Source organism: Strongylocentrotus purpuratus, unplaced genomic scaffold (genome assembly GCF_000002235.5).
Source record: "Strongylocentrotus purpuratus isolate Spur 01 unplaced genomic scaffold, Spur_5.0 spur5_scaffold_7, whole genome shotgun sequence".
Classification (NCBI taxonomy): domain Eukaryota; kingdom Metazoa; phylum Echinodermata; class Echinoidea; order Camarodonta; family Strongylocentrotidae; genus Strongylocentrotus; species Strongylocentrotus purpuratus.
In genome coordinates, this window is record NW_022145613.1 from 37,561,829 (window position 1) to 37,624,470 (window position 62,642).

Consider the following 62,642-nt stretch of genomic DNA (forward strand, 5'->3'; position numbering starts at 1 on the left):
AAAAAGTGAAATATCAAACTAAGCATGAATTAAGTACACAAATTATGAATAAATTTTAAGTCGAGTTTGTGTGATTATTGAAAGATAAAACCACTTTTAAGCTGATGATCTCAGGTCCAAAATGAAATGGCTGCATCAAGGATCAGTGTCTTTTGTAAGACACTGGTCTGTAAAGAACATGAACTGAAAGTTCCCTTGGTTGCATAACGTCAATCTAATATTTTTTCCTTCATAATGTAAAAATCAACAAGACATCTCTGTATCTATGATAGGTATTAATGGACATTTATGTCTGCTTAAGGGAAAGATTATATGTTTTTTAATCCAGATAAGACAAAGAAGACTTAGACAAACAATGATAATAGCAATTAACAACTAAAGGCATAGGAATAACATTTACATGTGTAGGTGTTGGGTCAAAATGGTCATTCTTTCAGAATTCAACTATTGTTCCAAAGATCATGGGTGGTATTCTCATAAGTTAAGCCGGGACTAAGTCTAGACTAAACAAGAATTTTAGTTCACACTTTTATGGAATGCTAGGTTTCACCTTCCTCCTTCAATATTCATGACAAAGATAATCTACCAAAGACTTTGTTGAAATTCAGTTCATACTCATATTATCTTTTTCTTCCCATTTCATTGCAAAATTAATTTTTTGGACACTTTTCATTGGAGGATTAAAATAATCTGTACAGGGTAAATTAGTTTGCAACAGGCACTCCATAAAAGTGTGAACTAACTACGTACGCGCTACCGGAATACCACCCAATGTTCATATGTGAGTGGTCTGGTGTTCTTAATTATCATTTTGTATTTTTGCATGATGGCAAATATATATTGTTTAAATAACATCCTCTCAGATTATCAAGTGCATTGTTTCAAATTTCCACACCCACACTTTTGTTTACATGCTCAGAATAAATGATGTGGGTTTCTTCATACTCAAATCCCTACATCATGTGCATGTTATCACGTTTGAACAACCACTACTGGCTACTGTCATGATGATATTCTGACATTTTTATCAACCTACCCAAAGTATTTCTCTGCTATACCAAGCAGCCACCTCATTAGCTGTACATTGGTCTTGCATCCAGACTTCTCCTTCATGACACACCATCTTGGAAAGTCCTTGGCTCCTAAGAAGACATGGACTCCACTCTTGGGGTCCTCAGACTTGACTCGCTTTTTGACAACCTTCTCGGCGGGCTTCTCAGAGGTCTCCTGAGGAACCTTCTTGGGCGCCTTCTCGTGAGCCTTCTTGGCAGCCTTTTCAGAAGTCTTTGCGACAGCCGTAACAGAAGCCTTCTTGACAGCCTTAATGGGAGCCTTTTCGTTAGCCTTCTCAGCAGCCTTCTTGGTCTTATTCTGAGGCATCTTGATTACTGAAGTCCCAACGATATGCCTAGGAAAAGTAAGATACATAAAGAAGAGCATTAAATGTTTGTACTTTTATGAAGAACAACAATTAGTTAAGCAATATGGTCTGGGACAGTGACAACCTCTTTATAGGACTACTGAGATAAAAGTATGTTCCATTTTCAACAATATTATGTTGTTAAGAGAGAGGCATATTTTATTATCTATAATTAATATTTTTGCTGAAGAGAAGCCACAAATCAAGAGATCTGTGTAAGGATGATTCTGATTTGAGTTTTCAGGGGTTTAAAGTTCAAACTGTTCCATTTGCATTTTTGTGGTGGTGCATCGTCATTTTGGGGAGACTTCAGCAGGGTCACAATATACCAATAAGTTTATTGTGCCCTCTTATATCTCATGCTTAGCTTGCCCTTCAATGACACTCACATTTTTATCAGACAATAGACTTCTTCTTATGCAAGAGTACAGGGGCCCGTTTCTCGAAACCGACGACAAGACAGTCATAACTTTATCTGCCAACTACTGAGATGTCTCTGATCTTCTATGCTCTGATCTTCATAAACCATTTCACAAAAGAGCTTACTTGCTAAACATCTTGTGAAATCGTTACTATGTGCTAGAAGAGGAGCCAAGACAAAGCCCTAGTCAAAATTCCACCGGGCACCGGATTTAAAAAAAAAGTAATTTTAGGAAAACTGCAATTTTTTTAATGAATTAGGAATAAAAAAGATTAAAAATAGCACCAAGGATAAGAGATGCAAAATACTTCAAAATTTGTGTAGGTTATACCATAGAATTACTTGTAAAATACATTTGTGAGTATTTTATCTTATGACCGGTAAATAAGTTTTTTTTTTTAGATGTGTACTCCCAAATATTTGCATTTCATAGTTTATTTATAAAAAAATAAAAAAAGAAATACACCCACTGTTTTAGGCTTTTAAAAAAATTGTTAAAATGACAAAACTTCGACATTCCAAAAGTTAAAACACATGTTTTTCAACTAAATTCAGTTTACCCATTTGGAGAGAAAATTTATCTCAAAATTAATATGTGTCTGAAATACTAGAGAATATACTTCTGACTATGGCTTGCCTTCCGTGGCAGATACTTATCCCTTTGAGGAATATACAATGTTGAAATAAATGTGTACAATCAGTCCAGTTAAGGGGTCATTCCATGTCAAATCACCCAAAAAATCTGAAAATCTTAACCCGACCATTTTTGATTTTGATGAAACTTAGTGTACTTGTTGAGTGTGATCTCACAGCACCAAATCCAAAATTTTAGGTCAATCGGGAGAGGGGTTTGGGAGATACGGCCCACCAAATTTTGAGATTTTTTCAAAAATGGGGGTGGCGGGCCTACCTTTGAACCCTTGTATCTCGGGACCTAATGGGTCATTCTTCACAAAATTTGTGTTGTTTTAAAGGGTATTCAATAAGGATTCCAAATCTGCCGCCATTTTGAAGATTCGTACATATTGGGGTACTTTGACCTCTTGACCTCAGATTTGACCTTGAAATTGACCTTGTGGATCACGTAACTTTGACAACATTTTTCATGAAATGTAATCTCTGACATGTTCACTAAAACATATTAAAGTTTCAGAGATATAATATTTTTTGTTTTGGAGTAATAAGGATTGAAAGTATCCATGCTCACAGATATTCACAATAAACCCTATTATACTGTATACAATACATGCAATATGCACAGTATAACATACATCTTCCACATGTTTTTTTTTGTTTTAGTCACATCCATCCTAAATGTCAGCAGTACTTGAATAGAAATAAAATGACAAGTTCATATAGGCCTAAAGGGTTAACAGGATGTATGGCTTTAGACCTCTGAGTCGGTTCTAGGATAATTACCCCCTGGAAAATTCACCCCTGAAAACTACCCTCTAAGGACAATTACCCCAGAGGTCAATTACCCCCCCCCCCCCCCTATTTGTTAAAGTGGAAGTCCAAACTGATAATAAGGTGGTTATAATCAAAGCAGATTTATTTTTTGGGGTATATTATTCTTGAGGGGTAATTTTCCCGGGGGGGGGGGGGGGGGGGGGGGGGGGGGGGGTGGGGGGGTAATTGTCCTAGGGGGAAATTGTCCGGGTGTTGATTGTCCTCGGTGGGGGGGGGGGGGGGGACAGATTGTCCTAGGAGGTAATTTTCTGAGGGGTAATAATCCTCTGGGTGTGATAGTCCTTGGGGGGTAATTGTCCTCAGGGGGGGGGGGGAATTTCCTGAGGGTTAATTTTCCAGGGGGGTAATTATCCTAGAACCGACTCAGAGGCCTAAAGCCATACATCCTGTTAACCCTTTAGGCCTATATGAACTTGTCATTTTATTTCTATTCAAGTACTACTGACATTTAGGATGGATATATGCCTAAAACAAAAAAGCATGTGGAAGATTTATGTTGTACTGTGCATATTGCATGTATTGTATACATTATAATAGGGTTTATTGTGAATATCTGTGAGCATGAATACTTTCAATCCTTATTGCTCCTAAACAAAAAATATTATATCTCTGAAACTTTTACATGTTTTAGTGTACATGTCAGAGATTACATTTCATGAAAAATGTTGTCAAAATTACGTGATCCACAAGGTCAATTTCAAGGTCAAATCTGAGGTCAAGAGGTCAAAGTACCCCAACATGTACGAATCTTCAAAATGGCGGCAGAATTGGAATCCTTATTGAATACCCTTTCCAACAATACATATTTTGTGAAGATTGACCCATTAGGTCCCGAGATACAAGGGTTCAAAGGTAGGCCCGCCACCCCCATTTTTGAAAAAATCTCAAAATTTGGTGGGCCGTATCTCCCAAACCCCTCACCCGATTGACCTAAAATTTTGGATTTGGTGCTGTGAGATCACACTCAACAAGTACACTAAGTTTCATCAAAATCAAAAATGGTCGGGTTAAAACCATTGGGTGATTTGACATGGAATGACCCTAAGTGGGAAAAGCCTTAGAATTTAACATGGCATATTTTCATAAGATTTTCAAATATTAAATTAAAAAGGATAACTCCCTATTTAAAAAAATGTGTAGAAACATCATAGCTGGAGGGTTTCTCTTTCTTTTTGCCAGCCATAGTCTACCAAATAAATGATATGTGATGGCGCTGACCAATAATTTGACAGGGTCAGAGGCATCAAAACTTAGTCAGGATGTTGTCCTTGATCTTGGCGCAGAGGGCTTCGTGAAACATGTAGCGGACAAGTATAGCTTACTAATGCTGATTTAGTCAAGAAGTTAGAATTACATGTATGACGGTTCCTTGTGTTCCTTGTGCAGGTAAAAACTTTAATCTGTTTGGCTTTGGGAAGAGTGCAATCCTCATTAAACCAAGTTAAAGCTTTTAATAAAACGGCCAAAATAATCCTTGCACTGGAGTCGAGTCAGGCACACATAAAATGCGATCATTGATTGATGGATGCAGTTTTAAGAGAAAACCCTCTCTGATATATAGCTCTGGGAACAATTGCAGAATACCCTACCACGGTTTTACAGAATTAGATCTAGAACTAGTCTATAACAGTCTGACAAATATTAGAAACATAGTCTAGAACTAGAGTCTAGGTCTAGAAGCCAAATTCCAACGACCATCGACCAACAGTCTGACAAATATATTAGAAATTGAAACCAACGACCATCGACCAAATACTATTGAATGGAAGAGTCCAACGACCATCGACCAACAGTCTGACAAATATTAGAAAAAGAGACCAACGACCATCGACCAAATAGTGAGGCATATTTGTTTAAAAGAGCCAACGACCAACGACCATCGACCAAGGACTCCCAAATATTAAAAAAGAAGCCAACGACCAACGACCATCGACCAAGGACTCCCAAATATTAAAAATGAGGCCAACGACCAACGACCATCGACCACCCACCAATACTAGTCTAGTCTAAGCACAAAGCTAATTTTTTCTTTTGTATTTTTAGCACGAGACATTCCACTATTATAAGCACAAAACTATTATTTTTCTTTTGTATTTTTAGAACGAGACATCACTTGTTGATTAAAAAAGCACAACACTATTATTTTTCTTTTGTATTTTTAGAACGAGACATTACTTGTTGATTAAAATATCTAATAGGGTCTTAGAAAGCAGACTAGCAGTGTAAGAGAGGGCACAAGGTACAAACAAATACGTGTGTGGGACTATGTACGGGCTGGACATTTTGTGTTACTGAAATGTGCTTAGAATTCAAGTAATTCATCTATTAAATGACTATAACAGACAATAAACAAGACAAAGGTAAGGACAAGAATCAGTGCTTATCAATATAACAGACATTTTGCATGAAATACCATCAGGAAAGCCATCTAAATTTGTCACAAATTAGCGACAAACACACCAAATTCAGCGCTGCAATGACGCACAAAACCGCGTAAAATTCAACTTTTCATCCACCAAATGAATTCAAACACTTGCATTATACAATCTTCAATACCTGTATCACCGTTATCACAAATAATAAAATCACACTCTATATCTACGGCTAATAATGAAGACTAACGATATGGTAGGGTATTCTGCAATTAAGCCTAGCTCTGTCCTCCTTACATGTTGGCTCTATGCAAAGCTACAACATTAAACATGCATGTTGTTTACAAATAAATAATCGCACAAGTCATATTACAGTGCAGTGCCATCACCGTGTAGAAATGCGCCGAGCATGCATGTGCATGCACGCCATAACAAAACACACGTCATTTATACTGTACACACACACAAAACAAGTGCCCAGTCCACAAGGCACAACACTCATTCATTGGCGCTGACGGCAGCTGATTTACAGATAAATAAGTCATGTGGTATATGAGCGGTTCAAATAGCTTTCATAACGAAATGAGAAGTAATATATTACAATCATGAGACAATCCAGAGTCCTTATCTACAACATTACCTTCAAAAACATGAAATTACATCTTGCATTCAGGCTTCCAGCTCTAGGCGTCATTCATTAAAGGTGACGAGTTAATACCACTAGATGGCGCTATACAAAATCTAGGGAAGATTCTCAGCTTGCGGCGCGGCGAGAGATATCTAATTAACCAAAATTTATAAAATTTAGCCTAGCTTGCACAGTTTTACGCTATATTTAAATCGGTAGTAAGGAAGGGATCATTCTATTTCTTTGAATGTTCAGCATTCTCAGGCGTTGCATAATTTTTGAGAATCATTCCGGGAAATGATCAGTCCTATTACCCGCTTTACAAACTTTTCCCATTCTAAAACTTTTTTGTTGTCAGTCTTGCATGGGCCTTCACTCAGATGATTCCATAAACATTATGATGTTCTTCTTAGCTCCAAAGTGCGCCGAGGACTGACGATTATAGATGAAATCATTACATCGTCTTTATCCGGGCTGCAGATTAATGGCGATTAATACAAAGATATGGATATTTTTTCAGAATTGACTAAAATGTAGGGTTGAAGACAGGGGCCCTCATGGCGACTGCAAAAACAAGGGTACCCTAAAATAAACACAGGACAAGGGAGAGACAGGCAGACACACACACACGCACGCACACGCACACACACACATGCACACACGCACACACACACACACACACACACACACACACACACACACGCACATAGAGAAAAGAGAGAGAGAGAGAGAGAGAGAGAGAGTAAGCAAGATACTCGTTTAGTCTTATCCCATGGTAGGCTTATCCATGCAGACTTTTTTCTTCTTCAAAGTTCTGATTTTGAGTAAGGATTATGTTAACTTATTAACAAGCTATTGATATTGAAAGGGAAGTGATAATGAAGACAATGATTCATGCATTCTTGACGTCCCTGCATCGTCGTAATTAAAATGAACCCCTACCGTTGAATGGACACTTCCTGTTTGTCGTAGAGAAAGAAACAAACTGCTCGTCACACAACAAAACTTTTTTTCCCAAACTCGCGACTTTGGACGCTTAACATAACGGATTCATGGAGAAAAAGAACACAATTTGGAGCAAAAAATAGAGTAAATTCTTGAAGAGGTCAGAAGTACAGAGACGGTTGATCCGTCCAACATTATTATCTTGTTTTCGTTGAAGGAGGAGAAGGAGAAAATGTGGAATTTACTGGTTTTAGCGGCGGTACTTCTGCAGCTCATTGGGTTCGCAACGCCCCAGCAAGCGCCTTACCTACCTTCAAACTCGCCAAGTAAGTCATCAGAAGCAGCCGATTGGTCTTCTTCAAATTAAAGATTTCATAAGTTATCTTAGAAACAGTGATATCAATTGATAAAAATTGTTACATTTAGTCGCACGAATTTGTGTTACTTCCTTCCTTGTTAAATCCCTCAAGTATGACGCACAAAGCAAGTATTCCCAATATGCTTGAAGGCGTTTTTTCATCATTATTTCTTCTGAGAACCAAATTATTTAGCCTTTTTTAATAAAATACCATAATTTGTCCACAAAACTATTAATTCTAAACGTTTAGCCTCTGATAATTGTTTGATATTTCGTAAGTCAAAGAAACTATCGCATACAGACTTTCTCTAAGCGACAATAATTGTAAACCTATATATTAATATATGCAAGATTGTTAAAAATTATGAGTCATCATTTCAGTAATTTAGGCCTACACCATAAAAAAAACCCATCGAAACCCAACATATCATTAGACATATAGCTCCTACTTAAAATGATAAAGATATAATCACGACCTTTAATAATATTTGATATCAGGCAATATTTTGATAAAGGTTAATTTACTCAGCTACTAGGGGTCTCATATATTATTACATTGTAATATAATTAGCTCTCAAATACGTCATATTCAGGTTCAGACATTTTGGAGTGCCAACTTTCACTGTAATTTATAATTAAGTTATAAGAGGCGATTCCATTTTCTGGAAATATCGAGCGTAATTCGTTTTACAAATCAGGGTTTTTTATGGTGAAATACCCTTTATTGTATGTAAAGTATCAAACATGTCTTTACCAATACTTAATATAATGAAGGCTGGTTGTCGGAGTCACCTTTCTAAAAACGTCTAAGTTTGTTTAGAGAGGTGTTTTATATGATGTTTTCCTTTCTTGCAAATACAAAACACTTCTTCTTAAAATATATTCAAAATTGTCATTTATATATAGGTTTTGATTATAGTTGTAAGCATTTTCTTTAACATTGATTTATTCTTCTGATTAAAAATATTTCTCAAATTATGACATTTGAATAGGGTGACTAAACAAAGGAAATAATGCTCTTAAAATGGGATATTAATGAAATAAAGTCAATATCACACTCGTGTAACTAAGGACATGTGAGTAACATTAAGAATATGGCGCAAATCTTGTGAATCTGACATGGCGGAACAGTATATCTTCGCAATTCCGCAGTAGCAGCCAATACAATTATAGATGGGCAATATATTTATATACCTCAACCAATTGGCAACGATTCTTACCGTTGCATTGACAGTATCATCAGTGGCGTTATTATAATCCTCAAGGCTTAGAAAGTCTTTTCCTGCATGATATCTTTCAAGTAACATAAGCCGACGTGTCAGCGCCATTTTGTCCAACAATGAGCGTTATTATTACTCACTTCCTATGCGATGAAGCTCTACGGGGTTAAACGAATAACCTACCCTCTACATCCCACCAATTAGCACGTAGTCAATTTATTCACTTTAATTTCGGTTTGTTTATGATTCTTTTTCTATTTCTATACCATGTATCGTTGTGCTACAATAATGACAGTAATAATAATGATGATGATGATGATGATGATAATACTAATTATCACACTGATTACTATAATGATGAAGATGATGATGATACTATACTACTACTACTACTACTACTACTACTACTACTACTACTACTACTACTACTACTACTACAGCAATAGCAATCAGCATTATTATTATCACAATAACGACGATTTATATCGCGCATATTACCACTTTCTCTTTGAGCAGTACATACAATTCATAATTCTTTGACGGAAAACTGTTTGATTTCTATGTACAATGTGGGGGAAATGAATTTACGTGACGCGAAGAAAGGAAAAGCATGAACAATAAGACATTAAAACCCAAATGACGCTTATTATACATGAATAATAACAAAACAAACCATTGTGTTCATTTTTAAATTCCCTTTTAATTGAAAAAAGGGAATTATCCTGGCAACATCTTGGGGATTATTGCATTGTATCTCAAGCTGGGTTGTAAAGACAATAATTAATCTAGTAACGGAAATTTCTAATTGGCATTCACCGGTTCCCCTTTATTCATAGACAGACATAATTCAACGGAACTCTGTATCGCCTACTTGGTTCAGTCAGCTAACTTTGAAAACATGAATATTTTGTTCAAATTCAGTCAGGCTATTGGCATAACGGATTCGTATTCAATTAGCATATTGAGTAGATTAACAATAATGAATTAATTAATTAAGTCGTGATGAATCGAAAGTAAACTATCCTATAAGACTTGATTTTAATTTGTGAAATCTTCATGAATGATGGATTAAAAAAAAAAAATCTTGTAAATGCTGTAGTGGATGCCTGATGCCTTAATGGGGTAAAACAAAATCTAATTTTGGAAGTACACATTTGGTTTTCCATCTGCAACAAGTAGTACAGGTTGTGTTTAAGACGATTTGGAAGAAAAAAGAACCTGGCACTAGTAAACGTCTTTGTGAGAAAATAAAGAACATCTTTTACTGTTTGCATTCATTGCCATGTCAGAACGCTGGATGAATATTCTGTCTCATTTTAAAAACAGAGAGAGAGAAAAAATAACCTCCACGAGTAATTAAAGTACACTATGCGTTCGTTTATCATGTTTCTCACTCAAACATTAATTGTTGGCACTTATCTCTCTCAATTGGCCCTTTTCAGCACCTGAGTGATAAAACAGAAGATTGAGCCAAGTAGATAATAACGATTCTTTTTAAAATCACGTATGCGATCAGAACTTCTGGATTCATACCAACTTCAAATGACATGTAGGCCTATTAGAGTTCGTTCGTCTGGACATTATGAATCAGTATTGTCCAATTCTAATTTTTATTTCTTAAAATAATCTATATCCGCGGCGTGGCTGTCGAACTGGTAAAATGAATCAGAACTGTTGTGTGGTCGTCGTCTGATGCTAAAAATAAAGATAATTCAAACTCCCTTGTCGCTACTTATCAGCTTGACAGGAAAACCGGTACGTGGGACCGTGAGCTCAAGCTCGAATTTATGGGGTTGGAAAGGGGGAAACAACACAAGACAAAATTGCAGTTCATTTTTTTTTCTTTTTGGGAGTGACCCGATTTTTATGACTGACCTGCACGGACACGTACTTGGTCATATACAGAGAATATCAGATATTCATGACAACCGTATGTAGAGTAACATGGCTGTGTCAAGACAAGTTTTTTTTTTTTTTTTTTGGGGGGGGGGGGGCACCGGACTAGGGGAGGGGGGGGTCGGCACAGTGGATGAAATGCGAATTAACAAGACTATTGATTAGCAGAATGGTGTGGGAGGAGTCGTAGCTTTCGTTCTCTTCCTCCTCCACATTTACTTACCCCTTTTTGCCATGGGTAAACGGCGCCCCCGAACACCTTTGCCATTATACATGACGTTATAGAAACTCTCATAGCGTGCTCTTAATTTTTGCAGACTACACATTCGATATAATTACGTTAAAAATAGCTGCGACAAATGAGGAAGGATGAAATTCTGATATAGTATTAAATAGGGAACGGAATGAACAGGCCAAGCAACAAGCATGTGGTCCCTATACTCTGTTATGCTGTTAATATAAAATTTCTAAAAATCGATAGTTCCCTATTACATGGAAAAACAATTGACTAATAATCCACTCATCCCCATTAGGCCTTAAAAAAAAGATTTTGTATTGCAAAAACATTGGTCGGTCGGTCGGAATTTTTTTTTTAAATAACTTTTTGTTCTCCCTCTTTTCAGTTTTGAATGCTTTAATATTTTTTCATCTCTAAAAAAAGTTTTTTTTTTTTTTTTTTTTTTTTTTTTAAGCCGACCGTAGATTTCACGATTTTTGGGTTGGTCGCAAAGGGCAATACAACATATTTTTTAAGGCCTTAATTCGTACACCATGCTTAACATAAAGTATGGAGATGTGAACAGGGTTCTGGAATGACATCATCGTATAAGAATGTTGTCATTTTAGTTCTATCTTTTCCCGCCATATTGGGCAATGCATGAATCCTATAACCATCCAAGCAGATCCAGGGAGTGCTTATCTATAATTGCCCAGCTTTAGACCGTGTATGATTGAGCTACATGTAGGAAATTACCAACCTCCATACTTCACTCATATTGCAATAGGCCCTATTTCCAATGTTTTAGTAGGGGAGTATAGAGAGACAGAGAGAGAGAGAGAGAGAGAGAGAGAGAGACACACACACACACACACACAGAGAGAGAGAGAGAGAGAGAGAGAGAGAGAGAGAGAGATGGACAAACAGACAGACGCAGAAAAAGGGAGAGGTTCACTTTTCATTCAGAATTTGGATAAGTAAGTCCGAATTTATGATAAACTTGTAAATTTCGTTATTTCTTTTTACTACTTGAGGCAGATTTTCGAATAATGTGTCCGTACTTTTTCGCGGACCTTTGGGGAAAATGTGACGACCCCAACCTCTTATTGTTTGAGGGTGATTGTCTCTGAAATATTTTTACATTAAAATAAAACTTACAATTGGGTTACAATTAACCTCGTTGACAATTTTCTTATTTTCACACCTCCACTCATTTAAAATGAAAAGATATAGGCATATTATTCATAAACTACGGCGCATGATCATAACCCGATTCTCCTCCAACTCTATGGGAGAGTGACCACTTGTAGATTAGTAAGTCATTTACTCATTTACTACGACTGAACAGCCCATATAAACAAGCAAACAAACAAAACAACAATCAAACAAACTAAGCACGATGGCATCCTGCAGATATAGTCTTCCACACTTTATTATGCTGTACCCTGCATTCTGCAGAATTATGCAGTTTTACAGGAAATGTGATATTACATTTTTCGACCATAGATTTGTACAAATTAAACTACGAATATTTAGTGATGTCTGCCGCTCATAAATCGTTAATATTGACGATAAAGGTCATGGAAAGTTGACGAGCGCTCACATGATTTATGTTATCTCCTCTTATACTTTACTTTAAAGGCATCGTTTAACAATGTTTCCAGTTTTACAAATCTGAAAATGCATGGCCCTAAGTGTTATCAGTGTCTTTGATATGATGTAATAGCCCTAGAAAATGCGCTTCAAAATGATCATGAAGTGCCTGAAAAAGTAAACATCTTTGAGTGAGCGGTTTTACCATACTCCTTTCCTCCAATAGACTGTAATGTTATAAAAAAAAACCGTTGGGAAAAACGGTTTTTGATATTTCGATTTATAATCATAAATATCTTGATAATCAGACAGGCGATCGGCTTGTAAAAGTCATAGGATTCCTGACTGACATAAAGGTTTATAATTATGATTGCAGCATGAGCTAAATCCAGGATTTTGTTCAGAATCTGAGGTAAAGATAACCTATCCCTTTAAACTTAGCATGATCGTTATGCCCCGCTAATTACGTGGGCTTTTGAGATGCACTAATTTGTATTAATATTTTTTTGGCAGTCATTTTTCAAGTCATGACTTGCAATGTGTCGAATTAAACATATTGTAGAACATCTTATTATTTTTTTCTACTTGCACTGGTTGTTAAGGCAATGTGTTTCAATGTGGTAAAAATTGTATTAAAACTAATTATTTTAGATTCGCTATACCGCTTCTTATACACAGAGCAGAACTAATATTTAATACATTCTCCACCTACATGTAGGTAATACTCAAAGTGTACATAAGGCATGTCTCAAGACTTGGAAGACAAGATGATGATCTATTATTTCAATTAAATAGAAATCATAATGTGCGTACATGCAAACATACTAAAAGCAGTACTTAGTTCAATTATGATTAAATAACTTTGTACACATTTTCTATAGGACATAGAGCAAAGACTTTTGAGTGGTTAGCAAAGTAATAATGATAATAACAGAACTAATTACAATTTCACAGATTATTGAAAGTTTTAAGCATTCTAAAGAACCATTGATATGCGATATTTGAAATTACAATTTGTTTAAATCACAATAATATAATCAAGAGTTGACACATTTGTGCATAATTACATATGGCGTATAGCCAAAAAAAGGAGGGTGGGGTGGTAAGGAACTGAGCTGTCGCATGTACTTTCATTGTATTTATATTGATTTTTGTTATCGGCATTCAAAGGAGAGAGGGGGGGGGGTGGGGTGGGTAGCCATATATGTTGCTTTAGCCTCTGAGTGTAGATAACTTTCAAAGTAAATCAGTTAATTTTTTTCTCTGCTTGTATATAGAGGCATTTTTCATGAAATTCTTTCTAATTTCTTTACACGGATTTGAACATTACGGATAGAGCCAGGATTACAGTAGGGGAAGAGTTGTCTCGTTCTATGGAGATTGGTTACGGTGATAAGGATTGAATAGGGTATCATTATCAAATAGAATATTCAGTTGCAGTCAAGTTTTAGCATGGATTTAGGAAGTTCAAGTTTACGACTGCATTTTGATTTGACCTCGACCATGTCGAATGGCAGGCTTTTATCAGATCATTTCACCGATGTCTGTGAATATTATTGAAAGATACACCCGCACAAAGTTTATCGTACAATACGGAAACGGTCTTAATACATAACTCCAACTGTATTTTTTTTCTTTACGCAGGGGTATACATAGTTATTTACATGAGCTCTTGTTGTATGTTATATATCTTCGTCACTACATCTTCATATTGTTTTTTTTTACCTCCATATAATATTTCTTTCATTATCTTTCAACAATTCACTTCCGATTTTACAGCTGTTTTGTATTCACTGTTTTCTTGACTTTTTCTTTGCCAAATAATAATAATAACGAATAAACTCTTAATCAGCGATAGTTGAGATGAAATTGAATGCCATTGCACGTTTCCAAAACGTTCATAATTATGAAGTTATATCATAATCGCATAAAGGTTCATTTTTCAAAGGATTATGTTCAAATGCATTTGAAACCCAAGCGTTTGAAACTATACATGTAAAGCTAATAATATTGAATCCTTGACTAATTTATGGCCGAAATCAATAAAGTCATCTGTAACCCTCCCACACGTTTCCCCAAACACGTACGCTTCCCGGTTATCTTCGTTCATTTGAAAATTTAGAAAAAGTTCACCATTCGGCATCCTTTTACCGGACATTCATAATTACGTTCCATGGCAACTGATGATATCGGGAGAGGAAATAGATGGGGATATAAATAATTCTTCAGAATATTCCCAGAATGCCGTTTATGTATGCAATAATGCAAAAGAGAATAAATTACTCGGTAAATAATTTGAGACATGCATTTTGTTGCATCATGTAAATGCTGAATGTTCGATTTAGGAAAAATGTTCGTAGGAAAGTGAAGAATAACTTCAGACGTTTAAAGTAGACGCAGGGGCGGCGGAGCGAATTCCAAAGTGGAGGGGGGGGGGCACCAACAAAAAAGGGCACTTTATGAAAAAAGAGCACCTACAAAAGGAAATCTCAAAGCGAAAATATACAATTTGTTAGACATTGGTATATACCCCTACATTGTGTTTACATTATCAGGGATGATTTCAATATTTATTTCTCTTTATACATCATATAAGATATTGCTTAAGCATCATACTTTACAGTGGGTTGTGATGGTCTGAACATTTAGTATTTGTTAGGTCGCAGTGCGAAAAATTATAAGCACATTCTCATAACGGAAGACTGAAAAGACCTTTGATAAGTAACATAATCATTTCATCTATAAATGCGAGCAAACTTGGGGGAAAATTGCTCTTAGTCGCTTGAAATTAGGGGCGCGTTTAATGATGAGAGGAAAAGTGGATACTAATCGAAGCGGATAACACACTTGTTAGAAAATAAAATAAGCATGTGTCAAAGTACAAAGGGTAATTATCAGAGGTGAAAATGGGGCACTTCTTACACCTACATAAAGAGGCACTCACCAGAGATGAAAAAGCCCCTCATGATAATGGAAAATGGGCCTTTACAGAAAGGGGATAGGTCCCTTATCAGACAGGAAAAGGGGCACGTATCATTGTTAAAAGGGAAATTATCAGAGGTGAAAAGGGGCACTTATAATAAAGGAAAATGTGTTTTAGTTGAAAGAAAATGGGCACCGATCAGATTTTAATAGGCACTTATCGGTGGTGAAAGGGGGCATTTATGAAAAGGGGGAAGTGGCTCTTATTAAAAAGAAATAGAGGCACATGATAATATAAAGTGGGCACTTTTTAGAGATGAAAAGGGGGTAATTATCAGAAGGGGGAGGGGCACTTATAAGAAGAGAAAGAGCATTTATTAGAAAGGAAAAGGGGCACTTATAAAAGTAAAAGGGGCATTAATAAAAATAAAAGGGGCAGTTATTGGAAGTGAAAGGGACACTCATCAGAGATGGAAAGAGCACTTATCAGGAGGGGACGGGACACTTGTCAAAGTAAAACGAATATCTCTCAGATTTGAATGGGGTAGGCCTAATTGTCGGAGGACTCGAAGAGGGCACTATAAATCTGAACTGAAAAGTAGTAACTTCTTCTACCTGAAAAGGGTCATTTACCAGAGATGAAAAGGGACATTTATGAGAAGGGAAAGGAGCTTTTTCCCCCTCTAATGGGGTCACTAATAAGTACGAAAAAGGGCACATGTGAAAATATGAGATGCGCTTATTCGAGTTAAAAAGGGGGTAGGTATTACAAGGGGAAGGGCTCTTCTTAAAAAGGAAAAAGGGCACATGTCAAAGTAAAAGAGGCACATCTCAGATTTAAATAGGGCAATTATCAGAGGTGAAGGGGGCACTCCTCGTACCTGAAAAGGGGCACTTACTAGAAATTAAAAAGGGCACTTATGAGAAAGGAAAATGGACACTTATTGCAAAGGAAAATGGGAACTTGTTGAAGGAATAGGGGCACGTGTTAAATTAAAAGGGGCAATTATCAGAAGTGAAAATGGGAAGGGCAGTTTTACAATTTAACAGGGGCACTTGTCAAAGTAAAAAGGGCACTCTTCCTAGGTAAAAAGTGGTACATTTTACTAAGTTAAAGGGGCATTTTTTTAATGTAAAAAGGAGTACTTTTGGGGTTCTGGAAAAAAGTGGTGGGCACTGTGCCCCCTGCCCTCCCTGCCCCCGGAGGTTCGCCTCTGAGTAGACAAAATAATTACAATTATCATCAAACGCAATTTTTACATTTTCTCTAATCAAGGGATGCAGACGGGTAAATAAAAGCTTATTCTCCTTCATATCTAGAAATCACAGAAGCTGAAAATGAGATTGAGAACGGTCTAGAATTAAACATAATAATAATCATAACTGTCATACATAATGTACATAGTATCTACATTATGACAGAAACAAAACAACTTTTTAGACAATCTTTAGACAAACTTTGTGAATACTTTCCCAAGGTGATTTCCTGGGGGTACTGCAGCGATTGTTGAATATTAGAATGCCGATAAATTTAGTTGTAAATTGATGAGACCTCTTGTGCCTCTTTAATGTCTTAGTTTGCCACAATGTGTCACTATCCGTGCATCCTTCAGACAGACCTACAGAGGCCTTGTCACAACGTGCAGGAAGGAATAGAGGCTTATGTTAGAAAGGGGCATGTTGATCAGACGGTGTACTGAACAGAATTTGGAATTAGTTATACTAACATGAATGATTTGCAATGTGTCATCATATTCAGGGATTGTTTGAATCGTGAATAATTATGTCTGGCATCTAGCGTAAATCGAGATTAGATGAAAGTTATGATGTTTACTGGGGCGCACTTACATCAATGGATCACGACATGACTAACATACATTCTGTAACACGTAACATTGTGGACATTTAAAAGGATTCATCATATAAAATTTCCTATATGAGATGTCGATTTTGGGTATAAAATCGACTTAAACACATGGAATAATAATGAGGGGGATATAAAAACACCTAACGACACTCGCTTTGTTGTAGTCTCATGTCACATTAAATGGCGTAAAACATGCATTCTTAGAAGGTCCATGGTACAAGTAGGGTAAATAGGGACTTTTAGATTCTGCACGATGAGAACGTGGACTGCCCTTTTATTTCAAGGCAATGTCACGTCCTTTTAAGGCACTGGCAGTGACGTCACATTGCCTTAAAAGGGCAGTCCACGTTCTCGTCGTGCAGAATCTAAAAGTCTCTACTATCAGACAAAGTCAGCAATGATACGTATTGCTTTATTGCTTTATGTCTTATTTAGATGACTTGGTAATGTGGCACCGGCAATCACCAAAGGGCGTTGTTGCACCAACCCATAGCATATATTCAGGTTTAAGATTACTAGACAACACTGTCAAAATCAATCACTTCGGAAATTCTAATGCAATATAGTTTTTCCTTTTGTTTAGTGCCACCTTTTCTTTATTATAAATGATTCAAATGGTATTGACAAAGTATAATTAAAACACTTTGCACAGAGAGAGATATGATATGGGTGTATAACACCATTCCAGGATAGGGCCTACTACCGACTTGCATTTTCATGTCATACATTCTTCCATATCGTCATCGATATCGGTTTTGACTAAATTCACCTAATTTCTTAAAAAGTGAAAGCAATGTTATATATGATGATTTGATATTAATACTTCAATCTTTCTTAAATCCCACAGCGTTCACTGTTGGATCACCGGACACACGTGGGACGAAGTTCATGTTTGCGATGCCGAGTAACTTCAATGTTGCCAGTAAGGTAACTCTGATGATCGGGTCTTCAAACCCTGGCATTGCCCGTGTCATGGTCAACATTCCTGGCTTCAAGTTCCGAAGAGAGATCACCTTGACCCAACGTCAGATGAAGACCATTAGTATTCCAGGGAATGTGGCAGCTAACGGAGGGGGTCCTCAAAACGGGACAATCGTAGTCACGTCAAATCTGGAGATTACTGTCCATGCTGCGAACATCATGCCGAAGACCAACGACGCCTTCGTGGCGATTCCGACCGATGCTCTTGGGAAGGAGTACGTGATTGCTTCGTATGACATCGTCACAGGTCAGTGGTCAGTGTTTACAATCACAGGCACTCAGCAAGGTACAAGAATCCAGGTGGTTCCTTCGCAGAGGACGCTTCATGCTCGGCAATGGTACAATCCTGGCCAGATTATCAATATTCAGCTGAACGAAGCACAGTCGATACAGATCAGAGCCCCAATGGATTTGACTGGAACGTACATCACAGCGGACAAACCCGTCGCTGTTGTTTCTGGTGCCACCTGCACGCGTGTTCCAAAGGACATGCAGAGGTGCGACCATCTGGTAGAGATGTTGCCTCCCATTTCGGCCCTCGGTACTCGCTTCTCAATTGTACCTCTCCTCAACAGAACTGGATATGTCTTTCGTATGATCGCAGCACGTCCCAACACCAGAGTCCACATGGCCGGTGTGATCTATACCCTTGGACAAAGGGGTTCCTTCAGAGAGTTCAACCAAGACGCCCAGCTTCCAGTCACAATCACATCAAACCGACCTCTTTTAGTGATGCAGTATGGCAAAGGAATGGACATCGATTTCTGGGGTGATCCATTCATGTCTATTGTACCACCTGTCGAGCAGTACATGGAAGGAATGACCACCTTTGGACCTTTAGCACAGTCTGGGCAGGACAGGTTCTTTAGTTTCTTGTCAGTGTCGGTGACTTCTGCAGATCTGTATACCATAAGTCTGGACAACGTTCTCATCATGAACACTGAATTAAACCTTCCTCTTGGCTCAGAGACAATCAGGTTAGTGATGGAAGCCGTTTTCTAAATTATTTCCCAAACCATCAAAGGAAACCTCTGTGTTATTCAATCAGCAAATCTATAAATTGTTTTATTTTTAAAAAATTGTTTTGTCTAACCAAATAACTCTATATAAATATGTTAATATACTAAAATGAAAAGAAGAAAAAACAATTTGGAGTTATAAAAGATTTTTTCTTTCTTTTTCTTCCAGGTATACAGCAGATCGGAATATGAGGATTCAAAATATTCCACACACGCTACACAACCCATCTCTTATGTCACGTTTCACCGCTATCTGCCACGGGGTATCTCAAGGATCAGGCTATGGGTACCCAATCGGATACAACCTAAGAACTTTACTGTGTTCAAGAACGGACCCAATGACAGGTATGTCATTTAGTTCGTAGAATGATTTGATTAGATTTCAATCGAATGTTATCGGTTTTATTTGCTAATTTTTTATTTGGATGTATTGTGTCTCGTGGCACATTGTTATCTTTATAAACTATCATCATTAACAATCAGAATGAACTACTATCATCAATATTATCATCACGATGACCACCACGATGAGTAGCATCCCTCTCATCATCATCACCATCAGCTACATCTTCATTATCATCCTCTTCTTTATTTTCTTCATCGTCATCATCATCAATATTTATTCGTTGACATTTGGTTTTAATCGTCATGCAATGATAATGTTGGTTTTGTGTGATTTGAATGTAATTGCTTTTCTCCTAATTCTGTTCCGTGGCAGTTCTAATACGTTTTGTCTTTAGTCTGCATTTTTTTTTCTGGGGGGGGGGGGGTATAAATTATGTTCCCGAATCGTAAGGAAAAAGTTTTTATTTTTTCGTCTTTAATGTTTCTATCCAGGTTTAATCGAGGAATTCCAGTGCCCACCACCGATCCCGCCCATCGTACCCGGTCTGGTACCAAGCAACGTACCAGGCATGGGAGGAAACCAACCAATCCGACCAGGGCTAGGTATGGGTGGTATGGGTGGCTACGGAGGTGGCTACGGGGGCATGTACCCCGGATTCACCACAGGAGGACAACCCGGTGGCTACCTACCAGGGAACTTCTTCACCGGAGGGAAAGCTCTGAACCCCAATATACCAATCCTACCTGGTCTCCCTATTGATCCTAACGCTGGAGCTGCGCAGACTCAACCGGGGTTCAACAATAATCCTCTGAATCCAGTCAGTCCGAACAACCCATTCGCCAACCCCGGTCAACCGTTTGTTCCGATGTTGCCTTTCAACCCGATGGGACCAGGAATGATTCCACCACCTGAAAGTAAGAATTGTAACACCACCATCACCCCTTCCCAAAAGAGAACAACCAAAATATCCATAGTGAACCTAAAAAAAGTCACAGCCCGGAAACACCTGTTGTCTGTTGTTGCTGTTGTTTATGTTTTTTAGCTTACTGATTTTCAACATTATCCTCAAAGACCCTCTCACACATCTGTCAAATTTAGAGTCCTAAGAATATTGTAAGGCACATAAGATATTCCCTAGAATATTGAATAAAACATTTCAAAGTTTATATAAAAAACGTAAATTGTGTAATCTAATATATATTGATATAGAATATAATATTCTCATTAACGTAGTAATTTAAAACAGAATCCCATTCTCTTTACGACAGGCTCTATAAAAACTAGGCCTAATAAAAACCATGAAAGACACGGTGTGTAAGGTAATTTTATTTGATAAGCGAAAGTTTTCTCTTTCATTTTCTTGAGCCTAAACTTCAATTTATCAAGTGGCCAAACCCCGCTTTCTTCCATGTAGTATTTAGTCACGTATTGACCAAAACTTGGTAAATTCTTTTTGCCCTGTTTAGATTGTTACACCTTAGGCCTTCTGATCCTGGCAGCTGTTGCCCCGGTAACAGTAGTCTTCATCGTGATGCTGGTTATCCTCCTAGCTATTGTATACAGGTAAGAAATCATATTTCTTCAGTCACTATTCCATTAGTAAGTTTTATCAATTTACTTTCCATGTATCATTATCTGCTACAAAATTCTTTAAAATACACATAGCGATTGTTGATATAGGCCTTTTCCATGACATTCCCTACAAACGCAAATTGTTGATGCACGATTCAGATTGTTTTAAAAGTCTTAATTTAGGGACTATTAATATTAATGTTCGTACAAGCGGCCACTGACATTGCTAAGCTACATGCACGAGAAAATAGGATATACTTTTCTTTTACATGCGTTATACATGCCAACATAAAATGTATTATCTGTTTTATCATTCGCATTCATTTCTCAAAAGTAATCTAAAACCACTACATCTTTAGAGAAAAGACAAGCAATTTGCAAATATTACATTTGGAAGGAAGGAAAAAAAAACAATTCTCTATCATTTCTTTTCTCTTTGCTTGGATTAGCCATCGTATAATGCTTGAGATGAATGCCGCTTATAAATATATCTTTTTCCTCCATTTTATATTGGCAGGTTTAAGAGGAAAAACTAATCTACACAAGGGCTGACGACAGACGAAACACTAATCTTTATGGAAAATTTTGAGATGCCATCAAAAAGAGTATCAGACTAAAAGTTTCATTTATGTAGATTTTCGGATAATTATCTCCTCTCATCTAAATTAAATTGACTACATCAATCGGGAAAAATATATGGGCTATAGTCGGCTCATTTCCTAACATATTTGTACTGTAAGTGATGTAATGTCTTATAAATGGTACGTTTTGATTTGGTAGATTTATAATGATAATACTATTAAGGTTAGATTATAAAATACATTTACTAATTCTGACCGAATGTGGAGCTGAGGTAATGAGCACCTAAACATGAAGAAAAAAGTGTTGAAATATGCGTTTTCAATACAGAAAATACCTAAATCCCTAACGAAAAATATGAATGAATATTTTTTATTGCAAAAAAAGAAGATGCGCGCGCGAATGAGGGGTTTTGATGTATTTCCTTTATTTTTGTGTTAATTTTGTAAATTATTTTAGCTATTGTTTATTAAGTGATGATTCTTATTTGCACATTGTCATCAAATGAAATATATGACGTCAATTTTTCATAAAATAAATAAATTTATATCGTTTTTTCAGACCAACTTTGGTTGAGCCTAAATGAATTGAATCTGTTTATAATTTGTTTGAAAGTTCACATTAGAATGAACGGTAATTCTTTATTTTTGAGGAAAACTTTGCAACTTTATTGACTTTTATTTGAATAATGATAAAAAGATGCGTATTTGTCTGTGTATTTAGTAAGCATAAGTTATCCTAGATCAATTCTTGACATTAAACTGAATATTTCACTCGCTTGTTTGTTCTTTCTTTGATAGAAAATGGAACATTCTTGCAAAAAAGTTTTGTAAAAATACCAATGTGTAAATGTATGTTGACGTATTATGTGCAATATATTAAATGAAAAATGAATGTTCTAAAAAGGGACTTGAAAGGTCAATGTGTTTCCTTTCGTCTTGTGACACTTGCTAAAGTTATATCATTGTGACGTCAGAGTATAGACTGAAAAGTGATTCAGATTGGATGATAGGATTCCTGACATTTAGATTGTTCTTTTCCACTCTCAATGAACCTCCTGTGCATCATCCCTGATTCAACCAATCACAACATTCGTAGCATAGACCATTCGCTAGTAATCCTGTCCCCATAAATCACTGTAAAGCGGATTCTGATTGGCCGATGTTGGGCAAATTTGTAAAAGATTTCAAAGAAGTTTTCATTTCAGTCTCTTTCATTTAAACGTCATGTTACTTTGAGTAACTTTGAATGAACCAAAGTAATCATGAATTATGTTTCAAACTTTTCCCCTGTTTTATGAATATATCAGTGTTTTGAAACGCAGGGACACTAAGTAATATTAGGACTTAAATAGTTTACTTCTCTCTCTACTTTGAAAGATACATGAACATTTCAGTACATATCCTGGAAATTTCCATTACACCTCGATTACGCCTGTCTTCAGGTTTAAAAAAACACAACTAAACTTGCCTTTATAAATTAATCTCAATCATTATAAAATATGTCCCAAAACTACACCATCATGCCCTTTTGGCGTACGTCATTGATCTATAATTATTTAAGTGAAGGTTTACGGTTGCCATGTCTCATCGTCCCGTGTGAGACACTGTGCTTGCTTTCAATGTATAATCCCTATGCATAAGCACAGTGTTACAAGGACACATGGATAAATCAAATGAGGAAGATAGTCAAAAGGCCTCCAAAGATTTTAATCATGGAATAAAGATTAAAGGAATCGTTCCTTCAAGTTGATGTGTTGATGAATGTAATAGTTAAGAACAAAACCGTACCACATCTTTACTCAATATGTCTTGATCACGATATAGAGCGCATACTGAATAGCATTGCCTTAAACACCATCAATGGAAATATTAAATCTATAAGAATGTTCAGAAAGAATATCAAGATAATCGTGTTACTATATATTAGAGTGTTGTCTATAAACCAAATTTAACCCTTGCCCATGAAAGGGATTAAAAAAAGGTTTTTGAATTATGTTTGTTCACAGCACACGTAGCCTGACGATGACAGAATCCTGAGTAACATGAACGATATTAATGTCATACGCCGACCTTACTATCATCTTCTAAAATTGATTGAACATAAGAACTTGAGATGAGATGATTCGGAATCGGGGTGAATTTTTTCCTGAAACTATGTTATGTATACCCATTTCATGTTTTCCGTGTGTTTTATAAATTTGTTTTTGCAATTGGTATACATCAAATAATACATAAGAACATTTTCAGTGGGAAGAAAATTAATCATGTTAATTAATCCTCTCCATTGCACACTCACATTAACAAGGTTACTTCATGAAACGTTACATAGAAAGTAGGGCGACTATACACAGCAACATCTGAATGCATTCGTTTTAAAACCACACCGCTGATCGTTACCCCTCTCTCCTTCCCCTTCCCTTTCCCTTTACCCCCTGCTCAACGAGACTTGTACACTTTGCTGTCATGGCGACATGCTCTGAGTAATAAAACTATTTCCCGCGCTCAGTACGTTCCTTGTATTACTCACTTCCTTTGAGGGTACTTTCACGAGTTGTCTGTTCCTTTACACGTTGACATTGTTCTCCATATAGTCTGCCTGAACCAGAGTCAAGATGGCGGCTTAATCAAAGCCAATTTATTCGTGTACCCCTCTCCATATCAAATTTCATATTCTTTAATAGAAGACATTGAGGTTTGAGAAATATTCTTATCGAAAAAAGTTATTATTATGACCAGTTGAAAGTACTGTATTAAATACTTACCCGATGAGTGGATTATACAAGACTATATAGATATCGATAATAATTACAAAAATATCAAACAAAATACAATGATAAACAATTACATATTAAACAAAACAAATCAGAAAATGCAAATAAACCTTCAAATTTCAATACATATGAAATATACATCAATGTGAACAGAGTAAGTTAATCATCAAAAGGAATTATATATATATATATATATATATATATATATATATATATATATATATATATATATATATAAACCAAAATTTTGAGAATGTTTTCTTAATAAGCGAAATGATAGCAAATAGTTAACAGCAACTCCGTGGTTTAAGGGAGATTCTGCTTATTCACGTTTCCATGGACAGATATAATGCACTTATGCCCAAAACTTGGAAGACAAAGGGTAAAAAAGCAACAGCTTGAAACAATTGCCCAACACAATGCGAATTTTCACTCAGCAAAGCTTAAATAAACCAATAATCAAAAAATAAATTATAATAATTTTCCAGTTCCATTTGGTATGCAAATATTAAAATGAAACCTCTATCGGATTTTTTTTTACTGTAAAGGATGATGATACTACAAGACGAACGGAAAGAAAAAGAAGTGTTCTGTCATTCATTTTGTGTCCATTTCATGAGCTTCATCCTCTATTCCAGCATGTGCGTCATCAATACGTTTGTGATGATAACATTATTTCTATTCTTAGAAAATTGAAACAAACTGAACCTGTATTTGATTTAATATCCAATTTAATCCACCAAAATAAACTTCAAATGAACGTTTATAAAGTCAATGTTCTGTGCCGGCGCTCTGACACATCATTTTTAGGTGTGTCCATTGATATCGAAAAAGTTGTTTCATGAAAGGGACATTTTCCATATCTTGAAGCAGTTGGATTATGTAGTTGGGACAATATTTGGGATAGGAACAATCACGGTTATCGATTGTATTAACGAATAAGGCGATTGTGATGAGTGAGTGTATGTGCTAAGATAGTTATTTGCAATACTTAATGATTCTCCCTATTTACTCCTTGTCTTTAGATAACTACCCCCGAAACAAGAAAGACGTTAAATATATCTACATAAATTATATCATGTTTGAATGTGTACAAAGGCATTACGATTCAGGCTCTGTTCAATCCCCCATTCCACGCAAACTCTCTTTCCCTATTCCCTATTTTCTACCCCGTCACGTCCTGCTCTAAAGTTATAATGACGTCACAAGGGGCTGACTCTCACCAGAGGTCGCTTTATATATAGGCCTAACCTAAGAGATCCTCCTATATCAGCTCTATGGTATAACTCGTGACATTTTCCTGAACTATGAAAGAAAATGAGGGGAACGAGGGAGACAGAGAGAGTGTGAGAGAGAGAGAGGTAGAGAGAGAAAGAGAGAGAGAGGGGGGAGGGAGATATACAGACAGAGAGAGACAGAGATCCAGAGAGAGACAAAGAGAGTGTGTGATCTTGGTGTGTGTCCGAGAGAGAGAGAGAGAGAGAGAGAGAGGGGCAGACAGAGCGATAGGTAGATATAGACAGAGAGGGAAAGACAGAGAGAAAGAGACACAGAGGGAGAGAGAGAGAGAGAGAGAGAGAGAGAGAGAGAGAATATTCTCCATAGTTTCCATCGATCTCTATTTCATGACACACACTGAACTGAACTAAACAAGGCTTCCTATGGTCTCCCGATGAGGACTCCATATCACAATAATGTCTCCTCTGACAAGGCGCTAACAGCAACGATCTGGCAGGTTGCCTACAATACACAAAGCTTAGATACAAAAGAAATACAAACTTGGTGAAGAGTCTTATATTTCAGAGGTTCCATCAAATATCTAGGTCTATAAGAACGTAATTCCGTAAAAGACAGCAGTAGCCTTTTTTGCCTGATTTAACTCAGAACAAACACAAAATTAACGGCCAATTTTTAAGGTATAAAGTGACACTCTTTAAAAATGGAAATGGAAGTGTTATCAGGATTTAGTAGTGGGTTGCCTACCTGATCTCCATCATATATTTCAATTACCATACAATAATTGATCATTCTCTCTACCATGTTTTGAGTCATTTGTCGGCTTGGAAATTACTCTTCAGTTACGGAAAAGTTTGATTAAACCTGAACTAAGAGGGCGACAAAGTCTAGTCTACTGGCTTCAAGATTGAGTAAATACACAACCACCTCCTCCCCTCCCCTCCCCCACCCTCCCCCTCTCTCTCTCTCTCTCTCTCTCTCTCTCTCCCTTTCTCTCTCTCTCTATCCCTCTCTCCCTCTCTCCCTCTCTCTCTATAGATCGCTTTTTCCCTCTATATTTCTTACACCCCTCTCTCTCTCTTTCTCCCCTTCTCTTTTATCATCTGTTTTATTTGTTTTTCCCCTATGCGTCTCATTGTCTTTCTTTCTTTTTCAATATCTTTATGTGTGTAGTTCTTTATTTTTCCACAGTGTTTGCCATTTCCCCTTTAATTCATTTAAATACTCCCCTCTCTGTTTGTCTTCTCAATACTAAAGAGCATATTAGAAATATGTTCAAAATATTGTGCATGAACAAAATACTCAACAGTGCATAAAATTATGAAATACACTCTTACACAAACTCTCAATAAGTGACACCCATAGTCCCTGACACCCTCTCTCCATGGACCTACCCATGCTCTCTCTCTCTCTCTCTCTCTCTCTCTCTCTCTCTCTCTCTCTCCCCCCCTCTCTCCCTCTCTCTCTCCCTCTCCCTCTCTCTCTCTCTCTCTCTCTCTCATCCCCTCTCTCCCTCTCTCCCTCTCATTCCCCCTCTCTCACTCCTCCTCCCTTTATATTCCTCTCACATCTTTTTATTTCTTCTACTTGTATTGTCATTGTATTATTTTCTTCTCTCCTTAGGCCTACTTTTCCCATTGTCATATAGATAATTAAGGAGCATATCATAATAAAAGCTGTAAATACAATGTCCCACGGAGTACAACCCGACCTACACTGTTGCCCAGACATTTTTGGAGTGAAAATATGGATTATTTTTTATTTATATTTTGTAAAATATATAGTTCATATTTTCTCAGAACTTCATACATTTTTTTTGACAATATGGATTATTCTTGATATATAAAGTTTATAACTTCTCAGAGCTTTAGGAAGATATAAACTATAACTATCAAGAATAATCCATATTGTCACAAAAGTTTAATTAAAAGAGGAAAGAAAACTAATAATTTATTCCAACTAAATGGAGAGTATACTTTCAGCGGGAGATAGAGGCAAAATATAAACCTGTTTGGTTTCTTTTCATTTTAATGTATTCAAGTTTTGCTTTGACTTGTATTTTGAAATCAAATACTTGTGCCCCTTCCTTTTACCGGGCAAAATATTCCTACTTACTGCGTAGAGAAATGATTATTCTCCACTCGTCTCCCCAATGCTTAGCATGCTTACACATGACAGACAGCACGTACGCCGCCAGGGGTTGGCTGAGTGTAGGGTGTAGCCATGATAATCTTCACTTCCCGTTTCTGAAACGTGCGTTGTGTGTGGTGTGCGGTGTATGTATGTGAGTGTGCGTTGTATGTATGTGAGTGTGGGTTTCTTATATTCTGCTACTGGGAGTTAGCTTCTAATTGTGCTTAAAATGTAAAGGCCGTATGCTTTACGAGAGGGGCCTCTCTTTTGTGAAAGTTACGAGATAACTTTAACACATGAAATGGTGAAATGAATACAATATTATATGCATGTAATTTCCCTACAAAGAATAACTAAGTACCTTGCCGGGCTTGCTGATGTCATAAGACCTAAACTTTTATATTTAAACGCTTTTCAGGCAGCAGTTACATAGGGGCGTACTCATGTTATTGTTAATAATAATTTGATAAGGTTCATTGCCATTCAAGAAAATGTAATAAATGTGTGATCATTCTATTCTTCCCTCAAATATCACTCTAACTCTACACTAAACTATCATTCAGTGCTAACACAAACATTTCATAGTTGATACGTGATTAATTATATAAATAAAAATTAGAATCAATCTTTTTCATCATAATGGTTTACATTAAAGGAATCTCTTGCATAATACGAAAACAATATATGTAAAGACAATACTTCAAATAGGAAAAGTACCACATTATTTTGGAAAGTATTTGCAAGTAATACTATGTTAGAGCCGTGAACTGTATTTTATAAGAATGGGAGGATGTATAAATCATCCCCAACCAAATGTGAGATAATGTTTATTTCCTTTATTTATTTTGTTGCATAAAGACTGGATGAAGGGTGTAAGGGGCCACGCGTGTGAGAATGTATAATAGGCGAGTGTGTGTGGGTATATGTGTGTGCGGGTGTAGTGTGTGTGTATGCATTGTGAGTGTTTTATGTCGGATCTTTTTTTCCAAAATTACTTTGGGGAAATGTCTAGCTTTTATACCATTATTGGCACATGTGTTGAGGTTTACATGTAGATGTATCTGGCAATTGTTTTTGGACTGTTTCTAAATTACATAAGGGCAATTAAAAAACCCTAGAAAGGTTCTAGCAATGCTGTTAGAAAATTTGGTCCCTCGATTAGAAACAGCCTCATGACTTTTGATACTTTAAAAGATTAAGGCGGATAAACATTTAATAAAGTTATATTTGTGGGAACTGAAAGCATCTAGGATATTTTTTATCCAAATACACTGTTGCCCATTGAAATAATGTTTCCTTTCCTCTTTGCATGAAATGATTATGACAATGTGATTTATTCTTGCGAAATGAAGCTTATGTCTTCTCAAAACTTCATGAATGTTTAGAATGATCAATAAAGCTCTGAGGAGATATATAAACTTTATCTATAAAGAAAAAATTGCATTGCCACAATTGCCACAAAAATATTAAAACTTTACGGAAAACGGTGTAAATGTGAACCAATATTCTTGGCGTCTTAAAGGCCCTATACAAATAGTTTTTGTTTGAAGATGAGCCATTCACATGACGACTATATAATATTATCCCATCCCTTCCTGCAAGAAAGTCTGGCGGGGGAGGGTGTTAATCACAAACCGGTGAGCAAGGGTTGTTTCAATTAACGCTTTTAATCACACTTCCTCCCATAATCTTAGGCTGATACAAGGCTGTGAGTTCACCCAGGCTGAGTCAGCCCTGTACTAGCGATCTATACATTTACTTAGTCCAACATCAGCATTTGAACTGAAGAGATTTAGTTTTCACCTTCCATTTTTTATTTATTAGTTCACTAATTTCAGTTGTGTATTCAAAGTTTGAAGTTTGTTATTAACATATTGCAGTATTGATATGGAATTACTAGTGGAGTTTATATTATTATGTATTTCCACCTTTTAAATATAAATTTAATATGATTTTCGCTTTTTTTAGCGTCACTAGTACTAAACACCATTAATACACGTAGTAACGTTGTTTAAGAAAACAATCTTCTTTATAGAGGTGATCCCCTAATTATCTGTACATGTATCACCTTTTCTTTGTCCCCTTTCCTGATTCTACGTTTAAAGGCCACGTGATCTAACAGTCATACTACTCATAACCCACGTGACACATCCAGTCTCTCACATTCGTATCATCATTATCATTGTTCGTCCTGATCCAGGGTACTGATATCCTGGCAATATTAAATGCTCGTTTACTGACCAAAGTTGGTGTCATGTTGTGTTTTGGGTGAACTAAATTCAAACCTAATAAGATTCCATCCTCTCTGCATAATTATATTGCCGATACAAAGACAATCAGCCCCTTTATAAATTTCAAAATGTATGATTCCCTGCAACTGCTATAAAGTCGATTCTAACCCTTCGAAATATAGTTTAAATCAATACAGTGTACATGTACAGTTTTTGCACAACCTCACAGTTCACAGGGCCTAGGTGGTATAGACAGAATTCCGTAGGTCTATATATACGTGTATAAAATGATAACCCTGTAATCAGGTTATTTGTGAAAAGGGACGCCTTTTGGATATGTATGTTCATGGTCAGCATATACTGTTTGGATTTCCTTAATCTAATCCAAGAATAATGATCTGTTGTTGTCGTTAATAATGATCGTTTTGAACCCAAAGAATGTCATCTACTCCCAAATAAATTTTACCTCTCGATCTTGTTGATTGATTCATTTATTTAGTAAGTTTCATCTCATTTATAAACAAAATTGCATACGAAGTTGATATCCAAATAAACACAACATGCACTTCATCATGTAAGAAATAAAACATTTATTGGGTTTTTCATTTCATCATGTTATTTTGTATAAAATCGATACAAACATACACACTTTGAAATCGTGGAATGCACACATCCTGTTCTCTAAGACATTGCATAATCAACTGTGCATTTAGTGAACTAAGACCATTTCAATAATTGACGTTTCTATAATTGGTAATGATATACCCTAAACAATTAGAATGTGTAGCTTCGGAAGAATGGTGTACCTCTTATAATAACTTTAGGTGCAATGTATTTTACACGTAGCCTATGTAAAAATAATGAATTCCGAAACATGAGAACTTAACTTTTCATAATCCCTTTTATATGAACCCATCTATAGATGTACTATACTAAATAAAAATCCTTACAGTAATCTATACAAAAGTTTATTTCTACAGACTCAATACACACGTAGAGAAAAACAAGTATATTTACAAAATTAAACGAAAACAACAACAAAATAACTTGCACAAGTTTGATCGAAAATAGTCATCAATTCCTTTCGTGAATCAAAGGAAAAAAGAAACAGAAAACAAACAAGAAAATAAAGAAAACATTGAATCTAATATTTCTATATATAGATATTCTTTCATTGTATGTACACCGCTAAAATCAAATACTATTATTCCAACTTTCTAATAACACATTTTTCTTAAAATAACGCTTTATCTTCAATGACGAGAAATAGATTACCAAATAGAAATTGGTACGACATTACCATGTTTTAGACAAAAAGATATTTTGTATTAAAAAACCAAGGCAGCTCATTGTATTTTTTTTGTTCGTGGTTGACCATCTATCTTACAATTTTGTTACAATTTGTACAAATATTTAGCACCACATATCCAAACCAAGAAAAACAACAAATAAAACGATTGTTGGAATATAAAGCCTATGTACAGTTTGCTTTTGGAAAGACACTGATTTTTCGAGCGATCATGAGCGGAGAACAACTCTCCATTTGGTTCTACTCTGTATCAAGCTGTAGGTTATTTAAGATAATTATTTCCACATGGTCCAACATTTTGTTGTGTTTAATTTGATGAGACTACTATAGTAGAGATATCCGTTGTATTGCACTTCAGGAACGTTGAAAGACGGGTTAAAACTTTCTCCTCATTCTGTTGAAAAATCAATCAATGAAAATAGAATTAGACAAAATCATTCTCAAATGTGCATATCAATTTGTAAAAGCGTTGGTGAATGACGGAAACGTTATTCAATTCAAATACGGACATTTTATAGATTTAATATTATTCTTTCATAAATGATGTTCCTCCGAATTCTAAGAATTTAATGTTTCCATTCAGTCAACTTGCATGAAGGTTGATTTTCCATTTAAGAGACACTGTTTTCAAGTGGGATGTAAATTGTTTGAAATCAGTGGATGACAGTACAAATCAATTCATGGTATAGATACAACCAAACAAAGAATTCGTGCAATTCAAGATGCAAAATAACATTAAAAATGCAAGTCATGTCAAGCCAGACAGGCAGTCTATTGTATTGGTTACATAATCTACCCTAGTCACCTCAGTCTTAGTGACCAAATACTGGGCTGAATTCCACGAACCATGTCCAGATAAATTACGGTACCTACCAAGCGCAATGTAAATACAAAGGGAGAGTGATCCCGAGTGATAGCTTCTTTCTGTATCCACTTCTGCTATTTGTAATCATTTATCAAGACAGCGCTTATTGGCGCTTTTTCGCATTAACGATGACAAAAAAAATGTGCGGCTTTACTACCAATGAAATGAAGAGCTTTAAAGGAATATCTGCTTCTCTTAATAGTAGAATAATTTCTCAAGCGCCAGAAGCCTAAATGCTTATTTCCTAGGCCATAACAGTAAAGACAGGTGAATCCGTGTTGTCCAAAAAAAATGCTTTATGCCGTTTGTCCTGAATTTAATAATAATAATAATAATAATAATAATAATAATAATAATAATAGTGGGTTCTTGTATAGCGCTCTTGTCTGTCAGATCAGCAGACTTGACACTTCCTGGCGCTCCGCAATTATTACCCCGGCTTTAGCATGGCTGCAATTACGGCGCTCTAGCATTTCAAGGAATTCATTCGTGCCAGGTACCCATTTACATCACCGGGTCGAGTGTGGCAAAATGTAGATTCAAGTCCTGCCAAAAGACATTTGCGCCGCGGCGGGACATGAGCAACTCAATAGTATCCCGCTCTGCTGAAAGTCAGAAGGAAGTTAACTTATATCATTAAGACAGAATTAACGCCTCTTTGGTTTTCAGCAGATGATTTTTATGGAGTTGATTTTAATCGTATAGTTTCTTGACATTGATTTAAGGATAAAATATCGGTGCCAGAGGGAAAAAATGACAACCATGTGACGAATTGAATGACTGGTATAACTGGGTGAATCCCCTTTCTGTTAGTAAAAACTGTTAGGGTTAGAAAACTAAAGTAAACACGTGCAATTTGTTAGCAATATCGATAAAAGGTATGTAGTAAAAGAGAAACGCATGGGCTTATATCGAGTCAGGTGGTTAAGTTATCACTTAATTAAAGTACTTTTAGTAGTCAGCATTGTGACACTATGAATTACAATTTGGGAATATCCGCGACTTGTAGGAAGCTCCCGTTTTTAAGAGTTGAAAACATTCAAAGGCAATCAACAATTTGTCAATCCTCGAAAGGTTTTGTGCTTTGAGACAAGCATTTCTTATAAGCGTGTGTACAAAGACTGGATATAGGCCCATAACATGAAAACCTAGGTGAGTTTTTGAACAAGAAGTAGTGATGTGCATGTGGTAAGAAGGAAATGTGAACTTTTCATGCCGTGATCAGAGTCAGTCAGCCAACGTAGAAGAAATGATAGAAGTTCCAACAAACAATGAAACCAAACGACTGATCCAGCATGTATAGAAGACAAAGTCATGCTTTAGGAGGAGTAAGGCATACCTTCTATCAAGTATTAGATCATAGACTTCCGTTTCTGACGAACGAACACCTAGATATAGTCCGCTCTCGGGGGTTTACCCTAAAAAACATTTTGAACTTTTGGAGTTCCGGCGACGATGGATTCCTTATGTAGGGAACACAAACAAAGGGATACAGCACAAAAGATACTGGTGTAATCATCACGTAAAAGTCTATACATCGGACTGGAGGTAGGTAATACACTCTACCAGTCTTGTCATAAATATTTTGATTCTGCACTCTTATAACCATTTTCGGCTTGGCCACAAATTGCATTCAAAATTGCACATGGTGTGTAAGTTGTTTGCTGTTTTTGTTTCCTTAATTAGTCGTATTAGTAATCATTACGTTTTCTTTTTATTAGCTTGCTTATGCCGACCTAGATGAGACTTTGGAACTAGAATTCGTTCGGGCCAACGGATGTCTACTAGTTAACGATGCAAGAAAGCGTAAGCGATGTATTAAATATAATTATTATGTGAGAAAATTAAATGATAAAAGGGGGGTGACAACAAAATGCTTCTCAAATGAAATCAAATGTGCTACCACTATAGTCACTAAAATGTGCATCTACGAGTTCTAAATGCAATTTCTAGCCGACCTACGGTTTGAGTGTTTTGTGTATTGCACTGCGTGTCTTCGACGTTGGCTGATTAAAAGTTCTTGTAGAGTCCACCTCTGTACAATGTTAGAAGGAAAACAAAAATCCCACATGCATTGCCGATTTAACGATTAAGATGATTAACAATCAAAATCAAAAATGGATTGTCACCAACGTTGATTCTTATTTAGGTGATTCATGTTGATGGTAACGTACAATTTGTTTGATATATTTAGATACTCATTAATCAAAGATTTGCTGTTATCTGACCAGTAGGTCTGAATCTTTTATAAGCATGGCAATACAAAAAGTAGGTACCAATATGGAAATAGCATCTCTAAATAAGCAACACATAACATGCAGCGACAAAAACTACTACATACTAAGCAATATACTAAGCAACGACTTGTACATGCACTATGCTAATGTGAACGCCTTTAATACTGGAAGCGATATAAGCTGTCACAACAATGACCGGTGCTAATAACTAGACAAGGGAATGGAAATATAAAGACAACGTGTGGAGTGGAATTAAACACAGCAGAAAAAAGGCCAACGATTCATATTTGTGTTGCGATATGGAAAATATTTGGTGCATGAAATCTATTTTTTGGTGTCGTTAAAACGAGATATTTCCTTCACATTAATGTTCGGAAGGAAGGCAAAGCTCCCCGGTGCATTTTGTCTGTAGTTTATCATCAATGGGAAACGTGTATACAATTCTGTTATTAGGGAGAGGTAAACTAAGGGTACATATTGGTCATGTTGGGTCATTCGTCTGTATCTACAACATCTCTTTGGGGTTCATCTTACCTGTAGAGAACGAAGACGAGGATGATCACCATGATTATAAATACAATAAGAGCTGGAAGAATGGCTGCGAGCACGACTACACCCTTTGACGTACAACCTGATAGAAGAGATGAGAAGTGAGAAAGAGAGAAGGAGGGAGGGGGAAGAAAGGGGGAAGAGACAGCGAGAAAGAGAAGAGAAAAGAAACAATCAAAAATGGTCCACTTTACGGTCATTTCATGTACAATCATGGCATTGATTGCTAATTATTTAGAGTGGTAATTTTAATCTGAATTCACATCCCACGGTTCAGATAAAATGATATCTCCTCATGCAGAAACCTAAACGAAGAATCAGAAATACATATTTGCTTTCCATTTCCGTACTCCGTAGAATTGGAAGCAAAGAAATACAGTTTTAAACCACCTTTAGGCATTTATAGAAGAAACTGGCTAAATGAAGCGGATGTTTGTGCTTGATGATGCTTACAGCATTTCGTATTAAAACAATAGACAGTGATAGGAGATAAGCAAAGTACTTTGCTAAAAACATCTCAATATACCCCCAAATGACCCATTTCCCTCTTTTACAAGATGAAGTAATGCTTTCTACTGCAGAAAGCGACATAATGTCCTATCAGAATAGACCTTACCTGTCATAGCTGCGCCGTCGCCGCCTCCACCGGGCCCTACGGGTACAACAGGTGCAGTGGGTCGGGGACGTCGGTGTGTTTCTGGGCAATCATACTCGGCCTCTGGACCTATGCAAAGGATAATAAACAAAGATAGCAATTGTAGATGGCATCAGCGTTTAATGGCAATGGATCTTGCTATAGACATCGGGTGATGGTTGACACAACCCTAATGAAAGTTCATAACAATGATGTTGTTAACGAGTTTTCAAAATTGCAATGACCATGCCGGGAATGGGTATAGAAAAGGTAGTAAAATCCGAAGGTTTTAGGAATCAGGATCTCTAAAAGACAACTTAATAAACAACCTAACATGTTGCTCATGGCGTCTTCAAGTTGTTACCTTTGTCAATATGGAGGGGGCATAATCTACTGTGTTTCTGTACATAATGCAAGCTTGACAGTAACAGTTAAAGTCAAAAACACATTTAGTTGTTGTTATCTACATAGTATTCGCCTTGTTAAATCAAAACCGAATAGAACACAGTGGTTCATTACTGATATACTTGTAATAATAATAAATAATAATAGTAGAGTCTTGTACAGCACTTATTTATGGCACATTGAAAAACCTCTATTCTTGATAGTATGGCAAAATAGGGGGTGTGGTGATTTTCGACACATCTAACGATCATGCATTAGCACCTTTGAATTTGAGTTGAGACAACTAGAGCAATACCTTATCATCAGTCAACTATTTGGTTAAGTAACAATTTAAATAATAATGCTAATTAATTGAAAATCTTTCTTGCATTTTAGAAACATTTAACAAGTCAAAGTAAACAAGGAAGCCATAAAATCAAGTTTCACATCCCCGGTCACGTGCAGTTTCTAACTTCTTGACCAAATGAATCTTTCCTCTCTTTTATATCCTTTTTCCCTTCTTATTTGTTTTCAACTGAACGTGCAAGTACTTTGTTACATTTAATAAATTGCCGGTTGCCTCCGAAACTGTATTTGAAATACAGTTTTGAGTACCTTTTTTTTAATTTAAGAAACTTTAACAAATAAAGTAAACAAGGAAGCCATAAAATCAAGTTTCACATCCCCGGTCAGGCTAAGTTTCGAACATCTTGACCAAATGTAACTTTTCTCCCTTTTATGTCTTGTTTCTCTTCTTGTTTTCAACTGAAAGTACAAGTACTTTGTCGAATTTAATAAAAATGACGGTTGCCTCCGAAACTGTATTTGAAATACAGTTTTTAAAAACCTTCTTTCCTTCTAGAAACATTTACAAAATAAAGTAAACAGGGAAGTCATAAAATCAAGTTTCACATCCCCGGTCACGAGACGTTTCGAAATCCTTGACCAAATGTAACTTTTCTCCCTTTTATTTCTTGTTTATCTTCTTATTTGTTTTTCACTGAACGTACATGTATTTTGTTTGTTGCATTTAATAAATTGTCGGTTGCCTCCGTTTCTGTATTTGAAAACTCTTCTTTCATTTTAGAAACTTTAACAAATTAAAGTAAACAAGGAAGCCATAAAATCAAGTTTCACATCCCCGGTGACGTCAAGTTTCTAACTTCCCGACAAAATTTTACTTTTCTCTCCTATATTTTTAATTTCTCTTCTTATTTGTTTTCCACTGAACGTACATGTACTTTGTTGCATTTAAAAAAAAATGCTGGTTGCCTCTGAATCTGAGGTGGAAAGGTTCTACACACCGACACCACCCATCTAATGCCAACTTCTTGGCTACCTGCATGTCTTGTGTCGCAATCTGAACTGGAACAAAAACCGTCTGGCGATTAAATTAAGATGTCCGTCCTTACATTCCGCTCTTGTCCCTGTGTTTAGTCACTCTTCCCCTATCTTATCTTCAGAATTCATGCAAGTCATCATCGTCATCATAAACTATGCCCGTATATGGGCAGACTGTCATTTTTGGCCTGTTTTCTCCCGGTTTTGATGATATTCCTGAGTCTAGATGGCAGATACAGGATAAATTCATTCACCCTTCCTTCTCCGCTCAAAATAGATCACGGATACTCAACGCTTAGCAAACATCTACGGAGACAGAAATTTAGAATGATATGAGCATCATTATAATGCTCATTAAGCCTATGCTTACGTTTATCAGGAGTGAAGTATTAATTCTGACTGAAAAATACAAACACATGTTTGATAACTTTAAAAAGTTATTGGGCAATATGATTATCTGGTTTGGAGATAATATATCAGGTACTCAAAAGTGTAACGATGTTGTAAACAGAATTTTGTGGTGATTGTAATGATTACTGGTTTTAAAGTCCTATCAATGGAGAGTAAGATATAAAATAAAAACAAACGTAAGGAGGATAATTTACTTAGTAGTTAAGTTGCTAGAATTGATTTAAACAAAGAGAATAAACAAACGCTTTATTCGATACACCAAAACTCCATACTTCATCCTATAGTTCTAGCTTTTCGTACTAGCCACTGCTACATTTTATTGCATTATCTGAGCCTCTATTGTCTAGACAGTATGATGATGCGTTTCCTATAGATAGCTGTGAGGTACAATGATAGAAACATATCATCTCCTGACATTAAAGTTTCCTCTCCGAGTCTAAAACCACGGCGAAAAGGTGCTTTTACCCCCCCCCCCCTCCCCAATTCGGATAAACACATCATAAAATGCTCATGGTCTCATAAATAAATATATACATTGTATAATAATTATGTGTGGACATTTGAAAGTATAAATCCTTGACTATATAAGGTTTCGAAATCCATGTCGATCTCAATAGCGTAGTCAAGGTTATGTTCGATAAAATTTTTCCACCTTTTCTCGACCTGCATCCCCTCTTAATGTTTGGTGTGAACAAAAAAAAAATCGAAAAAAGTTCACAAACATTCAAGGAAATATTTGAAGACTATGTTTTCATCTCGATATTGTGAGTCCACACTAAATGAATAATGTGCAAGTTAATATTTTCTAACTTTTTACATAACAGCCAGCAACCAAGCTTCACATACACTAGTATTAGACACATACCCTAGCTTCCTTTTTCCACTGCACAATCTATCAACGTTAAGGGGCATGTGTTCGTTATGTATCTCACACATTGTGAAAGGAAACGCATCTCGTTTGCAAAGTTTGAGTCATCAAATTAACGCACCCCGTTCCACTTCTACAAGCGGAAGAAGTCGCTACCGTCCTGACCTTTATAGTAAGGTCGTCACCATGGTAACTTGATCTATTTAATTCTCCATCCTATTGCCATAATGAGAGAGCCCTTGAATAACATTTAGCTGATATCAAGACGTTGTCACATTTATGATAGTAATCGCGCGTTAAATAGTCTAAATGTCAACATATTGATGTTGGCATCATAAGTCCCAAAAGGAAGCAAAGACAATATAGACGCTCACTTGCATTATATGTAATCTCACTTTTGTCATCCAAGTACATACAGTTAACAGACATTTTAGGAGTAGTATCCTGTAAGACACCGTCACCCCAGTCGGTTAACCACATCCTCTCATAAGTTCGTGTGCACACGTCATATTTTACGAGTACAAACTGTTTAAAAAGCCCCCCCCCCCATTTCCCATCTACAAGCTTTGCGTATGGGCTTATACATCTTCACAACATGCCTATCATCTTTGATATCCCTTTGAAGAAGCATTCGTATATAGCTGGCCGGAATAGTGGAGAAATAATAATCCAATTCACAAGCTGTCCAATCACCACTATTTCCCTATCCCACTTTGGCGACCCAATTATAAGAAGTACGCCTCAGGGGTGGGTGCGATAGTAGCGGAAATACAGTGGAAATGGGAAGAAAAATCTTCATAACTCTCTTTCCTACTGAACCTGTGTTATAAAGGTGAAATATCTGGGACAGACTGCTACATTTTCTCAACAACCAAGAGCTTATATAAAATTATCCCCAATACAATGCTAATCCTTCTTTTCTGTCCCAGATAGGGTTAGATGGAATTCACTTCTCTTTGCATTTATATTCTAGTATATACACTATACTGGATATAAAGGACTAATTCTAGTTAATCCTAATTAACATCATCCTAATATTTCAGCCTACATTTCATTGTGATCCCTAGTTCATCCCTTTCGCTCCGACATCATCCTCTAGAGATCTTCGAGGTTGTCCATCTCCTCCGAGCGCAACACTCTTATTAACTTATTAACTGGTAAGGATGGCATGCTATTGATTAACATGGTACTTAAGGGATGACCATAACCAGGTGTAAGCACGCATACAATCGACCATTCATCACAATATAACCAGCACTGAAGACCGTATATGTATCCTGTTGTAGGATGCAATAGTTGCTCGGCTGTACGCCATTTACCCCCACAGCCATTACTCGTTTTTTCTATCGGTAGTGATAAATACCGCATAAATATCATACAACCGGCGTAAGTCAAACCAAGGTTTAGAAACCAAGGAATAAAGTCCTACATATTAAGCAGCAGTAGTTTTGCTATTTTTTATTCGTTAACAATTTATTAATTATTGATGCCGTGAAAATTAGTGACGAACTGACGCTTTATGATCATTTTTCACAATTATCATTATATCGGCCTAAAAGGGCTTCCAATAAGCATGATAACAGTGAGGGGTTAAGGAAGCCTTTCCCTGATTGTTAGACTTTGGCATACATCGTGTTACTAAGGGAATAGGATATATCGAAAATGAAGCCTAGTTCTTGCCATCAGGCAATATTTTCTTGCCTGACCGGGCGATCCGTGATATATAAGGAAGATGACCCTGGTGACAAACGAAAGCCTATCATCCTAATTATCATGTGACACTTACCCTGCCTTCCAGGTCGGGTACATGTGAGTTGCCTAAGCTGATAAGCCGCTGGGTAACCAAAGGATGTGCCACTGGCGAACCCGTAGATGACGGCCATGAAACGAACATCCTTCTCGTAATTTGTCAGGATGTTTCGGACGTCGTCAAGGGGAACGGTTCTGTACAGATTATGGGCAAAAAAGGAAAGATAACAGATTGTATTTCAGCATTGTAAGAACATATCGGTGTATATCATTAATTAAATAAATAAAGAAATGAGGTTATCTAATTAATATAAACGTACTTGAAAGAATAACATTTACATAGTGAATTTCTTCTATATCAATCTAACAAAGAAAATGGCAACCATAAAATGATTTTTTTTTTTATGACAGAAAGATTTATTGTCTGTTCAAACTCGACTGCTATGCTGTAAAGCGTTGGCGAAGAACATGAAGAATTTTACTAGGTTTGCTATTTCAATTATTTTCAAGTAATGGACGATTCATCCTGTTTCGAACTTACGCGTCAGCTGTGAATGTTCTCGAGATACCGGTGCCTGGGATTCCCGTACTGGGTTCAAATGCTGGCTTTCCGTTGAGACTCATGGTGAAGAGAGCTGGTGAGGTGAAGGACACTCCGGCAAACATGTTGAGCATGTCTGTTCCTGACTGATTGAAAGAACCGAAGGTGATCTCCTTCTCCATGTACTGCTCGACAGGTGGGATGAGGGTCATGAAGGGATCTCCGTTGTTATCCTTCTGCATTCCCTTGGCGTACTGGACAACCATGATGGGTTTGTCTGACTGGAGTGTGGTCTTTAGTGAAGCTGGTTGATTGAATTCCCTGAAGCTACCTTCGAACTGGAGTTGGACATTATTACCCATGATGTGTACTGTAGTTGATGGACGACCAGCGATGATTCTAAAGATGAAACCACCGGATCGGTTGGAGAATGGTAGGAGGGTAAATCTCTTACCCCATGTGTTGAAAGGTGGCAGGTGCTCCACAAGATGGTCGCATCTGTACACTTGGGTTGGGACGAGAGTGCAAGAAGCTCCAGACATGACGCTGAGGGGCTTGGTGGATGTGATCTTTGTTCCTGTAAGATCTTCCTGACTCTGGAACTGGATGGACTGGTACTTTCCTACATTGACGGTCAGGGTTTGTCCCTTGCTGTACCATTGTGAGTTATGTTGAAGCCTGGCTTGAAGGACGATCTTTACGGATGTATCAGGCTGGATACCTGTGATCAGGAACTGTGACATTTCGATAGGGACCGGGTCGTAAGATGCCACATAGTATTCCTGACCAAGACCATGAGTTGGGATAGCCAAGAAGGCATCGTTTGTCATGGTGAGCGAGTTGAGCCCACTGATTGACACATCTTTGGTGGCCCTTACGATCAGGGTACCGTTGACTGGCCCAGCCCCTCGAGCAGCAACGTCTGGATTAATATCGACGTTCCTTACCTGTCCAAGGAATAATGATTAATAGCAAGAAATTAATGAATTGGCGACGAATTGTGAAAATGCTTTTACATAAATTTGCAATTCATCCCATTGGATAATAATTAAGATGATTTGCTTTTACATTGTATACAAAAATATATGTTTCTTAAATAATTTATTCCTGGATAACCAGAGAGCAGTAATACTCTAACTGTCGCTGGAATCAGCCAGCATTATGTTGGTTCATATTCTTCCATACGTTTAGGGTGGTATATTCTGTCGGACTTGGTCTATTTAGACATGCAAACTGTACCTGCTTGTGCTGTAGCTGTACAGTCTGCTGCCAGTTAAAGTTTGGTGCTTCAATCTGAACCCTTGTAAGTCCTGGTTCATTGGCTCCTATCAGCAGGGATAGCTTGTCTGGTCTCTTGTTCTGAAAATTACTCTGGAAGGCGAAGACGAACTCCTTACCGGTCGTGTCAAGAGGGGCTACAGAGAAAGAGATTGAGAGCGATATGAAGAGAATAATTAATGGTAAATATCATCATCAATAGTGATAAAAATGATGTCAGTTTATGACCCAATCAAAATGTTATACGTGTCTCTCCAAGTTCCTAGGTCTTGAGCCATCCGTTTCAGCGTTTCATACCCTGTTGCTCCACATTCTGTGATTACATCGTCTAGAAAGCCTTTACGAGGTCTTCTTCTTTCCATGAATACGACCTTCTATGACTCTGAGCATCAAGCCCTCATCGTGTCCAAGCCATTTCCTCTGTCTCTCTCTAATCGTTTGAATCAGCACCCGCTGAATATGGTAAATATATATTTTTTTTGAAATACACGTTTGAATACTTGTAGTGAAAGACGTCATTATGACGTCACAAAAGTTCACATCTTCGTTAGATAGTGAAAGTGTCTGCATGATATTGATATATGTAAATGCATAAATAACACAGGGGTTATCAAATTAGTCTGGACCGTACTTGGTATCAATGACCATGGTGAGAATAGAACCGAAATTTAGATTTTATGGGTATATGAGGGTGTGCATTAGGGTGTCCGTTGTGTATGACAATTGAAACTGTTAGGACTAACTGAAAACCACAAAACCGATAATTTAAATAAATTCGTTTAAATTTTAATACAAATATTATCATCTTATCGATCAAAACAAATAATTCTATAATTTTAGCAGCATCAGCAACAGAGAAATTCGAAAGGTTCGAGTGTGTTAAATAATGTAAAATAATAGCATTAAGATTGAAACAAAATGTATTGCACGTGTTGCATTCAAAAATTCAATAAGCTCTAACTATCCCAATCTCAAGTTCCCAGGGCTTTTCGACCCCACGAGTGGTGGGAGGGGTGAGCCAGTTAAGCCAACACGTGTCATAGGTGTATAAATAGCTCCTCGCAAAAGCCGCGGATTTCCGGCTACTTCCTCGCCGGTTTCATGCGTAATATCGCCCAAAATATATTCAAGAGTATCGTGGTACGAAGAAAGAGAAATAACGAGATCAGTGCAACCAAGTAGGTGTCTAATATGATTACAGTACTCCTAGATTTATCAAATCGGATTACAAATGTGATTTGTGCGGGAACAAAGCCCTGGGGCTGTGTCAATCCCAATGCAAAGGATTGAAAAATGTCATCTACCTGGAATGCAATAATTATTGTATTGCATTGCATGAGGTTTTCATACTTCTAAGCTCATGAAATAACGTTGGTTAAGTTCGTAATTTTTCAGCCAGCTGTTCGATAATGGGCACTTAACTCATGAAATAAAAAGAGTCGCCTTCGAAACCTGACAGACGATATAATTTTTTGGCGAGAACAAGAAAATAGTGATAACGTATTGGGATTACTGTGCTATAGTATGTTGAATTGGTAAATTTTTCCAGAATTTAAACTCCATGTGGCAGAGATTTGAAAAACCTTAACCAAAATACTGAAAATGATTATATGATCAATGAAAATAAATCATTAAGAAAAAAAGAAACTGTGAGGTTTGTTCCCGTCGGTTATGAACATGTCTTATTTAGCAAGGCGTAATTTCCCAAGCTCCTCCCTGTTTGCTTTAATACTGGCCGAAAAATGGCGATGACAAACCTAGCAATCTGTCTGGTTGTGCATTAAATTTACCCTTCGTTTGACCCGATTTCGCCCTCTCATTTAAGCTAATACGCCATACGTCTGAAAATATTCACAGATCAAGGCTTAGAACAGTGACATATTTTGAATGAGTCAGATAAATTATCTTGCTTTTTCATGCCCTGCAATAGTTCCCGCGTGATATGGCGTAGGTTTTGGATGAACGCCCAAAGACACATACGTGCTTGATGATGCCTCCATCAAGCTTCCCAGAGAGGTCTCAAATCTTAAAGAAACTTCAGGGTGGTATCCGAAGATGAAGCAATAGATAAGTATATGATTCAAAGTATATGATCTAAGATATCAATCATGCATTGATCAAGTTAAAGAAAAATGTGTCCATATTAAAATATTTTGTAAGTGTTGTATATTGTGGACACACTGTTGGTGGTCCTCTGTGGGGCCACGGGGTCACACAATGTGAACAAGTATTAGGATCAACACAAGGAATAATATTGTATTGTTAGTACGTTAAGGTGTTTTCCCTGGATCAAGAAAATAATGCGAATGATATGTTAATCATACGTTTTGTAATTTTCCCCATAGAAACGATGTACAACCAGTAACTTCTATCCAAACTGTAACTAAAATCATGATATTGTATTATCACATCTCGCTCATACGAGGTCGCCTTCAGACGAATGAACTTTGGACGTACATCCCTGGGCTTGATCCAAACTATCAGTCTCGAATCAGTCGCGACATAGTCGAATAAAGATAAACTCTCTCTAAAAGTGGGCTACCAGGGGTGTTGAGAGGAGCGGAAGGGGTGCAGGAGAGGGGTAACGATAGAGGGGAACCTGCCGTAGCCGGCCACTTATACACCTAGCTGAATCTCAGAGGAGTGGTGGGTGGTTGGTAAGAAAGGTGAGACGCGATGAGAGCTAGGGTTTGGGCCTGGATTGGTGGTGAAAGATGGAGGATTATATTAAGGGTTTGGAAACCAGTAGGGCGGCACTATAAAGTAATCTTCTAAAACTAGCCTTTGTGGTTAAGGTCATATCCACAAACTCTCTCAGAATATCGTTTTGTGCGTTCTCTTTACAATAACCCTAAAGAACCGTTCACAATCAGTTGGAGTTGTTTGAGGGCATGTTTGAGTCCTATGTTGTTTCAAGCAATTTGCTAATTGAAAATTACAGTGTGTCTCACTTTCTTGCGAATATGTATGCTATCCTAGAACTTGTGACCACTAATTAGAGAGGCGTGTATGACATCCTACTTTGTACAAAGGCCACCCGGTGGATTGTGTTTATTACACTTCCTATAGTGAGGTGTGGGATCCCTTTTAGTCATCCCGCCACAATCAGAGTCATTCCTTATTCAATGAACACGACATACAGATCGAAAAGGTACATCAGGATCAGGTCTTGATGTTTTTAAAATTGGCATGCTTTGCTTTATGGGTGTAAAATCATACCGCATCGTGTCCTACACTTCCTCTGCTGAACAGGAACCGTCCAATGCTTAATCCCTCGTTCTTTACCCCCTATTAATCTCTAGGCAATGCTGGGAGGAAATCAGTTCAAGCTTTTGTCGCAAGATCGTTGGCAGATGACGCAGGATGGTAAAGATCGGTAGAAGCATATTAAGAAATCAATTAGGATCTTTCCGTGTTACGCCCAACTTAGTCCTTAACCATGCCATATGTCTATGATACGTTATATATAACGCAGACTCCCTCGTTTCAAATCATTTAGAACCACTATTTACAGAAGTTACATATTCTGTAGACTGAAAGAACTTGGATATTCGTTTTTTCACAGCCTACCTAACGTTTCAGAGCACAGACATCACGTAAGATATAGTAAATATCATTATTCGTTTCATTATTCATTCGTACACTTCACAGAAATCCATTTCAAATGATTACACAATTTAAAATTGGCAAGAGTGGGTTTGTGATTCAGAAACTTTTAACTACAGGAAACAGATTGTGATTTTTCAAAGGATCTCGTGTTAAATTATTTCCCTATTCATTATGTACGAACTACTGTATTTTTATATTAAAAAATAAATAGATAAATAAAATTTATCATTCAATTGTGACATGAAAATGAAGAATGAATGTCATAAAGATATGTTTTTTTTTGTTAATAATTTTGGTGAAATCATTAAGGAAGTTTTTATAGGATGAATCGTTCAACACCTAACGGTCCACTATTGAATACAAAATACCTCTACGCACTTACTTGACTTCGGAGCTTTATAGTCATGTTGGTCCGGGTTTTAACCTGGATTATTGGGGTTTTCTCTCAAAAATATCTGCCCTTAAATACAATTCTCATGAATTTGATATTAGCTTTGTGAAAAATAAACATTACAGGAGTTGGGTTTCATAACACTTCGTAGCTCTTAAGTGACATTTCAATATTGTAACAGAGGTTGCAATACGTAATAACATAAATTTCAAGGGTTATTTAATATCGGCGTTTTGGGTAACTCATTTAAAGAAATTGATGGTAAAGAATGTGTCCCTTCGAACAGCAGCTCAATTTAGAAAGTGAGAGAGAGAGAGATAGGTAGAGAGGTAGAGAGAGAGAGAGAGAGAAGGGGGAGACAAGGAAAGACGAAGGAAGTGCATTGCCCTGAAATATGGAAAATGAGCTAGACATGTTGTAAATGGATACGGGAATAGGGTATACCGAGGCAATGGTTTTCTAGAAGACATAAGTAGGCCAACAAGAAAGCAAGGATTGGAGAGATATCTCAGATAACACGCATTTAAATCTCTATGCATAGGGACATTTTAGGGAGAGCTTTTGATAAGATCGGCACTCTGGAGATTACTTTCAAATACTCATATCTTGACATTCTGTTGACTGATAATATAGGGACGATCTGTGGCTATTTGATTGCAACATGTTTTACCACAGTGTGCAATTTAGTTTAATAATAAACTGCATTTTGAAGTCACTTCATGCAGGAATACCAAATTGTCCATTTCATGTTAAGTATTCAGGGTATAATGACCAATAGAAAGTTCGAAATTAAGACTTATTCTATTGAATATTATTGAAAAGGCAAATATACAAAATTAATCACGTACTCTTAAAAAATACGAAGAATATTGACCCAAAGAGCGAAGAGTTCGTGTTGCACCTGTCCTTTTCCAGCACTCAATTGACCGGGTTCTCTTTGCTCTAAATCAAACACTTTGTTTTTGAAAATAAACAAAAACAGAGCTCGTCATTCACGCAGGGAGAAAATGGAAGAAGGGATGGAAAACGACCCAATTCACCCTCTCAATCTAAAGCAGGTATCATGGCTTACAGATCTCACCAATATTCTGTTCGGCGGAGCGTAAATTCCTCTCGCTTCGAACTACTTACGCATTATACGTAGCGAACCCGCGTGTACCTAAAATGCCTAATTACATGAAAGATTTCCACCCGATTAATCCGCGCCCACCTGAGGAAGCAATCTAGCGTGGGACGAATGCTATTCGCCACTGAATCTTCAAATGCTAATTGCCAAACTCTAACATTGTTTGTATGTAATGTATTCATGCCTGTGGCGGTGATAGGGTTAAAGTTGAAAAGATAAATCAATTCATTCCGCCAGATTATCGGATTTCATTCAAACTAGCCGCATTTGTTATCGAAGCTAAGCATCATGTCTACACGTTATCTACGCTGTTCGATATGGCGACCTACATGACTCGCTACCATATTTCATCAACAAATCACGTTGTTTGTTACTTCGTGAAGGATTGCGTTCATATTACTCATGCAGTCACATAATAAAATACACAGACCATAGATATAATTAATTTGGTTTACATTGTAATCAATGTTAGTAATCTGCTTTTTATAATTAAGAAGGAAATGAATACTATGTCTACATCTTCTGAAGAAAGCTTATCCGTTAGTCATAAAAATCTAAACAGCCTCTGATCAAATTCAATATTTTGTTGGCATTTCTCATTTCCAAAGGGTGATTTACACTCTTTCATATCATTGAAAGGATTAAAAGGTTGGTTAATGTAGAAAAGATAAATGACTCCCGATTCTTTGAAAAAGACCATTTCCCAAGAATTGGTAGATAGTAGTAGTAGTCCTGGTTATTTTGCTTGACTGCTAGGAAAGCATAAATGCTTATTAGTAAGCAACCAGAGGACCGACGGCCTTAGGTCCTCTCCGAGGGACCTGGTAATGAGGATTAATACCTTACCAAAGGGCTTTAGCGCATCGCCTTGGTTTCGAACCCGGGTCACCGGATAACGAGACCACTGCTCTACCGACTGAGCTATCGCGCCTCCTCTAGCGGGATAGAAACCTTCTTTTTTTCTTCATTTTTGTGAAAGTGGACCTTGTTGTTTACCCATGCTGTTGTCATGAATTGTGGACTCTAATGTATTAAATACTGGAAATATAAATCAACTCACGTATTGATGACGTAAATGTCGAGAGGGGGCTTGGAGCAGATGATTACGATTACCCTAAACTAACTACAGAGCGAGTACCTTCTCGTGGTTGGGCCCCTATGAGTCAATCCCGATGAGTCTGCACATATTGTCTTCTGTCGCTTGTCAAGATCACAAGGATATAAGAATATGATACTAGATAGACAGCACATATCGTACAATATGGATAATATGATATGAGGATCCAACTATTATAAGAAGAGGTGAAAGGGATAAGGAGGGAGAACAGCTGACATGGGGGTCGGAGGTGAAATTCAAGCTAAAGTGATCATACAGTAGTAGTACTAGGTGCCATGAAATGAATATATCCCCTTCTATATATCGTTTATCTAGTTGCTTTCTCTGTTATTTTTCCTGTCTGCCCGTCCGCTTTTCGGTATATCTGTCTCTTTGTTAATCATCGCTGGAATAATTATTTTAAAAAAAATTCTCCACGATTATATTGGTCCAGTGCTTCATATTGACATTGACAACAATGAAAATCAGACAATATTAACGTAGTAACATTTACATAATATTTTTGATTAACGTTGATAAGCCTCAATGGCTAATGCTTATGATTTGAGGGCATAACCATCATCTAGAGAAGGATAAGAATAAACCATTATACCAAATCGATGATACTTCTTTCTCTTTGTGCTCCTACAGCATTACCATTGCTCGAGGTAAGGCTCGACTCTGCCTCAGATCAAATCGCCATTGTGTGAAAGAGGTATAGCCAGGGAATTGTAAGATAGAACGCTACGAAAACGTAACGGAGCCATAGTCTCAAGGGACTCACCCCTCGCAGCCACTGATCATACGATCGATCTGCCTCAAGACACAGCGGACAGCCCCCCGGTGGCCAGTAAACTAATATCTCCTGCTTTAACATGGTTTACATGTATCCTCGTTATACCGACATGCTGATCTTAATGCAGGTCAGATAGATAGGATTCTCTATGCTCTTATACGGTTTTCAACCAATTACCATGGAAACTGCATGGATGATAAATTCCACCGAATTCGATATTATTATTTGTTTCTACAAGCATCGGTCACAAGATTGGATCGAGGGAGAAAAAAAATCTAGTTTACTTCTTTTTCCTATACGGCTAGAGTAAGGAAAGTTTCCGGGTGATCTACAGAAAACCAATGACGAATATGGTGTTAATTTTGTTTTGCATGTGTGATAAATCGAAAAATAATAACGTTTTGTCGTATTCATTTGTGCACTATTATGTCACTAATTCAATGTTTTTGTGTTTTATTCTATCATGAACAAACAGAACAGAAAATCGTATTATTTCGGGAAATTACTAAAATGAACATAACCACGTAATTTCATATAAACCCCCTCTTCGACTGGCCTCCCCTTTTCTGCTGTTTTTGGTAAAATGACGTCATACTTCTAATTGGGAATTCGTGTATCCGTTCGTAGTCATATCGAAATTATCGAATGTTGCACCTAATCACATATAATACCAACTGATACAACCAGTTAGGTCTTTGCTGTCATAGATAATTTCACCCCTTTTCTCTTCTTGCCTTTCGGAAGGACACACTGGGCTATTTTTAAAAACAGGAAATTACAAATTGGAGGCAGGTAGTGACTTAGAGGCAAGGCTCGAGACGAAAAGGGGGGAATAAATTTACCTCGTCTTCCTTATAGACTGCATCCCTAAACTTTACAAAGAGCACGATTTTACGAGCGGCTGAGTTGGGCCATGGGCAATGTTTATGGTCAAAGTCACATACATCTGCCATTAATCTTTCTCCAAGTTTCGCTCCGATCTGACAGAAAGAGCATGATAATGCGAATGATTGTGTCTTTTAGGAAATAACGAGAGCATCGAAATGTTATAATTGGATACGTGGAATATATTGTATTTGGCCGTGAACTGTGTATGCCCATTTTGGAGTAATAATACGATACTTTTACCCTTATTGATCTATATGCTACTTAAGTTGGGTAAAGAAAATGCTTAAGGTTGTTGGATACCTCGTCCTGGGTAAATTTTAACCAAATATTTTAAAGAGTGTATAATCTAAAAGCGATTCCATGCAAAATCCATCATTAAAGGTCACGTACGATTAAACAGCGTATGTCAAACCATTATAATCTCATTGATCGTCATCGAAGGATGTGTTAAGCGTTGAAGGAAAATAAAGGGAATATTAGATGAACAGCTAAAATGTGTGGAACCGGTTGATAATGGGAAGACACCGGATACCGACATTTGGAGTAGCTCGCTGTCTCACGCTCAATTACAACAATGACAAACAGGAATGAGAAATTTGAAGAGAAAATGATCAATTAGTATACGAAAATATATGATTAAAAAATTAAAAACACAATTCTGATGTTGATAAACTATGGATATGTTACCTAAAAGAATGAAACCGTAAATGACTGTACAACAATAAATGTGGTGAGAAAGAACAGAAAATGAGTAGTAATTCCGAATGGACCGAATGAGCAACGACAAGTTTTGTGTTCACTTAAGCTTCCTAAGTGCATTTGTGGACAAAAGACAACTTAGACTATTTCTTTGGCAGAGGGCATTAATGGGTGCGAGATAAAGATAAATAGATAGAAAGAAAAGTGGAGAGTTACTCAGAGTTACTCAGACCGTGGACATTACTGCAAAGGGCATGAAAGAAAAAAATACAGAGATAATGAGAAACTTGGCATGGTTAGACTAATGGCGAGCATAAATCAACGCTAAGGGAAATAGAGTTAGACGTAGGCAAATATAGAATAAATTTAGATCGGCCGGACTGGCCAAAATGTCATGAACCTTCTTGAACACCAAGACAGCACATCTCTCAACACTGAGCACTGGTTGTGATGGACTTTCATTGGAAACATGTGCACGTCCTTTCTAGGTTATTAAAAGGGTTGATTAGGACACTGAAGGCCGGTTAGTGATGGATGATAATACAAATCCTGATTCAGGGGAGAGGATTTGAAACGGGGTGTCGAAGGTCGTTGGTGATTAGAAACGCCTCATTATATAGTCATTATTTCCCATCTTCTGTAGATTTCATAGCCCAATACCCATGGGCATCGGATGCTACATGTATTCAGCCTACATAAACCCATATGGCATGGGGGAATGAGCAGGGAACGGGTTAAGATGTCTGCCGCTGTGACAAGTTCAATCAAAGATAATCAAACTTAGCACCATTCCTTTGAACCAGTGCAAAAACTTTACATTAATAACGTACTGTTTAATGTATCTATTTGATTTCGTCACATTATGAACCATCCAAAGGGGCAAAACGGATAATAATGTATACCCATTTCTCATGAATACATATATTCTTACAAAGTGATTTACAGTTGGTGCTAAGCTCCATATTCGGCCAGAGATGTGTGACGTCATTCTGCTATACTCTGTGATTCTATTTCAAGTAGGCCCACAAGCTATCTTCCACTCTAACCCATACATAATGTTATTACCATGTTGTTAACATAAGCAGTCGACCGATAACTACCTCCTCTCCGTGGAAACAACATTACACAACTAAGGCCTAGTTATTATTAACAGGGGACTGACTGTTTTAAATGTGAATTCTTCATCTCTTCTTGTAATCATATCTCAATCTGCATACGGTTCTCATTAGCATGTAGGTTAAGTTTGCTGTATGTTTTTATGTAAACATAATGAACTGTTTATTTTAAGTTTGGAGCTTTCCTCCTTTTACCTGTTACAGTCCCACGATGTTCTAATGAGGAGAAGCCTCTTTCACTCGCGATCTAGAAAACCTCCTGCCATTCATTTACACGTTCTTACTTTGCCTCGGTGATTTTAAAGCCATTTCACTAGTCAAATGTGAACCGAGTCTGAAGCATGTTTCGATGTGTTAAGGACTTTGTAGACGGTGAAAAATAACCCCGAACGTCATGGTCGCCCGACCGACGATTGATGGTGACAGACACACGTGCTATCTTCAGCTCATCAATAATGCTTCTTCTATCTATAATATACCAATCTAATCAAAGTTTAACTGGATGCCAGACGTGCCCGTCTTGGTCATGGAGTGAAGGTAAGGTGAGACTTGCTCCTTTCGTGAAGATCAAAATAGGGGAGACAATTTCTTTCAAAACAGTTTAAACTTTATGTTGACGAAAGTAAACCTGCGCATTCATCCCACTGGTAGATTTAGGGATGGGGTGCATAACAAGAACGTGCCCTCTTTTAAAACTAATATGGCGTAGTCCCTATCAAAAATAAAAACAAACAATGTACCCCCTTCCAAATATTCGACCCAAAACAAAATGCACTTTTAATATTGTGGGTTTTTCTCTCGTAATTTTCAGGTCTGTTTACTCGCTTGTCAATTTTGTTTCTGTTAATTATAATCTAAAAATATGACAGCAATTTTAATTATCTTGTTAGAAAAGATTTACAAATTGTACCACTTCTTTTTAGTTGTTGAAAACCCTGAGCCCATCTCTGATTTACCCTACCAGCACAAGCCTACGAAGTGAATTCAGATCAGATCCAATTAAAAACAAAAAGACGTTGATAATTCCCAAGTGTTACATCAACACCCCAAACTAGGTCATGCAAATTATGGTAACGACACGATCTACACACTTGTGTGTACAAAAACAACCATGCCCTTAAGATATTTTTCTGTGAACCCTTTTGATTATGAAAAGGCTTTAATACTGACCACTTGTTTATCTATTCTTGGGTTAGGATCTAGAATAACTTCTAATTGTGCGAACATGCTATCCCATGTCAGCCAGTAAGACGTTATTAAAGTGGATCCAAAAAATAAGGGGGCATCTGCATACACCATAAAGGAGGGGGGGGGTCGCGGTCATCGGTCTTTCTCGATGGATCAATTTCAAATTGACAAGGCCTATTGGTTTATGTTGAAGGTAGGAGGAAGGAGGGGGGGGGGTGCGTAATACAATCTTCTTTTCATATTCTCTTTTCACTCTTCTCCTACCCCCCCCCCGCTTTTCAATGGGGTGGGGGCACGTGCTCCCGTGCCCCCTTCCGTATACCTAAGCCAATGCAAGAAATCACAATTCGACCATGATAGAGTGATGCTCCCACGTTAGTGGTGATTAGTGGGTTGGGCTCTCCGTGTTGGCACTATAATGAGACCATCAATCCTTCAGTGAGTTAAAAGATACATCTGTCTTCATAATCTCTTCGTTTCTCAAGTTCTACCAATGGAGTAAGATAGCCAAAGTACATCTACAACTTGGACGTTAGCTGGACAATCGAGGCACTTTTATTTTCAATTTAAAATTATTTTCACTTTCAATTTGAAGTTCTCATTGAAGTAAATAGAGAGTTTCACACTTCCTCCTCTACTGCATATTTTGTTTTGCATGCAGGCCTCTCGACGAGGTCACTGACTGAGGTTACCAACTTCCTGTAAAGTGACCCCCCTGTCAAAATCCACAAAAATATGGCCCCTTGATGCCCTTGAAACTATCACTTTTTTGGTCAAACTATAAATCATAAACAAGTATGACGAGATTCCACGTACAATGACGACATTTCACGTGTAGATGTTTTTTCTAAAGGTAAACAACAACAGGATGTAATGAACCCCTCAATGTTATACCAATGGAGAGAAAGTGGCACTAGTAAACAATCTTTCTTGGAAATGCTAATTGTACTTGGTGGAGGATGATGGCATGACAGGCATGGTACACCTGCTTGGGACTAAGAAGATGGCCCTCCAATTTCCTCGTGAAATTAAAAATGGGGTTTATGGTAGAAGGTAGCATTACGGGGGGGGGGGGGGGGCGCTTAAAAGAATAGCTACCTACAAGTTGCAATATGTTGGGTAAATATAGTGAAAGGTAAGAGAGCCTATATATAATAATACATATACTATGGAAGATAATTCAGAAAATTTGAAATCAGAAGTAGACTGTCACTTCACTGACTCCCATCCATTAGTGCCCTAATGGTTTTTTGTTAGGACTTCATCGGAGCCTAACCTCCGATGGATTCTGATAGTGATATAAAAGCTGACTAGCTCGAGTTTCCAATTCCTTATTTTCTCAAAATACTATAGTCCCTCACACATTCCCCAAACTGATATCAGATCAAATCTAAAATAGTCACAAGTGTGCATCAATTATTATCCATGAAGGCCCCACATGTCTTTTAATTTCCCCTTTCATTAAAATCCAGGATAATTTGATTAATCATTTCTAAGTATACGCACATTGGGAATTTCGGTACCTGTTCTTTCCTCAATTTGTGACGTCATTGTGACATCACGATCTTGGACACTCACCAACTATCCAGAATAAAGAGCTAAATACAGTTTCCGTAAATCGTCTGCTTTTTATGTAAAGATTGGGTTGGCATCATTTCGGTAAAGGGAACATGTAATGAATAATGACTTTACTCGTGATCTGGCACGAGACACGGAACTTGATATCTTTTTTTGTCAGCTTGCCTATATTTGGTCTAAAAGGTGAAGAAAATAGGGTGTAATTCCGATTTCTTTGTCGGCGTTATTTTCTCGTCTTCCGACTGTCAACAAGAGACATTTCCTTCCTTATGTTGCATTATTTAAAAAGGTACGAACTTCAAACATTGAACTTCATACACCCCATTTCAGAATCCTTTCAAAGTTGAGACGAAATTTTTTTCCCTGCGGCCCAGGACACCGGTAACTGAAAATGACCCTCGTATAGCATAACAACATTATAACGATATAAAAATGTTTTCATAGAAGTATGTGGCACAAATCGCATTCTAGACGATAGATTCCAGATAACATTTGTTACCATAAAATACAATTTTATAGCATGCGGGTGGTGTTTGAAGCACTCTGTCTGTTCGAATTACTAAGAAAAAATGTTACTGTATCAAACAGGCGGCCTCGCCCAATAATTATTGACTCATAACCTCTTCCTCTCGACTCTCGCCACAAATTGAAGATTCCTTCACGCTGCCGCTCCTCTTAATTCTTAAACCCCTTGTTATTCTACAGGCCCAAACTTAGATAGATCTTACACATAGATTGTGCCTTAATATCTGCAAAAGGTATCAACGATAGGTAGTATATAATCACAAATTATCACATGAACCAAACTATATTTTAGAACAAAATGATGACAAACAAAAAGCCAGATAACATTTACCAATTGTGTTAAACAACACAAGTAATGATCATTCGAGCATCTCCCGTTCATTTTGAATTGTATTTGGAAAAGGTGCCACCCCATACCATGCACTTGAACACCTGTTCCCTCCCTCCAAAGAGCATCTGCCCCCTAAAGAAACAGATATTAACCCTTTCATATTTTTCGTTAAGCTAGGCTTTGAGGCCCGCGTTATCTATTGAGTGTGAATTTCTTATATTTAAAGGAAACAATACAAAAAGATCGAAAAAGGGGTTTTGGCTTAGCTGCCTAGGTTGTGGTTTTTAAAGTTTGACGGATATAAACAGGATTTAAGCCCCCTTTCCAACTTGATCTAAGACGACCTTAAACATCATATGAAGAGAGTGGGAAAAGGGTATCATTTTTAATGATGGCAGGAGGGAATAAAGGAAGAAAAAATTGATGAAGGACACAATATACGACATAGAAGGTTGCTAACATGATTGAAAGACAAGAAGCTGAATGAGAGAAGGCTAAGATCCTAGGATTACCACCCCCCTCGATCCTCTCGGGGAGTAAGAATGACTACATTTCGACAATCTGGTAAAATTTTAATTGGTTTAATGCGAAAGAAGAAAAGAAACCTCGGAAATATGGGTTAATGAAAAAATGCGCATTGATATCGTCCTAGGAATAAAGCATTCACCTGTTCAAGAGGTAGTTTTATGCGACCAGGGATGATGCCTACCTAATACAGGTTTGCTTGATGGTGGATGACATTTGATTATTGGTGATGTTGACAGAAAGTTCCAATAGAAACAGCAATCAGAAGGGAATTAGGAAAGAATTACAACTAACCGATAGAACGTCAATCATCATCATCATCCGAGCCCTTTCAGTGACAAATCTATTCATTTTTATTCTTCGACTCTGGAGGTATACAGGTAAATGGGGGATAAAAGAGTCTTTCGCTTAGGGAGGGTAAAACTAACCCCGCAGTGGGCCACACACGGGTGAGAGTTGCCGATATATGATACGCTGCGCATTAAAAATCGTATTTTTTCGAGAAACAACCATAAATATCGCCCAAGGGTATGCCCTGCTTGACCTTGACTTCAGATATTTGGAATAAAAACAATAGGAGAGTAAGAGTAAGAGACAGAGAGAGAGAGAGAGAGAGAGTGAAAGAGAGAGAGAGAGAGAGGAAGAGAGAGAGAGAGAGAGAGAGAGAGAGAGGGAGAGAGAGAGGAGGGGGGGGGGGGAGAGAGAGAGAGAGAGAAATATCGAAGTATTAAGAAAGGAGCGAGAAATGGGAGAGATGGACAGATAAATGGAGAGAGAAGGGGGTAGAAAGAGAGAGGGGGAGAGAGAGAGAGGGAGAGAGATGGAGATTGAGATGGAGGGAGAAAGCATCATCGCAGAAGAATGCAGAGAATGTGGCATGTTTATGAAATAAGTCGGACATAGGAATTGGGAAGTCAGGCAAAAATGGGAAAATACTTCATACCCGGCGGTATGAATTTTTTGAGAAAGTACGAATGTTACCAGGCTATTTGTGACCTTTCAAGCATAGGGGTTCTGGCAATGAGAGAGTACATGTATAATAAACACGTACAACTATATAAGAGCGAGTACTGTATCACTGTTTCTCATCACCCTGCAGAATAATCCATTTAAAGTACTGGTCATTTGAAAATTGATGTCGAATTCAAACGATCCCTCAAGCATGTTATCTTTATGCACAGTTCATTCAACTTTGTTCCTCCTCCTCTCTCATTTGGTTCTTACTTATCTTAGGAAAACCAAAATACATTGTTTGTAATCTAGGTAAGAGATGGAATATCATCACTTCACATTCAATTAAAAACAAGAGGCTACAGTGGACATAAGTGCAATATTCCAGAGCTTAAATATTTGGGAAAACTCGTTGAACGTGAGCCTCAAACGGATGCTAACTCATTACACGCCCTCTTTTGCACCCAAGGTTTCCTCCGATCAATCTATTAGTAACAGTCACGTGATGTGTCACATCACCTTCACCCTCATATCACAAAGCATGTGCACCGCTCACCAGGTTAACATTCACTACCATCCATCATTCTGATGACACATTTAGTTTCTCCCCCCCCCCCCCCAATCGAAAATCCAACCCCTCTCCTACCCTATTATAAACTCATCACGTTATATTATCTGTTATTTACCGTAACCTTCTGCTAGCAATGGCATTAATGATACCTATTTCATCTCCTCTCCATTTCATTTCCGGTGAAATTCAACGAAGCATTTCCTGCCCTCATATGCTTCTACTACCATTGATGCATCTCTCTACCCCCTGGTATGGTATTAAACGGATATTTTCAGCTTTAATTCTGTCTTGACGATTGATTTGAGTCTGTTCATATTACCGACTGAAATTACTGGAAAGAATGGTTTTATACTTAAACGTAGAGAATGATAGCTTTCGCTCTTCACACCCAACGATCTCTACCAATTGATATTATTATGATAATATTCATCACAAAGCTGCATGCAGGTGAGAAATGTTGTAAATGAAAAGCTACATTAAAATTGGTATTCGATATTCGCATTTGGGTCTTGCTTAAATTTGTATATGATATTTTATTCTGGCTGAAATAAGCTGGAAATTTGACACAGTTTTGACAAACAGCGTCTGGCGCAAACTGTATTAAGGTCATATATAATGGCTCAACCAACTCCATCTCAATCAAAACACATTGATCTGTTCACCAGATAGAAGAGGCATTCAATGTCTGGACCGATAAAGACCAAGTCCACTGGACAAATGCGGCGAAAACTATCTTGATATCTAATCGAAAATGACGCTGGTTGCAGATAGATGTTGTGTACGGTCGGTCGGTGGGGCGGATCATGAGTTTTCCATTCCTCTTCGAAAGATCTCTTCATACACGCAAAGAAGGCATTCTAGTTCACCCTCATCAAAATGAAATTAATCGTTTAGGACCGCTGCCCCTGAAACCCGCTGCGAACCCTTCACCCTCCGTTCATGAAGAAGGTTTGCAGACAGGTAAAATAACAGTTCCAAACAACGACTGTTTTTGTTAAGAAAAACCAGGAAAAGGGCACCAAATAGTTAGAAACAGTGGTAAAATATGAATATAATTAACGACAAAGGAAGACAAATAGGGGTATGACGGGGAAAAGGTGGGGTGGTTGGGATGGGTGGGTTATCAATTAAATTCAGGCGCTATGGATTGGCCGATGTGATGCGTTCGTGTGGCGTTGCAAAGGAGAGTTATTAGATAGACACAGAGAGATAGAAGGAGGAGGGGAAGAGAGAGAGAGAGAGAGAGAGAGAGAGAGAGAGAGAGAGAGAGAGAGAGAGAGAGAGAGGGGGAGGGGGTAGGGGGGGGGGGTAGAGACTGACAGATCGGGAAACAGCGGATTAAATACCCAATGACCAAAATAATATACATGTAGGTAATTTTAACTAAGAAAGTTACAGTTGGCCTTGCAATACACCGATTGTAATAATTCCTGATGTCTAAATCAAACAATAATCCTCGGTAAATTTGCATTAGTCCACCAAAGTAGAACAATAATTTCCTCTTGAAATCGAGTCCTATCAATATCATGCCAATAGATTGAACTTGTATGAAACAGACCAGCAGACGGACTTGCCCTAGATTAGGCACATTCATATCGTCTTTCTATAGAATCAAGGTATGAATACATTGGCCACAAACAAAAAGTTGCAATGCTCCCACCAAAAAGCTAAGGAATATAATTGTCATTGTCCCGGAAGGAATGCAGCTCTCTCTCGCGAGAACTTTAGTAAAACTTTTTTTCCCTTTTACAAAGTTAACTCACCTTGCGCACGTTGGGCTTGAGATAGCGTCGCTAACATTGCAGTTAGCGCAATGGTGAGATAGAATATAACACCCATCTTTGAATCCTAGAAATCTTCCACAGGGCTGGAGTAAAACAAATATGGTTCCGCAGAAAACAAAAAATAAAAATTGAGATGAAAATCGCCGGCTTGACTGCACAGGCTGGACGTCAAAGTGCGAATGTATGAGAATGCCTTATTCTGTCTACACTTCCGTTCAAAAGATCGCCTGCTCAAAATTCGTTACCCCTCTCTGCTACTGGATCGCTGCGCATAACACGCATAAATCTTACACTGAGATAATCAACTCCGTATGTGAATCACCGGCGTATGACGACATTTGACCCGGGTCATTAGCATATCATTAAAGCGACACGGGCCAATCCGTGACGAGTGAGAAAAGTTTCTTGCGTTTTGATTGGATGAAGTGACACATCAATCACTCGGCATATGAATCATTAGAACAGGTTGAGGGGCGTGGCCTTGGGGAGGAAGTTAACAATTTTCGATCAAGACGAAGTTGTAGAGAAAGAGGGGAGAAAGTGTCCTTCGTATCTTCGAATAAAAACACTGATAAATTGAAATGAATTTTTAAAATACAATTCAAGTTCCCGGTATTAGTTGACACATGTTAGGAGCCCAATTAATGGGGGGTTTTAGCTTCCTAAAATATCTGAATTGACGTAATTGTTTGGCTCTCTATTCCTAGGTTCCATTTAGTTTCGATCGACAAAAGTGCTGTCGATGAAATATAATATATATTTTTTTATAGAACTTCCTAATTCTAATGTTACTGAATGTGAGGAAGATTATTTATTGAACACTAGGCAATCAGCTAGCATAATCGCTTTCATATCAGGTTTCCCGTTTTTTAAAGCTAGGTCTATGCGAAAAGTAAACTTAATCATGCGAATTATGTATTGAATCGAGTTGCATAATATTTGTCGGGAAAAACACGTAACTAACAAAGTTCGTTCTTGTTGTCAGATCCAAGTTGTAAAATATCCATAAAAAATAATCAGATACTCACATTAATCTAATCAATATGAATATTAAAGATTTATTTTAGTTTTCAGATCACAATGATGCAGTAATATTATGAACATTTTTTACTTTCCAGCATCCAACTCTTTAGCCAATTTTAAGGAAAAATATATAGGGAGGAGACAGTTTGAAATGTTTATTCTAAAATTCGATCATGATCAATGCAAACCGACATAATATTTATGGTATGGTATGGTATTTCTTTCATTCTTCATAAAAACATATACAATACATACAGAGGTCAAAACAACATTCATAACTTCAAATAAAAAATGATTAATTGATAGAATTGTGACGTCAACAATCTATTGTGTGATGGTAAGCAATATACTATACACGCCATACGCGACCCTCAGGCTTAATTGCAACCATCAATAAGGCATTAGATGTTTCACCTGTTTTTACACATCTATAAATACATTTAGAAATACCAAGGCCACTGGTAGTGACTTAACATTTACATGTAAACGGTTTCTAAGTACGAGTGAGATGGGCAAATTACATACATATATTAGCCTGTCTGTGTTTTGTGATACAGTTATTAAGAGGCTTAATAGAAAGAAATTGAATGTGTGCCCATGAATATTTTATGAAATTATGAAATTCATTTGGTCAATTACACTGACATTGCATTGCTAGCAAAACTTAACTGTGTGTTATTAGTACCGCTATATTTACTGTTATTATCATTCTTATTGCTACCTATGATATAAACTATAATTATCTTAAATCGTATAACATCGTCATCATAGTCATCATTACGACAAGCAATAGTGATTTCATCTTAAGCTCAAGCTCCTTTAGAGCCCCGCCCCCCCCCCCAAAAAAATAGTTATATAGTTACAAAATCTGTAATAAGGAATCAACTAATAGATAATTACATCGTCATCCAGAATATCTAAAGCTCTCGAACATACAAACATTTTGTTAACAGTTTAATTTCATTCACATTAAGAATTGTCTTATTAAGGGCAAAATTGTTAGGACCTTAGAACATAATTTTGAAATACTGTTCCTGTTTTCGACACTAGTTTAACATAAAGCCATGAAAGTGACATTAATGGAGGCAATATAAAGATTGTGAAATATAATCAACTAATTTGTTTTAATTTTAATTTTTATTTCTTTATCGTTCATCTTATACTTGTTTTCCTTTCTTCAGAGTGACATACCACTTGTCATTTGCTGTTACTGTATACTCCAGCAACAGTGTTTAGTATAGTCGGTATGTTGCATTTCCCCCTTATTCAGGTACGGAAAGGGCGAATTACCACCGACAAACTTCTTCCGATGACGTATATCATATCACGTAGAACAGCTTTGTAATTACGCATTAATTATTTCGTCACTAGACATCATCTCAAGCAGGTAATTGGATTTGAAAGGTTGAAATGAACTTTAATAAAGATATGAAAAAGGAGACGCATCTCTCAAAAATAGCAGAGCAGGACATGTAGTACATGTATGTTGACTTGAAATGTGCAACCTAAACGGTTACACAATAGCAACATCCCTACCCCGTGGCCTTAAATTTACCCCCCCCCTCTCTCTCTCTCTCTCTCTCTCTCCCCCCCCCCCTCTCTCTCTCTCTCTTTCTTTTTCTTCTCTCTCTCCCTCCCTCACTCTCCCTCTCTCTAAGTTCCCGTGCTGCTAATATTTTATGAAATCATTCTTTAGGGTGCAAGGTTTAAAGAGGAAGGTGAGTTTTGTTAGAGATGAAAAACAATATATGAGTAAAATATCTCCTGAAAATGATTGCTCTTGAAATACACACACATCCCAATCCAAAATAATTCGAAATCATTTAAACCAAAGTTTGAAACACACAAACCTGTCTGTGAGTATAGTGCTTGTCAGTGTATGCATATCCACAACAAATTAAGTCGTTTTCGATAAAGTAATAACGATTTCGATCAAGTCGATATTATATTATGTTCAATTGATTTCAAAACCTCACAATGAATTACTGGTGCATTTTCTTCTTCTAATATCTTCTGGTTGTTGTTTTTTCTTCAAAATTAAATCACATGATCAGAACTAAATTTCTTTAAAATGTATTTCT

General features: G+C 37.2%; 3 protein-coding genes across 6 annotated transcripts in view; 1 reads left to right on the forward strand and 2 right to left on the reverse strand.

The window, feature by feature from the left end:
• Positions 1 to 6,406, reverse strand: part of LOC100888193 — a 13,598-nt gene extending 7,192 nt beyond the window's left edge. Inside the window, exons 1-2 of the mRNA XM_011665948.2 lie at positions 6,324 to 6,406; positions 1,037 to 1,408 (exon numbers count right to left, since the gene is read on the reverse strand). Of these exons, the coding sequence (XP_011664250.2) occupies positions 1,037 to 1,380 (344 nt within the window). The 5' untranslated portion in view covers positions 1,381 to 1,408; positions 6,324 to 6,406. The remainder of the gene's footprint in view (positions 1 to 1,036; positions 1,409 to 6,323) is intronic.
• Positions 6,407 to 7,263: 857 nt separating this feature from the next.
• On the forward strand, positions 7,264 to 22,735 carry LOC576492. Its single transcript, XM_794812.5, has 6 exons — positions 7,264 to 7,582; positions 18,177 to 19,287; positions 19,499 to 19,674; positions 20,167 to 20,589; positions 21,142 to 21,238; positions 21,765 to 22,735. The coding sequence occupies exons 1-6, from the start codon at positions 7,489 to 7,491 to the stop codon at positions 21,781 to 21,783; spliced, it is 1,920 nt and encodes a 639-aa protein (XP_799905.2). The 5' UTR covers positions 7,264 to 7,488; the 3' UTR covers positions 21,784 to 22,735.
• Positions 22,736 to 30,774: 8,039 nt separating this feature from the next.
• LOC575608 (IgGFc-binding protein) lies at positions 30,775 to 59,820 on the reverse strand. 4 transcript variants are annotated; one of them, XR_970911.2, is made up of 8 exons: positions 59,518 to 59,820; positions 42,327 to 42,502; positions 41,088 to 42,034; positions 40,584 to 40,741; positions 35,776 to 35,883; positions 35,145 to 35,241; positions 34,332 to 34,408; positions 30,775 to 31,902 (listed from the first exon to the last, which is right to left on the reverse strand). XR_970911.2 is itself a non-coding variant. In XM_003724450.3 (8 exons), exons 1-7 carry the CDS (start codon positions 59,591 to 59,593, stop codon positions 33,731 to 33,733), a joined length of 1,668 nt encoding a protein of 555 aa, XP_003724498.1. In that variant the 5' UTR covers positions 59,594 to 59,820; the 3' UTR covers positions 30,775 to 31,902; positions 33,713 to 33,730. The 4 variants fall into 4 exon arrangements, 3 of the variants coding, with proteins under 3 accessions (XP_003724498.1, XP_801757.1, XP_003724499.1); XM_003724450.3 differs by lacking the exon at positions 34,332 to 34,408 and adding an exon at positions 33,713 to 33,836; XM_796664.5 differs by having other exon boundaries at positions 34,336 to 34,408.
• Between the last annotated feature and the right edge of the window lie 2,822 nt (positions 59,821 to 62,642).

Coding starts and splice junctions, on each gene's coding strand:
- LOC576492 (XM_794812.5), top strand. CDS start 7,489: ATGTGGAATTTACTGGTTTTAGCGGCGGTACTTCTGCAGCTCATTGGG. Junction 7,583..18,176: donor CCTACCTTCAAACTCGCCAA/GTAAGTCATCAG, acceptor TAAATCCCACAG/CGTTCACTGTTGGATCACCG. Junction 19,675..20,166: donor AAGAACGGACCCAATGACAG/GTATGTCATTTA, acceptor GTTTCTATCCAG/GTTTAATCGAGGAATTCCAG.
- LOC575608 (XM_003724450.3), bottom strand. CDS start 59,593: ATGGGTGTTATATTCTATCTCACCATTGCGCTAACTGCAATGTTAGCG. Junction 42,503..59,517: donor TCAAGCCCAACGTGCGCAAG/GTGAGTTAACTT, acceptor CTTTCTCTGTAG/CCCCTCTTGACACGACCGGT. Junction 40,742..41,087: donor AGAACATTCACAGCTGACGC/GTAAGTTCGAAA, acceptor TAATCTGTACAG/AACCGTTCCCCTTGACGACG.